General features: G+C 46.2%; 1 protein-coding gene across 1 annotated transcript; it reads right to left on the bottom strand.

Annotated features, from left to right (window-relative positions):
* Window positions 1–15,217: 15,217 nt before the first annotated feature.
* On the bottom strand, window positions 15,218–42,010 carry LOC148518741 (gap junction delta-2 protein-like). The gene is made up of 2 exons (XM_088477180.1): window positions 41,940–42,010; window positions 15,218–16,049 (listed from the first exon to the last, which is right to left on the bottom strand). Exons 1-2 carry the CDS (start codon window positions 42,008–42,010, stop codon window positions 15,218–15,220), a joined length of 903 nt encoding a protein of 300 aa, XP_088333306.1.
* Between the last annotated feature and the right edge of the window lie 30,079 nt (window positions 42,011–72,089).

The following is a 72,089-nucleotide window of genomic DNA, read 5'->3' as shown; positions in this document are numbered from 1 at the left end:
TCCTCCTCTCTGGTCTGGTGTCCCTTGTTACGTGTCCTGACAGTTCGTGTCAATAAACACTGTGGAAATGGTGTTTCTCTCCAGTCCTCGCTTGTGGGTTTGAATGGGATTATGGTTTTGGTGCCAAGCCTGGCCATTTCCAGTGAGTGAGCCTGATTCAGAGATGGACGCAAAAGCCATCGCAGCTGCGATCTCTCATGGATCGCAATTGGGAAAATGTAATGATGTTACATTTGCCATCCAGTGCTTAGAAGCGCCTAATGAAAGCATCTCACATCCGCCGCTCACACACAAAACCGGAAACGTCAAACGCAGTAAGTCTAAGCTGCCGCAGACATAGCGGGCCTCCAGACACGCAGAGGGCTCTCCTGCTGCCAGCAAGGATGCAGTGTCTAATATATGCACGCCCAAAAAACATTGCTTAAATGGTCCCGACACACCTGTGTTTTTATATCCACACCGTTACATCCCGCCAAACGCTGAGTACCTGTCACTCACTTTGCGAGTGAATCCTCTTTGCGTTTGTATTCGCAAATCAATCTCTGCACGTGCGCAGTGCATCTTACACGCATGCGCAGTGGCTAGCAATCTCTCAATCTGTGCAAATATTGGCACTGCATACATTTCTGAATCAGGCCCAGTGTCCACTGAGGTGGGCTTGGCGTGATGGACCCCTAATATGCATCATATTGGCACTTCCCCGCCCACTTTAGCCTTTTAATGCACACATGTCTATGCCATGATGTGTACTGTACACATAGGGGATGATTCTAAGTTGGGAGCAAATTTAAAAAAAAAAAAAAAAAAGCAGGTAACTTTGTGCCTTGGCAAAACCATGCTGCACTGCAGGTGGGGCAGATGTACAGTAACATGTGCAGAGAGATTTAGATGTGAGAGGGGCGTGTCCAAAGCGTAATCTAAATTCCAGTGTAAGGATAAAACCGTCCAGCATTTGTGAGCTCTATGCAAAATGCACCCCTTGTATTGTAACATGATTGTCCAGGTGCAAAGTTACTTGCTTCTGCTCCCTACACAGATCAGCACCAAAGTACACATCCAGTACAGATGCTACTTTGCATCACATTCAAATCTGAATAATAGGTGTTAACTGCAGGGGAAAGCAGGAGTCACATAAAAATTAAATGGCAAACAAAGGAGATCTGTGTAATGGAGTCTGTCCACCCACTGCAGGGTGACACAGACAGAAGGGAGATTTGAGCTATGAATCCTCTCCGCCCACCTCAGGGTGACACAGAAGGGAGCTGTGAGATATGAATCCTCTCTGCCCACCTCAGGGTGACACAGGCAGAAGGGAGCTGTGAGATATGAATCCTCTCTGCCCACCTCAGGGTGACACAGGCAGAAGGGAGCTGTGAGATATGAATCCTCTCCCGCCCACCTCGGGGTGACACAGGCACAAGGGAGCTATGAGATATGAATCCTCTCCCGGCCACCGCAGGTGAAACAGGCAGAAGGGAGCTATGAGATATGAATCCTCTCCCGCCCAGTGCAGGGTGACACAGGTAGAAGGGAGCTGTGAGATATGAATCCTCTCCCGCCCACTTCAGGGTGACACAGACAGACGGGAGCTGTGAGATATGAATCCTCTCCTGCCCACCTCAGGGTGACACAGGCAGAAGGGAGCTGTGAGATATGAATCCTCTCCCGCCCACTGTAGGGTGACACAGGCAGAAGGGAGCTGTGAGATATGAATCCTCTCCCGCCCACTGCAGGGTGACACAGGCAGAAGGGAGCTGTGAGATATGAATCCTCTCCCGCCCACCTCAGGGTGACACAGGCAGAAGGGAGCTATGAGATATGAATCCTCTCCTACCCACCTCAGGGTGACACAGGCAGAAGGAAGCTATGAGATATGAATACTCTCCCGCCCACCTCAGGGTGACACAGGCAGAAGGGAGCTGTGAGATATGAATCCTCTCCCGCCCACCTCAGGGTGACACAGACAGAAGGGAGCTGTGAGATATGTATCCTCTCCCGCCCACCTCAGGGTGACACAGGCAGAAGGGAGCTGTTAGATATGAATACTCTCCCGCCCACCTCAGGGTGACACAGGCAGAAGGGAGCTGTTAGATATGAATACTCTCCCGCCCACCTCAGGGTGACAGGCAGAAGGGAGCTGTGAGATATGGATCCTCTCCCGCCCACCTCAGGGTGACACAGACAGAAGGGAGCTGTGAGATATGGATCCTCTCCCGCCCACCTCAGGGTGACACAGGCAGAAGGGAGCTGTTAGATATGAATACTCTCCCGCCCACCTCAGGGTGACACAGGCAGAAGGGAGCTATGAGATATGGATCCTCTCCCGCCCACCTCAGAGTGACACAGGCAGAGTGGAGCTGTGAGATATGAATACTCTCCCGCCCACCTCAGGGTGACACAGGCAGAAGGGAGCTGTGAGATATGAATCCTCTCCCGCCCACCTCAGGGTGACACAGGCAGAAGGGAGCTGTGAGACATGAATCCTCTCCCGCCCAGATCAGGGTGACACAGGCAGAAGGAAGCTCTGAGATATGAATACTCTCCCGCCCACCTCAGGGTGACACAGACAGAAGGGAGCTGTGAGATATGAATCCTCTCCCGCCCACCTCAGGGTGACACAGACAGAAGGGAGCTGTGAGATATGAATCCTCTCCCGCCCACCTCAGGGTGACACAGGCAGAAGGGAGCTGTGAGATATGAATCCTCTCCCGCCCACTGCAGGGTGACACAGACAGACGGGAGCTGTGAGATATGAGTCCTCTCCCGCCCACCTGAGGGTGACAGGCAGAAGGGAGCTGTGAGATATGAATCCTCTCCCGCCCACCTCAGGGTGACACAGACAGAAAGGAGCTGTGAGATATGAATCCTCTCCCGCCCACTGCAGGGTGACACAGACAGAAGGGAGCTGTGAGATATGAATCCTCTCCCGCCCACCTCAGGGTGACACAGGCAGAAAGGAGCTGTGAGATATGAATCCTCTCCCGCCCACCTCAGGGTGACACAGGCAGAAGGGAGCTGTGAGATATGAATCCTCTCCCGCCCACTGCAGGGTGACACAGACAGACGGGAGCTGTGAGATATGAGTCCTCTCCCGCCCACCTGAGGGTGACAGGCAGAAGGGAGCTGTGAGATATGAATCCTCTCCCGCCCACCTCAGGGTGACACAGACAGAAGGGAGCTGTGAGATATGAATCCTCTCCCGCCCACCTCAGGGTGACACAGACAGAAGGGAGCTGTGAGATATGAATCCTCTCCCGCCCACTGCAGGGTGACACAGACAGAAGGGAGCTGTGAGATATGAATCCTCTCCCGCCCACCTCAAGGTGACACAGGCAGAAGGGAGCTGTGAGATATGAATCCTCTCTCGCCCACCTCAGGGTGACACAGACAGAAGGGAGCTGTGAGATATGAATCCTCTCTGCCCACCTCAGGGTGACACAGGCAGAAGGGAGCTGTGAGATATGAATCCTCTCCCGCCCACCTCAGGGTGACACAGGCAGAAGGGAGCTGTGAGATATGAATCCTCTCCCGCCCACCTCAGGGTGACACAGGCAGAAGGGAGCTGTGAGATATGAGTCCTCTCCCGCCCACCTGAGGGTGACAGGCAGAAGGGAGCTGTGAGATATGAATACTCTCCCGCCCACCTCAGGGTGACACAGGCAGAAGGGAGCTATGAGATATGGATCCTCTCCCGCCCACTGCAGGGTGACACAGACAGACGGGAGCTGTGAGATATGAGTCCTCTCCCGCCCACCTCAGGGTGACACAGGCAGAAGGGAGCTGTTAGATATGAATACTCTCCCGCCCACCTCAGGGTGACACAGGCAGAAGGGAGCTATGAGATATGGATCCTCTCCCGCCCACCTCAGGGTGACACAGGCAGAAGGGAGCTGTGAGATATGGATCCTCTCCCGCCCACCTCAGGGTGACACAGGCAGAAGGGAGCTGTTAGATATGAATACTCTCCCGCCCACCTCAGGGTGACACAGGCAGAAGGGAGCTATGAGATATGGATCCTCTCCCGCCCACCTCAGGGTGACACAGACAGAAGGGAGCTGTGAGATATGGATCCTCTCCCGCCCACCTCAGGGTGACACAGGCAGAAGGGAGCTGTTAGATATGAATACTCTCCCGCCCACCTCAGGGTGACATAGGCAGAAGGGAGCTATGAGATATGGATCCTCTCCCGCCCACCTCAGGGTGACACAGGCAGAAGGGAGCTGTGAGATATGGATCCTCTCCCGCCCACCTCACGATGACACAGGCAGAAGGAAGCTGTGAGATATGAATACTCTCCCGCCCACCTCAGGGTGACACAGGCAGAAGGGAGCTGTGAGATATGAATCCTCTCCCGCCCACCTCAGGGTGACACAGGCAGAAGGGAGCTGTGAGACATGAATCCTCTCCCGCCCAGATCAGGGTGACACAGGCAGAAGGAAGCTCTGAGATATGAATACTCTCCCGCCCACCTCAGGGTGACACAGACAGAAGGGAGCTATGAGATATGAATCCTCTCCCGCCCACCTCAGGGTGACACAGACAGAAGGGAGCTGTGAGATATGAATCCTCTCCCGCCCTCCTCAGGGTGACACAGGCAGAAGGGAGCTGTGAGATATGAATCCTCTCCCGCCCACCTCAGGGTGACACAGACAGAAGGGAGCTGTGAGATATGAATCCTCTCCCGCCCACCTCAGGGTGACACAGACAGAAAGGAGCTGTGAGATATGAATCCTCTCCCGCCCACCTCAGGGTGACACAGGCAGAAGGGAGCTGTGAGATATGAATCCTCTCCCGCCCACTGCAGGGTGACACAGACAGACGGGAGCTGTGAGATATGAGTCCTCTCCCGCCCACCTGAGAGTGACAGGCAGAAGGGAGCTGTGAGATATGAATCCTCTCCCGCCCACCTCAGGGTGACACAGAAGGGAGCTGTGAGATAGGAATCCTCTCCCGCCCACCTCAGGGTGACACAGACAGAAGGGAGCTGTGAGATATGAATCCTCTCCCGCCCACCTCAGGGTGACACAGGCAGAAGGGAGCTGTGAGATATGAATCCTCTCCCGCCCACCTCAGGGTGACACACAGAAGGGAGCTGTGAGATATGAATCCTCTCTGCCCACCTCAGGGTGACACAGGCAGAAGGGAGCTGTGAGATATGAATCCTCTCCCGCCCACCTCAGGGTGACACAGGCAGAAGGGAGCTGTGAGATATGAATCCTCTCCCGCCCACCTCAGGGTGACACAGGCAGAAGGGAGCTGTGAGATATGAGTTCTCTCCCGCCCACTGCAGGGTGACACAGACAGACGGGAGCTGTGAGATATGAGTCCTCTCCTGCCCACCTGAGGGTGACAGGCAGAAGGGAGCTGTGAGATATGAATCCTCTCCCGCCCACCTCAGGGTGACACAGACAGAAGGGAGCTATGAGATATGAATCCTCTCCCGCCCACCTCAGGGTGACACAGGCAGAAGGGAGCTATGAGATATGACAGAAAGAATCTGTGTGATTACCATCCTTCCCCAACATTAGACTAATGTTTTTCTCCATGTAACAGAAATGCAGTCATGTAACATTAAGAAGACACATCAGCATTTATTAATTCATATTTTCTCCACAGAATGCCTGAGACGTTATTCTGGGCATATTGCACCTGTATTACAATTGAAACCATTGCATCATCAGTTTAACCCACCCCATGTCCCTATGCCAGAAATGTGGCAACGTTGATGTTTTGAACTGTTGGATAACTTTGTACATTTGGTTGATACAAACATTGTTGAGTTTCTTCCATTTTGCTATATCCTGAGACTGAGCTGGCGTGCGCGTTTCGTGCTGACTTGTGACACTACAAAACAGCACTGGCTGCGGCGTAGCGCGATGGCTTATTCGCTCTTCGTGGAGAGTTGCCCACATATCCGTTGCTTCGTGCCCATTGCCTTATCTCTCCTGAGGAATCATTTGCTAACTGCAGGCAGTTTTTTTTTTTAGTGTATTTCATTCATATTTATAAAGAATTGCCACCAAATGAATGTCTCCATTGCTGATCTTAATAATGAATCATAAATAATGACCTTGATGTTAAATTACAGTTCTGTCCACAATTTCTTTTAAAAACTAAAACAGATCCAATATAAATATTAAACACATGCTTGCATACATCTCATTAGTTATAAAAATAAATAAAAAGTCATATGAACGATATGTAGATTTGCAGAGATATTCTTTTGGGTCCAATGCTGGTACCTAGTCAACAAAAGGTATCATGACATGCATGTTGTATTAAATATGTTATCCATGGGACAAATAAGACTTCTTATAGAAAATCATTTTATGATCTATCAACATTACTTTTAGGAACATTCCGAAACAGCTGTCAAAATGAAATTGGTTTACAGACTCATCGCACATCATGGGGCTGATGCAGAATTGAACGCAAGTCAGCCACTGTTACGCTTGCACTGCTCGCATGGGACTAAGGACCTGATACAGACCTGCTCGCTAGGATGCGTTCGCTCGTAGCCGGCTGATTTTCACATTCTGCGCATGTGTACACATTTTGCGCAAACCAGTGCGAGAGATCGGGAAGCGTTCGCTCTCTGCGCATAGACAGCCCAGCAGAGTGAGTGACAGGAGAAGCCATTTGTGGGTGGTGACGGGCTGGCCATTAAAAACGGGGGAGTGGAGGTGCGAACGCAGGCGTGCCTGAGTGTCTCAACGCTGTTTCAGAGGCGTGCATAATTCACGTCATAGTACACGTCACCTGGCTGGTGTTTACACTGAAGTGCTCGCAGTGCTTGCGGTCGGGTATGGTCAACCCCAAGCGCTGCGATCACATCCGATGTACCGATGGTTGCATACACTTCCTGGAGATGACGTGCGCAAGTGGGCGTCTTAAGACAGGCTGGTGATCGCACGCCAATACATACTGGGTGTGCTAATGCCTTGCCGTACGATCACCTGCCTTCCCAATTTGCATACACCGTGCGAGCGAACGCATCTAGCGAGCGGGTCTGAATCAGGTCCTAAATTTCAGATATTCATCTGTATGCTCATCTATGCGACCGCACTGCTACTATCCATATGCCTGTTGAAATAGCTGTCATCACAATCAGCGTGCACTTGTGATGCCATATAACTGGTGCACAAACTCTGTCTGAAATGAGACGATCCTCTGCGTACGCACACTTGACATAGCCCGCAATTTAGACTATAGGCCCTTACTAAACTCAGCCTTCTTGCAAACACCCCATTGTTGCCAATTCAGCTGCAAGTGGAATTGCAACTGAGATGCATACACTTGGCTCAGAGCTAGATTAAGGCTTTGGGGGACCTGAGGCTGGGGGGGCCCTGAAGAGCAACATTTGGGACACAGGCCCTGATTCAGAGCCGGACGCTCTGACAGAGCGCTCACTCTGAATCAGGGCCGGCCTTCTTGTTTTTTAGAGCGGCCTCCTGGCCGCTCGCATAGCTGTGGGTGACCACCCACAGCTATAGCGAGCGGCCAGGAAGATGGTCGCGATGGTCAAGATCATCGCGACCATCAGGCTTGCGACGAGACTCTTGTGATAGGGTCTCGTTGCCGCAAGCCCCAGAGAGATTTCGGCTCTCACAGAGCCAAAATCTCTCCCACTGACATCACTCGTGATGTCAGTGGGGCCGCCCCCAAATGGAGGCGTTCACATGGGAACGCCTCCGTTTGGGCAGCCACTCCCCTGGCCCGCCCACCAAAGGAGGCGTGCTGTCACTCAACATCGACAGCACGCCCCCTTTGGTAGGAGACCCGGAGCGAGCGGGTCTGAATCAGGCCCACAGTGTCATGGTTCTCATGCACAAGCCTTCAGTGCGCACAGGAAAAGAGTGAGTGACCACACATCACACCCCCATTTCATGTCTTGCTGGAGGCGTGCACATCGCTTCCCAAGCTGCTGGACTGCTCCCAGTATCACATGCGCAGAAGATTAGAGAGTTCCCTCCCTATCTTTCGTATTTGGTGGGACAGTACATGAAAAGCAGGACTGTCCTGCCAAAATGTGGATGGTTGAAGGGAGGGGGTGTATACATACATAGTAACGTACATACATACTGTACATACATACATACATATATGCAGTAATACACATACATACAGTAGCGTGAATACATACAGTCATACAATTTTACACATACATACCTTAAAGGCCAGAGAGTCATCATCTGGGTAAACTGTCTGCAGAAGCTCTTCCCCTACTCTCTCTCATACTGTTTGCACTGACTGTACAGTACCATGTAGCCTCGCACCCGCTTTCAACTTTTCAATTTCTCCAGCTCGCAGTGCAGTCTAGGGATGGACATCAAAAGCCCGGCATCGAATGGTTGCTGGGCTTCCGCCATCAAGTCACTCAATACGATGGCTACTAGTCATGCCATTGAAACCATTCAATGGTGTATCCACCGATGATTATACTGTGCACATGTGCAGAAGCTGTCAGAACTTCGCACATGCACACAGCTAAGCTACGGACACCACTTCTGGCTGTCCGCTGCTGAAAAAGAACAGCCAGCCATCGAATGGATATCAAAAAGCATCATCCGATGGCTGGCAACCATTGTATACACGCAATTTGATGGAAAAAGTACATCCATTTGGTTGGGTACATCAGTGGTTGCTATCATCGGTATCCGATCTCTATCCCTAGTGCATATAAAAAAAGGAGGATTAAAAGCCAGGGGTGCTTGGAAGGGATCTCAATTAATATGAATATCAAATAAGATTCACAATATTTTCTATGAAAAAAATATAGATAAATTACTTTTCTATCATGGATACCACCCATCTGAAGTTAAAGAACGGTGGCTAGCCAATAAACATGAAAGAAAAAATAGAATACATATAACCGCACTATAGGTATATCAAGTACATAAATAAGTTATAAATGTGCCACAAAAATTTACAAATATGGGAGTGATTCAGCAAGGATGGCAATTGCAAAGATGCACGCAGGCAGCTTTGTAATTACGTCTTTGCAATTATGCACATGCAGCAGAGGTGTATGACACCCCCTGCTGCATTTGCGATCCCAACACTGCGACGGAGGTCGCAGGCTCGGATCACGATCGCAACCATCGGTGGTTGATAGTCTCAATGGTGGACGGCGCCGGGCCCCCAGCCAGCTGAGTAAGCCTCAGCTTACTCAGGCTGGCCGGCTTGCGAACCCAGGACACAACCCCGGCCGGCCGACCACGCACCACCACTTAAATGCCTCTGCCTGTCAATCAGGCAGAGGCAGAGAAGGGTCTGCGTGCGATTACGCAGTACCCATTCTACACACTCGCAGAATGGATCCTGTGCATGCTCAGATTCCTGATAATCGAGAATCTGTGATTAGCGTGCACTGCGTGCATTGCTAAATCAGGCCCTAAATACGTAAAAAAAAATTATTCTATTAAGATCCACATAAATCAGAAACCTTTTAGAGAGAAAAAATGGTTACAAAGTGTCTCTTATAGTATTGCACATATCTTTGTTGTAAGGCAGTAGCAGTACAGGCTTTGGGCCTGATTCAGCACAGGACGGAATTGCAAAGCTGCACGCAAGTCAGCCGATGGAGATTTTGGACTCTTCCCGCCCCCCTCAACAGCGGCAACACTCCTCCGTTTTGGGAAATGGAGGCCGCCATCTTCCACAAATCGCAGCAGACTGTCAATCAATGACAGTCTGCGTGCGGGATCATAGACACGTTCTGCGCATACGCAGAACGGGTCAGGCGTCTGCACAGATTCCCGACCATCGGGAATCTGCGTTCAGCAGTGCACTAGTGTGCAAATAAATCCGTAGTGATACTGTAAGTTATTTGATGAGAGGCAATGAATCAAACAGCCGCGTCCAGCTATTACAAAATTATAGTCAATCTCTCCTTCATGAGAACAGAACTGCCCGCCAATAAAGTCTCTTATGTGCACCTTAGAACCCTGTATTACTAATAAAAAATGTGTCCTCTGTAGCAGGGAGACAAGTAGAAGAAACATTATATCCTCATACCAGTGATGCAGGTCAAATAGAGGCTACAGTGCATATATTCAGTGTATCCTTTCTAGCACTGTAATGGCACTGGGATGAGTAGAAAAAAGATTAATAGCTCATTCAGTTGCCGGTGCACAAATGTTCTGCTGCTGATGTTCCCAGCGGTCCGTGCCCCCGGTGTCAGCTGACTCATCCCTCTGCCATTACACAGTGCTATAAAAGATACACTGTATACTGTATATGCACTGTAGACACTATTTGATAACGGGATCCTGTGAGCTGGCACTTACAATTGGTGTATATGTTATAACATACTGGTAGCCAATCCATCATGTAGATATCACTGGTAATATTCTCCAATAGTGGCATATTATTTGTGCACCAAGGTTATATTTACTATAGTGCAGGTTTTTAGAAGTGGAGTTGTTGCCCATAGCAACCAATCAGATTCTAGCTATTCTAGAAGGAGCTAGATAAATAAGTAGATTCTGATTGGTTGCTATGGGCAACAACTCCACTTCTAAAAACTCGCACTTTAGTAAATATATCCCACAGTCTGTACTGCTACTGCCTTACAACAAAGATCTGTGCAATACTATAAGAGACACTTTGTAACCATTTTTATCTATAAAAGAAAAGTAGCAACTAGCTGATACATAGTATTGTCCATAACCTTTTGTTACTTCTGCATTGAAGGTTTCTATACCTCTTTTACAACAAATTCCCGGGTCTGACCCCCTTTCACATGGCGGCACCAACCCGGGCAACTGGAGCTGGGTTTGCAGTGACCCGGCCCTTCCGGCGTTGTAGTGGTCGCTTGCAGATTGTCATCTCCAAGCGCCACTGAAGCCAGCGAATCGTGCAGCGTGCGGCACGATCCGGGTAATTGTGACCCGGATCGCACCGTTTAAACTGCAGGGTGACACGGGAACGACCCGTGGCCAACCCTGCACGCTACCCGAGTTGGATCCCCAGGTTCCCTACACTGACTAAAGTCCCGGGTTGATGCGGGGTCACGTTCATCAGGTCGGTGTAATACGGGTATTATTTGTGTGCATCTTAATAGAATAAATTTATTTTTTTAAGTAATTATTTGAAAAAATGTTTTGTGGCACATTTATAACTTATTTATGCACTTGATACACCTATAGCGTGGTTACATCTATTCTATTATCTTTCCGTCCCCAGCGCAAGCCTCCTGCAATCCGCACTGCGTATGTGGCAAGTTCCATTTTCTTTGTCGCTCGCTGTGAGAATTAATACGCAAAGTGACTCACAGGCTGGGCCTATTGGTGGGCAGCTAAGGAGGGGTGGCGAGGAAAACGTGATCCCGTATGCAGTAACAATGGCTCCGGCATCTCAGTTCTTGCCGCCATTCTGCCTGACCGTAGGGTCACTCAGAAGACGGATTATCGACTGATCTGCGACTGACGCTGCATCTTTACACGCAGTCACTTGGATTTGCAAAGCCGGTGGTGGGTGTCTCAATACAAATCCCGGCGACTGCGACATTTACATATTTTCGCACAGCCGCAGCGTACAAATTTGCAGCTGCATTGGCAATACCGTACAGCTCTGCATCAGGCCCAGCAAATGAATCTGTGTACAAGTCTGCATCAGCTCCCTGTTCTTTCTTAGCTTTTAATTGCCTGCAGCTGACTCGCCCCAAAACGCTCTCCAGCTGTATGATCCAGCAATGAGATTTAGCACCGTATAATAGTCTTATTGTCTAGATAGGGGGGTTTTGCCTTTTTTCAGCTGGGATCCAGATTATTAAAGGGAGATGAAGGTGCATTAGAATAATAGAACGTTAGATTATATATGATTACACCATACCATGAATCTGAGAGTGCTCAGAGGAGCAGGGAATGCTACACAAGCTGGGTTTGCTCACACTGGAAAAGGTGCATTAAGCTGCCCCCAGAGGGGCATATGGTGGCACATAGCCTAAGTGCCAAGCAATCAGACAACGGTAGTGCATAGGGCTGACAATCACACATGCTGGCACCATCAGAGTCATCAGCCAGATGGATTTTCTGGCATTCCCTATAGACATCTCATCCATCTTGATCATATGTTCAACAAAATTGGCCATCCCGATCAGTTGGCGCGCTGGCAGCTTTAGAAGGAACCTAATTAGCTTGTACTAGTTTATGCAATGTCAGCGAAAAATGTGTCTAAAGAGCTTTTTGTAATGTGGTCTGTGTAAAGGGATTAAGGGAATGGGAGCTTTACCAGGAGATCAGGCAGTTCTTGTCGTTAATGCTAAGGTTACCAAGAGTATTGGTGGGTATAATTCGAAACGACTGGTCTGGTTGATCCATGGAATTGATTGTATTTCCAGATACCACCCCCACCCCCCTCCTTGTGATGTTAAATTGGCAACTGCCTTGCCATAGATTTTATTTTCCCTTCCTCTTATATACTTGGTTTTATCAACGTCTCTATGTAAATATGCAAACCTTGGTCTACACTTTATGGACCATGGTTTGGTTTAGCAGATGTGGGCACCAGAGGTAGCTTGTCCCCTCTAGGTACAATTGCCGCTTTCCAATGTCGGTACTACTGCAACAAAAGCTTATGGGGTTGCTATAGGGTCAACAGTACTGTTCCATCTGATTTTCTTTCCTGAGCAATCACATAGGCCAGCAAATGTGTTGTAAAGTCCTGTTTTAGGCTTTCAGTTCCAGAATTGATATCCCAAACAGTTCTTTACAGTGCTTGTATAGGCCCCCTTGCATGCTTAGGAGATGGGATAGTATTGCTGCCCAACTCCCCTATACGTTGCTTTGAGACCCAGTGATTGTATGCTATGCCCCAGGCTTCTATTCACTCAAGTATACATTACTGTTGATAAATCAACACTTTTAATTCATCACACAAGAGTGGAGACCATAGATTGTTTGAGCACCACCTATTTAGGATTGGTATTATGCTTTGTGCTGGTTAGGTTCCTTGCTTGAAAGTGCAACCTCCCCTGCCCTGATTTCGTCCAGTCATGAAATCTGTTTTGTAAAGGGATGAGCTATTGTGTATGGAATATGCTGATTATGTATGTGTAAATACTGATGATAATTATATTGTATAAAAATGCAGATAGCACCACAACATGCTGAATTTACAACCACTATATACCCTCCTTATTTTCCCTAGAATAGATGTTCCTCTCCTTGGAGGCATAATCTCATCTTGCAAACAGCAATTCTTAACATTTATTTTTAACATGCAAAAGTATTTCATATTAAGTTGCACACTTTTTATTATCCAAAATCGTGCTGGTATAGTAACTGTTCCCCATTGTATGAAATCTGTTATGAAGCTTTTATTCTGAAGCCTTGATGTTTCAGTGTTCCCTCACTCTGCCTGTTGTTTTAGTGTTCCCTCACTCTGCCTGATGGGTGTTCCAGCATTCCCTCACTCTGCCTGATAGGTGTACCAGTGTTCCCTCACTCTGCCTGATGGGTGTACTAGTGTTCCATCACTCTGCCTGATGGGTGTACCAGCGATCCCTCACTCTGCCCGATGGGTGTTCCAGCATTCCCTCACTCTGCCTGATGGATATTCCAGCATTCCCTCACTCTGCCTGATGAGTGTACAAGCATTCCATCACTCTGCCTGATGGGTGTACCAGCGTTCCCTCACTCTGCCTGGTGGGTGTTCCAGCATTCCCTCACTCTGCCTGATGAGTGTACAAGCATTCCCTCACTCTGCCTGATGGGTGTACCAGCATTCCCTCACTCTGCCTGATGGGTGTTCCAGCGTTCCCTCACTCTGCCTGATGGGTGTACTAGCGTTCCCTCACTTTGCCTGATGAGTGTACCAGCGTTCCCTCACTCTGCCTGATGGGTGTTAAATCACTCAGCTTAATTGATGTTCCAGCATTCCCTTTCTTTGCCTGATGGGACTTTCATTGTTTCCTCGTCCTGCCCGATAATGTTTCAGTGTTCCCTCGACCTGACTCATGGTTGTTTGTGTTCTTTTTGAACTGCTGGCTGGATATATTCAATGTTCCTTCGACCTGCCTGCCAGATATTTCAGTGTTCTTGCGTCTTGCCACCAGAATGTTTCAGTGTTCCCTTGAACTGCTGGCTGGATGTTTTTCTATGTTCCCTTAACCTGCCTGGTGGATGTTTCAGTGTTCCTGCGTCCCGTCTGCTGGATGTTTCAGTATTCCTGAACGGGTGCCTGTTGGATGTTTCAGTGTTCCTATGCCCTGCCTGCTTGATGTTTCAGTGTTGCTGCGTCCTGTCTGTTGGATGTTTCAGTATTCCTGCGCCAGTGCCTGATGGATGTTTCAGTGTTCCCTCGACCTGCCTGCTGAATATTTCAGTATTCCTGCATCTTGCCTGCAGCATGTTTTAGTGTTCTGCTTGCTGGATGTTTCAGTGTTCCTGTGTAATGGCATCTGGATGTTTCAGTGTTCATACGCCCTGCCTGCTGGATGTTTCAGTTATTCCTTCGTCCTGCCTGCTGGATTTTTCCAACTACCTGCCTACTAATGTTTCAGTGTTCCTTAGTCCTGCCTGCTAGATGTTAAGGATATTGCTGTGCCCCTCTATGTGATATGTGTTTAAATAAAGAAGAAAATCCAGACTCCTTACAAGGCTTTGTAATTGGCAATTCTGTTTCAGGAGCAGATGAGTTGGGGATGAAGATTTTATAGGAGGGAGCTTGCAATGGATGAGAGGTGAGAGGTATTTAACAGTCATGAGAGGTTTTGAAACTCCTCTCTAATGTACCCCTATTAATAGTATTTTTGTCCTCCCTGCCTGTCATTATGGCTTCTTAAGTGTTAGTGCAGATTTTGAATATATACACAACCTGGTATAGTAATCCAAGAATACCCTTCTCCGTCAGTAGCCAATTCTGCAGCTGGCATAATAAAAAGATAAGTTACAGAATATAATAGTACTGAGCATATCTCTTCACTTTACAGGCCCAAAGTTGTCTTAAAAAATAAACTGTCCATATTTTCGGTTCCCACCCCAAACTCTTATGCCCCACCCCATGCTCCCCAACTGCAAGCCAGATTCTGCTTATCTTATTACAAATTAGCAGCCATGATTATTGGTGGGCTGCAAGTAAAGTTTCAAAGGTCTCCAATGGTGGTTGGAAGACAGAAGCCATACTCAGCCATGATTCATAATGCTCTGATTACATTATCTATGGTATAGAAGAGAACTCTAAACCGTTGGCATGACCACACCCGGGGGGGGGGTCAAACATAAGCGGACTCACTGGACTGTGTCCTCCCCAACGTTGGCACTTGAGCCAGAGTAGATGGCTCCTTTTTACGCACTTCGCACACAGACTTCCTGCGAGCCTGAACTCCCCTCATGGCTGTCTTGATTTTCCTCCACCCAAGGTGGTTCAGCTCTGCTAAGTTTAGAAGGACACAGATGCCACTTACGGCAAACATGAAAACCAGGAAGACTGTCTTCTCGGTTGGCCGAGACACGTAGCACTCTACCTCCTTCACACAAGGATAGCGGTCACACTCAAAGATGGGTGGCACACTGAAGCCATAGAGGAAGTACTGTCCTGCAAGGAAGCCAATCTCCAAAGCATTCCTAAAGAATACCTGAATTATGTAAAAGCGTGAGATCCCCTCTTGGCGTTTCACCTTGGGGCTCTTTGCTGCTTTCTTAGGTGTGCTGGGAATCTCTTTTACCTCCAAGCAGTCTGGCTCATCTTTGGAGGAGAGGTCGGGGTTCTGCATCAAGATTCCATTGATGTTTTTCATCCTCCGGTTCTCACGAGGTAGTTCCTTCTCTAGCAGCGGGTAGAGGAAGGAGTACCTCCGGTCTCTCTGCTTGGCGGACTGGTGGACGGAGTACGTAATGAAGCAGAGACTTGGTGTGCAGACGAGGATGATCTGGAAGACCCAGTACCGAATGTGGGAGATTGGAAACGCTCGGTCGTAGCAGGCCTGGTTACAGCCAGGTTGAAGGGTGTTGCACATGAACATGGTCTGCTCATCCTCGTAGACTGTCTCCCCAACAATCGCCACAATTAAGATTCGAAAAATGACCACCACAGTCAGCAGAATCCTGCCAGGAATAGAAGCAGACAGTGAGTCTTCTATCACAAACGTGAGGCTTCATTCATTATTCATGTGCTAAATTTACTTCCCCCAACAAGCTTATGGCTCTAGGTAGACATTAATACTTAGTGACCAGTAGAACTGTCCACACACAGCTGTCTACACAATGTTAAACAAGAGGCACTATATTGGTGCATGTGGCTTTAGACCAAGTTTGATGATGATAATAATTCAGTTAAATTGTTTGGATTATAAATGAGCATGTTGAAAAATTACAGATGAAAGGTATACATTCATTATCAGACAGCACTAACAGGCATCTGTCATGGCAGGAGACATGGCTGCCCGGCACGTACGGTGAGCAGCCTGACCGCCAAAGTGTGTCGCCAATATGGGACCCTGAGCCTGTTGCTCAACACTCAGGGCCACGGGGACGCACCACTTTATACTGACAACGCACTGTGTGATCAATATAAATAAATAAATTATCTATAAAAACAGATTAAATGCGCTCTAAACCCTTATCACAATGATATGTGGCAAATACCGGTGTAGGAATATCGGCAAGTATGGGCGTGTATGTAAATTATGAAGTCAAGCTACAGTATAATAAAGACTTTACTGAATTAAGCAATGCTACACAATAACATAGAATGGTATACATACACTGAGTAGAAAATAATAAATCAATTAAATGAGAAGTCCAATAGGATATTGGGATTATAACACGTATATTGTTGCTGAAAGTATAAGCACTGCTGTGTTCAAATATTCATGAGAGTGATGTCAAGAATAAATTGGCCAATTGCAGTCAAGGTCCAGAAACTCAGCATTGATTTATTACTCAATATTGCAAAGTATCCACACCTGTGGAATATGGAAAGTTTGGAAAAAATGAGAGTAAAAGGAAAAATGCACAAATAGGAAAATCCAAAAATCAAAAATGTCAAGTTCAAAGTCTGAGTTAATGATGGAAGCGAGGACCGGAGACCCTGGAGCTTGTAGACAGGAGTGATAAGTAACGTGGAGGTGTATGTGTTGGTGCGGTGTCCCGCACTTTAACTGCAGCTGAATGCTGCTGGGTTGCAACAGGTGCTGATGATGATGGTGTTCCCGGGGTAAGTAGTACGGTGGGCTGCTAGAGTGTATGGAGGTGTGGTGCCAATCCCGTGTATAGGCGTGGGAACGCGTGACGGAGCTGGCCCGGGGTCACCAGGCAACCTCCGGCGCGTCCCTTCGGCTGGGTGTGCAGAGGGAGGGGGAGAAACGGCTATGGTGCAGTGGACCAGACGCCGTGCTCCCCTCCTCGACTGTGGACCCTCCTCCACTCTAGGGTGGGTTAGGGTTAGGGGGGGGCAGGGGAGAGTTAGTATACTTATCTAGTCGCGTCGGGATCTCCTGCTTTCGGGCTTCCGGAGGCGGTATTTGAACCGGCGGCTAATGAGCCGTCGGTATACCATTCCATCTCGATGATGTACAGTCAAATGCATTACTGGACTTTTACACAAAAACACGGGATATACCTTATGTAAAATATGGGGCTGTACTCTATTTAAAACAACGTTACACCCTCAGATAGTAACACTGCCCCCTAGGCAGCAGTTGTCATGAAAAAATAAAGTGTTGTTTTTCTAATCAATTATTTTTGAACATAACTTTACCTTAATGCTCAAATCTACTTGTTTTACCCAGAAAAAAATGATCTAATACAGCGGTTGTCAAACTCGGTCCTCAGGACCCCACACAGTTCACGTTTTGCAGGTTACCTCGCAGGTGCACAGGTGTATTCATTACTCGCTGACACATTTTTAAAGATCCACATGTGTAGATAATTATTTCACTTGTGATTCTGTGAGGAAACATGGAACCTGGAAAACATGCACTGTTGGGGGTCCTGAGGACCGAGTTTGAAAACCTGTGATCTAATATATAAACTTTATTTTTTAAATACATAGCCACTGCGTGCACCTCTGACCGACATCGCCACTGCGTGCACCTCTGACCAACATCGCCACTGTGTGCACCTCTGACCAACATCGCCACTGCGTGCACCTCTGACCAACATCGCCACTGCGTGCACCTCTGACCAACATCGCCACTGTGTGCACCTCTGACCAACATCGCCACTGCGTGCACCTCTGACCAACATCGCCACTGTGTGCACCTCTGACCAACATCGCCACTGTGTGCACCTCTGACCAACATCGCCACTGCATGCACCTCTGACCAACATCGCCACTGCGTGCATCTCCGACCGACATCGCCACTGCGTGCACCTCTGACCAACATCGCCACTACATGCACCTCTGACCAACATCGCCACTGCGTGCATCTCCGACCGACATCGCCACTGCGTGCACCTCTGACATCGCTACTGCATGCACTTCTGACCGACATCGCCACTGCGTGCACCTCTGACCGACATCGCCACTGCGTGCACCTCTGACCGACTTCGCCACTGCGTGCACCTCTGACCGACATCACCACTGCGTGCACCTCTGACCGACATCGCCACTGCGTGCACCTCTGTCCGACATCGCCACTGCGTGCACCTCTGACCAACATCGCCACTGCGTGCACTTCTGACCAACATCGCCACTGCGTGCACCTCTGACTGACATCGCCACTGCATGCACCTCTGACCAACATCGCCACTGCGTGCACCTCTGACCAACATCGCCACTGTGTGCACCTCTGACCGACATCGCCACTGCGTGCACCTCTGACCAACATCGCCACTGCGTGCACCTCTGACCAACATCGCCACTGCGTGCACCTCTGACTGACATCGCCACTGCGTGCACCTCTGACCAACATCGCCACTGCGTGCACCTCTGAATTAGGCCCTTTTGGGGAGATATGCAAAAAAAAGAGAAAGAAAGTATTCCTATATCGGGGCACTCACTGAATAAATAGAATTTTATAATATCCCTACAAATACTAACAACAATTCATTAGCACTGATAATTCTAAAATATAACCTTTAATATATCCTTAAAATAAATGAGCGAAATATTTTTATTTTAATATATAGTAACATACTATTAAAATTGTTATCACACTGTTCGGATGTAATTTCTTTCATTAGTTCATAACATCGTCATGTTATAAATAACTCTCGGGTATCTGTATACCAGGGACCTATGTTTTATAATTTGTTGCATGCACAATATGCAAATGATAAATATCAATTCACAATAAATTACTGATGTTACCCAATATGTTTATTATTGTATTGATCAAATAGTAAAACCATAATGATGGCGTACTATATACTATGATCTATATCATATATCATATATATAATATATATATTAATATATACACAACCATTGGCAGATGTGCATGAACAAATACTAGACGTATTGTAGTTGATGGACTAATAATATCTGCACAAACACTATTAGGATTAAATATAAGTAATATAAGTAATAAAGATCAACAGCGTGTGTGAGACTTTTTATAATACTTTTGATATATTTATCATTTGCATATTGTGCATGCAACAAATTATAAAACATATGTCCCTGGTATACAGATATAGTGTGATAACAATTTTAATAGTATGTTTACTATATATTAAAATAAAAATAAAAATATTTCGCTCATTTATTTTAAGGATATATTAAAGGTTATATTTTAGAATTATCAGTGCTAATGAATTGTTGTTAGTATTTGTAGGGATATTATAAAATTAAATTTATTCAGTGAGTGCCCCGATATAGGAATACTTTTTTTCTCTTTTTTTGCATATCTATTTTTATTCCTGGGTGCACCCCTCCACCATTAATATAATAATAGAAAATAATTAAATTAAATATTTTTAATTGTATACACAGGGAGGACGAATTCCAAATAATAAGTATAGTTCTGAGCATCTTTTTCTTGGTATATTACCTTTTGGGGAGATGTATGAAGCTCAGAAGCAGTATCAGCGCACGTTATGTCATTATCGGCGCTGCTATCTACAAGATAGCAGCGCTGTAAACCTGAGCAATGTATGAACGGTCAAATCACTTGACCGTTTGGCCCGCTGTCGCTATCGACAGCTACAGCCTGGCACTGCCCTATTCCCACAGCAGGGACAACGCTATCCCTGCTGCGGCGGCTGCTGGCTTCAGGCTGCGCGCGGGGATCTCGCGATACTTGCGAGATCCCGCAGGTGCTCAGTAGTGCCGGCCGGGACTGACACACAGTGCTTCAGCACTAGGCTGATGCAGTGTGGTCACTAGCGGGTAGCGCCAGTGGGGGGAGTTAACTCTCCCCCTTTCCGGCCGATGAGATGTTTATACATCTCATCGGTAGTGCTTCCTGCTTCGCCTCGGTAAATAGGCGAAGCGGGAAGCGTTATAGCGGCATGTTACATCAACCCCTTTGTGTGGTAATTCAGGGAGAAACAAAAGGCATGTATGACCTTATCTGATCCCCCTCTTACATTACTCTTATTATACTTTATTTCTGAGACGCTACAAGGGCTCTGTAAGGCTGTACAGGGGAATAACATACAGACAGTATATATATTCACATACACAATACAAGTGTGCAGTTAGCATAATTAGGTGCAGAAGTGAAAGGGTAGAGGGCTCTACTTTTATGAGATTAAAATCTATAGGGATTATGTTGTCCCTACATTGGCAGAACCAGTTGCTTTGCAAAAGAATTGAGCAGCTGGTTCTGTGACGCCTTTGGCCACAAACACGGATTACCAAACTAGGCAGAATCAGTGGTGTGACTGTACCACGCGCGTCTGAAGATTGGATTTATAGGCAGCCCTAATGGACATGTAATTGATCCTTATCAAATGTTATTCAGGATTGTTGATTATTTTGGGACCAATTTGGCCATCCAAACCGGTGTGTATGTGTATGTATGTATATAATATGGCCAGCTTTACAGAGAAGCATGGACCAGATAACGCTGTAACATCTACTCCTATCATAAGATATGGAAATGAAAGGAAACAAAATGTTGAATTTGCATAACAGAAGACATCATTTAAAAGCAATGTATCATCATTATGCACCATCATGTTTCAATTTACAGAGCGTGATGTACTATAAAGTCACTTTGTAATCAGATAAAGAAATCCTCTGCATAAAACCACACTGTCATATGTAAATCAAGTAAGAAAGTATCAGTATGTTCAAGCAGTAGATATAGTGGCTGGGGATATAGTGGCTGGGGATAGTTTTTATTACAAATCCTTCTGCTGCCGTTTAAAAAAAACCCAAACCAGACCTGCAGGTGATGAGTGAGGGAGACTTGTCCTATGGATAGTGTTAAGGTGGGTACACACTATACAGATATATCGAGTGATCTACAGATGATGTACACACAACATCTGTGCCCGCCCACAGGTCTCGGCGACCAGGGGGCGTGTCCCGGTGCGTGGGGGGGGCATGTCCCGCCCCCCTCCTCGTGGCTGCCACTGTGTGTGTACGGGCGGTCTGCTGTGCGCTCGCAACCGGGTCGATGGTAGGCCAGTGCGCATGCGCACGACGGAGCCGGCTCCATTGTGCGCATGCGCGAGACCCGGATAGCGACGGGCACTCTGTTGCTCCGTGTCTCGTACCAAAGGGGGCATGCTGCGAGCGGCCAGGAGGCCATTGTAAAAAACAAGAAGGCCGGCCCTGATTCAAAGCGAGCGCTCTGTCAGAGCGTCTGGCTCTGAATCAGGCCCAGAGTCTGTATAAGAGTGGCCAACTAAAGGCTAAACTCTCAGCTCCCTGGTGTCCTAGGAAGACAAGATATTAAAAAGGAACACCAGTGGTTAGCCAGTGGTTAGCCATTGCTGACTCACAGCAATGGGATCATGGGTTAGATTCCAACCAGGGCCCTGTCTGTGTGGAGTTTGTATGTTCTCCCAGTGTTTGCGTGGGTTTCCTCCGGGTACTCCGGTTACCGCCCACTACCTGAGAACCTACTGGTAGCTTACTTGGCTTCTGACAAAAAAATTACCTTCAAGTGTGTGTGTGTACATGTGGTAGGGAATATAGGGCTCGATTCAGACCCGCTCGCTAGATGCGTTCGCACGCAGCCAGCGTATGCAAATCCGGCAAGCCCACAGCAAGGCAGGTGATCGCACGGCAAGGTAGAAGCCTGCCCACTATGTCTTGGCGTGCGATCGCGCTGTGTATGCAGACACCCACCAGCCTGTCTTAAGGCGCCCACTTGCGCACGTCATCTCTAGAAAGTGTATGCAACCATCGGTACATCAAGTACCATCAGATGCATACACAGCACTTGTAGTTGACCATACCCTACCGCAAGCACAGCGAGCACTTCAGTGTAAAAATCAGCCAAGTGACGTGTACTATGACGCTGCGTCTTAATTATGCACGCCTCTGAAACGGCGTTAAGACGCTCGGCACGCCTGCGTTCGCACCACAACTCCCCCGTTTTCATCGACCATCCCCTGTTACCACCCACAAACGGTTTCTCCTGTCACTCATTCTGCCGGGCTGTCTATGCGTAGCGAGCGAACGCTTCCCGATTGCTCAGACTGGTTCGCACACTGCGATGCGTATGCATGCGCACAATGCAAACATCGGCAGTCTGCATGCGAATGCTCCCTAGCGATTGGGTCTGAATCGGGCAGGGACTGATGTGAATGACTGAAATATTCTCGAGAAAGAGTAACGTGTGCACTAAACACGTAACTGTTAATAAAAGGTAAATGAACATACAAATGCCATTGCACTTGTTGGAATCCTGAAAAACAGTAATGTATTGCAAATATATACGAATTTCAACATCATTTATTGCCCCTGTGGTAAACATCAGGACTGTCTCAAGCAAAACAAACTTTGTTTAAATAATAACACACATTTAACAGGAAACGGCTTTTGATCCACTATTGATGACTTGTACAGTATAAAACGCTACAGAGTAAATGTGCGATCTGTTTATTTGGAGAGACTCAGAGCTGATGTGAATAGATGTGCTGGGTATGGTGTTGTTTAATGGATGAGCAGCATGTCCTGTGCAGATGTTGTTAGAGCCAGCACATCTGTGGTGTCAGGTTGATCAGATTTCCAGATATTAAAGAAATGTTCTCGTGTCATGTCTCGTTTGTGCTAAAATGGAAAACAGAATTTAACAAGCCATAGTCACGCAGCCCTTCTAGTCTGCCTATTGTTATCCTTTATAACAGGGGTCAGGGAACTTTTTTACCTTTTACCCCAAAATATATTTAAATACGCCGACGTTACCCCCTTGAGTTGAAAGGAAGGAAATCATATAGTAGTGCACCCATATAATGCCCCTGTAGCAGTGCCCCCATATAATGCCCCTGTAGTGCCGCTTGTACAAAAAAACAAAAAACACTTATCTTAATCCCCGCTCCTGCATCCGCCGCCGTCCTGTCCGCCCAGCTGCTCCTTGGAACTATCGGAGAGACGTCATAAAGCCTCTCCCATAGTGCACATGGAGAGAGCCGGAAGCTGGAGTTCAGAAGAGAACTCCAGCCTCCGGCTAACGCGGTGCTGCAGGGAAGGAGCCGGGCGCCCGCTGGTAATAACATCTCAGCGGGCGTCCGGCTTAGAGCCTCCCTGCAGCACAGCCGGGCATGCATATGAATCATTCTATATTATAGAATGATTCATATGCATCCCCGCTGTCTGTCCGTTACCCCCAGGAATTTCATTTTTACCCCATACGGGGTAATTTACCCCTGTTCCCTGACCACTGCTAAAGACCCTACTTTGATGCTTACCTATTTTCACTTTTAGCAACTCTTGTTCAATATACCTACAAACGTTTTCTGTACAGTGATTCTAGCTCAGTCTCCCCCAAGCCTGCTACACTCCTCCCCCCAGCATTAGTTTGTGTCCTCATGTTCTAATACTTCTCTACCTGTGTAGAAATAGTTCCTCCTGTCCATTGTTAAAACCACTGAGGTCCTTTAGTCTAAGGCTGGGCACACATCAGACGATCCTGGAACGTGACAGACGGGAAGACCGATGTAACTACCGTCCTCACAGAACGAAATAGCGCGTGGTCGCGCGATATGTAGTTCATTGGCTGCAGACCAGGAGCATGCCGTTGGATACCGGATCGTCATCTCTGCTGTGCACCCCAATGTCGGTGGGTGGCAGCGCAATCATGGGTACACATCAGGCGATGTGTACGATATGTCGCTGGAATCCTTGGGATCGGACGACGTATTGCCTAATGTGTACCCACCCTTAGATGTCAAGTTGTGTGATATAGAGTGACTGCGCCATTTTAGCTTCCCTTCTATCCACACTCTTAATTTATTTATATCAGAGAGATATGCAATAGTCGCACGCAACTAGAAGTGCCGGCACATCTAGTGATCTTTGTGAATGTGCGCACGAGTCGTCAGCATCTCAGCAATGCAAACGCACACAGGATGATCTTTTTGTGGGTGTTTTGGGGGCGTGTCATAGTTTTGTAGCCAGAGTACTATTCTGATTGGTACGCAGGTATACTGGATGCCAAATTCAGACGGATCTCATGCACGTAGCATAGGGTAGGTGTAAGTGCAATACCATCTCTCACTGGCCTTCCCCATTGTTTTGCTGCATTATTTGACTAGTTTAATGTCATCTGAAACAGCGACTTCTAGATCCCGTTACTCCCCAGCAGTTGTTATTTTTGTGACATTAATACTCTTAAAATTTGAGACCCAAGTGTATATTTAGCTGTAGTTGCCATAACCTTGACAATTCCACTAATCTACCTAATTAACCAACCATCGTGTTCACCCTCTTTGGATTATCTACCATACTATGTGTAGTTGTGTAATATGCCAAAAAAAAGTGACAGTATTAGGAGCTATGGATCAGTGAGGGTAATATGGGGGCACAGAGCAAGGTGAGCAGGGGTGAGAGATTAAGGGTTAGGCCAGCTAGAGATTGGGATACAGGGGAAAGATATATAGGGCAAACAAGGGATAGATGGAAGTGCAAAGCATAAGGGAGAATGACAACAGATAGGGACATGGTGGGTACATTAGGGCAATATGGGGCACAGGACAAGGTGAATATGAGAGAGGGGCAGATAGAGTGAGAGATGCAGGAAGAGAGCCTGGTAGACGGGAGATATAGGTGTGGTTTAGGATGGCATGGCTGCCCTGCGCAGGATAGAAAGATCTACAGTAAAAAGGTAGACAATGTCTAGATAGACACCAGATGTTAGACAGTCAATAGGTCAACAGGGACAAAAGGTCGATATACTAAAGGTCGACATGCAAGAAAGTCGACAGATACAAATGGTCGACAGGGTCAAAAGGTCGTCATGAAAAAGGTAGCCAAAAAATGGTCGACACATGTTTTTTTGTTCTAACCCTGATCTTCACCCTAACCCTCCCCTTGGTGCCTAACCCTAACCGTCGGGGTAAGTGCTGACATTAATCGTCCCTTCTAGTGCCTAACCCTCCTGTAAGTGCCTAACCCTAACCCTCCCTTCTGGTGCCTAACCCTAACCGTCGGGGTAAGTGCTGACATTAACCGTCCCTTCTAGTGCCTAACCCTCCTGTAAGTGCCTAACCCTAACCCTCCCTTCTGGTGCCTAACCCTAACCGTCGGGGTAAGTGCCTGACCCTCCTATAAGTGCCTAACCCTTCCCTTGGTGCTTAACCATCCCTTCTGGTGCCTAACCCTAACCATCGGGGTAAGTGCCTGACCCTAACCGTCCCTTCTAGTGCCTAACCCTCCGGTAAGTGCCTAACCCTAACCCTCCCTCCTGGTGCCTAACCCTAACCGTCAGGGAAAGTGCCTAACCCTAACCAGTGGGGTAAGTGGCTAACCCTAACCCCCTGGTAAGTGCCTAACCCTAACTCTAACTCTAAAAAAAAAAAAATGTGTTGACCATTTTTGTGTCTACCTTTTTCATGTCGACCTTTTGACCCTGTTGACCATTTGTATCTGTCGACCTTTTTACATGTCGACCTTTTGTCCCTGTCGACCTATTGACTGTTTAACATCTGTTGTCTATCTAGACATTGTCTACCTTTTTACTGTAGATCTTTAGACCGGATCCCTTAGGCGCCTGTCACCGCAGCACCTACCTTTGGGTTTGTCACCTGCGTTCTAGTCTCTCATATTTCATTCCCTTACGGGTGACACAGGAAACGGCTAGATAATGCTTATGTCTTGCAGCTGTAACAAGCGCAGTCCTGTACAGATACCTATTGATGTAATATTTGGCTTTACACTGTCTCACTCTTTGATAGATATAAACCAGTTAGGTTCATTTACATCTTTAGAAATGTAAATGCCAGCAAATCGTATAGTTACTTATTGAACTCATTGCAACATTTGGCACAAGAGCAGGAACTCCTTTGTGAGAGGTCTGCCACCCTGTCTCTTCCATTTCACAATGATAGCAAACAGGTCTCGCTACTCAGTGGTGTCCCTTAGGGCCTAGTTCTACTCTGTACTTTCTATGAAGCCCACTCCCAACTCTCCGCGGCTAATCCTCTCACACTCGGTTCAGGAACATACCTTTCAGAACTTGTACATGAACCCACCTGGGACTCCTAAGTCCTGTATTTTCAAAACCTCTGGTCCAAGAAGCACACCGGTCCCCAGATTGTCACACTTGCTAACACGTCACGGGGGCGTCACTCACTTTAACAAGCTTTCAGGGGGGTTTTGCATTGGGATGCAGGAATGAGTGTTGGGAACAGAAACTAGACGGCCTCATTATCAAAGCATCTAAGACCTTAATCTAGCAATATTCTTTATCAATGCTATTTAACAGTACTGTAATGCAAGAGATTTTGGAGATATTTCCTGCATTCAGTGGAAAATCGAATCACTCAGCCATCCCCATGGTTGTCTATGGACCAGCAAAATGGGGCAATTTAACAGGCTACGAAAAGATGGTGTCAGCAGATCCTGCCTATTATTAAAAGTAAACCCAGCCAGAGTTGGACCTCCGGATCACTGGCAGGCACGCTGCTAACCTCCCTCATTCCCTACTTCCCTGCTGTAATTGCTTTCTGTGATTAAGCGATGCACTGAATTGCAGTACTGCACCCAAGCAGCTGTACAGTTCCGTTCATCTAAAATGCAAGAGGTGCCTATAGGAAACAGACACCTCCTGGCTGCATCAGCCATTCCAGCGCTGTGACCGGGGTCGCAGCCTGTGATGGTTGCCCCTTTAGCCAGGCTGAGATAGATGAAGCTTACCCGCAGCCTGACTTGCGAGGCCATGAAATCTGCATCCACTGACGCAGACCCTGGCCTCGTTCTTCCTGAAAAACAGGGACAACGCGCCCCGTTTCCAGGAATGCTGCCACCCAAACGCCTGTCAATTAGGCTGCGGCTGGAAGGCACTGCCAGATGGAGGGCTGCACGTGCGCAGTACACATCCCTGGCATGCGCAGTCATCTAACAATCGGAGATGTGCTCTAACCATCTCATCTCAGTGAATAGGTCGGGATAGAAGTAAAGTGATTTTATTGTAGACTCTTCCCCGGGACAGACTCGTATAGACCTGAGTTTAAAGATAAATTGCTCTTAACAGTCATCTCTAAAGGCCCCCATACATCAGAGATTGAAATCTTTCCCTTTTTCAATCGATTGCAGATTTCAGAATTGCCACAATCGATTGCAAATTGCACGATTGCTGCAATCAATCTCTGATGTATGGGGGCCTTTAGCCCTGCAAATAACAGCTATAAGAGATTATACTTAAAGAGCCGATTCAGCAATAATTGATAAATAGGACCCTTAAGGGGCACATCCACTAGACGATCTACTCCCTGTCCAATCTCTAAATGATTTTCCCTTGATTTTTTCCCTTGAAATTTTATCTTTCAGTCTGAACGATTTGCAAACTATCTTTAATAGATCAGTGAAATTGACCTGCATGTTCAGTCGACTGACGAGACGATCAAACGACCAGCGGGAGCGCGCATCGTTGATCGCTAATGACCAAACACTGCACGATTTCTAAACGATTTTTAAACGATTGAACGATAACGACGTCGTTATCGTTCAATCGTCTGCTAAAATCGTGTAGTGGATGCCCCTCTTAAGGCCCAGATTTATCAACGTGTGATATTCTTGTTATCACTCATTACTAATCTTAAATGGTGCTCCAACCAATCACCTCCTGTCATGTGTTTGAAAAATGACAGTTAGGAGCTGATTGGTTGGAGCACCATTTAACATTATTAAGGAGTGATAACTAGAATATCACACGTTGATAAATCTGAGCCTTTACCTGATACGACATAAATTTGAAACATAGGGGCCTATTCATCATTACTAAAGAATAGATGGAGGTAATTAGGTTTAGAACTCGCATGGAGTTCTACCTAATTACCGGAGGAATTCATCATTCCTCCTCTCCATAACTATCTATTCCTAAATGCTGTAATTTTTGCGATGACAGCTTTTCAGGATATAGATACTTATCCCTCTCTACACTAACTTACCGCAGCTGTAATCAGTGCTGCACATGCGCTGTTACGTTCACAAAAGCAGCGCATGCGCAGCACTGATTACAGCTGCGGTAATTCTGTGTCCGTCCACCCCCCCTCCTTCCGCCCCCCTACCCCACCTACCTGGCCACCTGTCACAGGCTGCAGCCGCGGACCCCGACCTCCCATCCGGTCTGCAGCGGACAATACGGCCAGACAGAGGGGGCGGGCTGAAGATTTTTTTTAAACTTTACTGTGTTCTGCCGGGAGAACACAGTCTGTGTCAGAGCAGCAGCTGGAGCCGGAGGAGGGACCAGGGAGCGACGGAGGGAGCCTGAGGAGGACCTGCCCAGCTGAGAGCAGGTAAGTATAACCCGCTGTACGCCACCTCAGAGTGACATATAGTAACATCATCAAATTCCAAAAATACATAATTTTCAGAATTTGATGAATAGCATAATTTCTGCATCCCCATACTAATGTACTAATGTATGGGGAGTGTGGAAAATAACGCAGTCGGACTGTGTTAAGTGTGTTAATGAATATTAAAAAAACGGTAATTAAGGAAATTATCCTTAAAACCGTTATTTTAGTGTTGATTAATAGGCCCCATAAAGAGAAACTGAAATGAGACATAGAATTGTATCCTCTAGCAGAGAGTTCCTTTTAATTAAATCACCCTGGTAATTTGAAGAGGATTAATTTACTAGATATATTGGAGTTCTGCCGAACAGTGACATCATTTACATCATATTACAGTGCAGATTTATCCAGCAAAGATTTAAAGCGCTTTGAGAAGGCTGACAGCTATCATGTAATATGGTTTTATATATAGATCAAACAAGGTCTGATGATGTGTACTATTTTCAAGTGATACATGATTTTGGGTTTATTTTTTGTAAGTGGTGTCCCTTGGGCTGATTGAATTGGGAATGATCATGCAGTAACAGTGTCTGAGGAACGCTGCTGCTGGCTCACAATCTAAAGTGTAGAATGTGAACGGCAGATGGGGTTTTCATGTGTCTCGTACATAATAAAATAGCTAGAATATCAGGGGAGGATTGCGGTCCTGTCATGCAGAGAGCAATGGTCGCTTCCTGTCTGTGCTCTGTGCGCAGCCAGGAGCAGATGGAAAAGCCGGTCACACATGTGCCAAACTGTACCACAAGGCTCTGGTGGTGTACTCACGCACACAGTGGCACCAAAGGCACAATGCCCTGGTGAGATGTGCCCGCCTTCTACAAACCATATCACAAAGGTGCAGCAGAGCAGAGTGTTTTCCTCTCTGCAAACTAGAACTTCACTAACTTTTGGAGTTTAAGGGGCCTATTCATCAACACTAAAATAACATTTTTAAGGACATTTTCCTTAAATAAAGTTATTTTAGTATTCATGAAGTATCACAACACAGGTGATATCACTGTTATCTCCTGGTTAAGTCCCCATACGTTAATTTCCACACTCCCCATACATTAGTACATTAGTATGGGGATATGGAAATTATGCTATTCATCAAATTCCAAAAATTATGTATTTTCGGAATTTGATGGAGTTACTATCCGCTGCTGTGAGGTGGCGAATAGCAGGTGACACTTACCTGCGTCAGTGTGGACAGGTCCCCCAGCGTCTTCCTCCGGCGCTCTGGTCCGTCCTCTGGCTCCGGTGGCTGCTCAGACACTGTACACTGTGTTCTCCCAGCACAACACAATAAAGTTTAGAAAAAAAAAAAAGTTTTTTTTTTTCTAAACTGTACAGTGTTTTGTCGGGAGAACACAGTGTCTGAGCAGCCACCGGAACCGGAGGCAGCTGCAGCGGGCAGGTAAGTGCGGGACAGGGGGGAGGTGAGCGGAGGGGGGTTGGGGGACACACACAAAATTACCGCAGCTGCAGGCAGTGCTGCGCATGCGCTGGTTTTACGAATGTAACAGCGCATGCGCAGCATGGATTCCAGCTGCGGTAAGTTAGTGTAGATAAGGAAAACTATCTATTTCCTGAAAAGCTGTCATTGCAAAAATTACAGCTCTTCGGAATAGATAGTTATGGAGAGGACGAATGATGAATTACTCCGGTAATTAGGTAGAACTCCATGCCAGTTCTAAACCTAATTACCTCCAGAGAATTTTAAGTTATAGTGAATAGGCCCCTAAGTCTGAGTGGTCCAGAACCTACCACCATAAACTGAATGGAGTTATTAGGCAACATTGGGCCTGATTCAGACCCGGTCGCAAGCGCTGAGCCGGCTCCGTCGTGCGCATGCGCGAAACCCGGATAGCAACGGGCAATCCGTTGCTCCGGGTCTCGTGCCAAAGGGGGCGTGCTGTCGATGTTGAGTGACAGCACGCCCTCTTTGGTGGGCGGGCCGGGGGAGTGGCTGCCCAAACGGAGGCGTTCCCATGTGAACGCCTCCATTTGGGGCCGGCCCCACTGATATCACGAGTGATGTCAGTGGGAGAGATTTCGGCTCTGTTAGAGCCAAAATCTCTCTGTGGCTTGCGGCAACGAGACCCTACCACAAGGGTCTCGTCGCAAGCCGATGGTCGCAATGGTCTTGACCATCGCGACCATCTTCCTGGCCGCTCGCTATAGCTGTGGGTGGTCACCCACAGCTATGCGAGTGGCCAGGAGGCCGTTATAAAAAAAAATAGCCCGGCCCTGATTCAGAACGAGCGCTCTGTCAGAGCGTCCGGCTCTGAATCAGGGCCATAGATTGTACCAACTTTTCCACTGCTCTCTGCTGGATAAAGAGGGGGTCAATTTAAATAGGGAATATTTTACACCTCCATTTCCTTGGAGGTGTAAAATTGCCTTGGGAGCAAGATTTAGGTAGTGTTTTAAAATGAAACTTGCCTGTGCGAGTTGCAGGAGTTTGGTGGGCGCGGGCTGCCGGCCAATATGCACATTATTAAGCTCTCTACCTTTTGAAAGGGAAGGGTACAAAGTGATTGGGCCTATCTTGGAGCATAGCCAGATTGTAGGTAGTCGAGAAAAAGAGGCATGTGACTATGCAAACCAATAGCTCCCTATTGTAGATAGCCTGGCTATAGCCCTACGAACGGGATCGGTATGAAATACATAGGTCCGTTGGCTCATATCCCGATGCCGGAAGACCGGCGGCAGTGAAGTTCCCGACAGCTCCAAAGGTAAGTATTTACTAACCCTACTCCCCCCCCCTAACCCTAACCTCCTTCCCTAGTGCCTAACCCTAACCCCCCTCTAAGTGCCTAAACCTAATCCCCCCCTCCCCGCAGCCTAAACCTAAATCTCCCGGCGGGGGGGGTACCTAATCCTTACCAGCCCCCGGGGTGCCTAATCCCCCCTTCCCCTAGCCTAAACCTAACCCTTCCTTGGGTTGCCTAGCCCTAAGTCCCCCCGGGAGCCCTGAAACCTAACCCTTCCCCCCTGCGGCTGTTCGTACGGTATGCCGGGCTTCGGGCTCCCAGCATGGGTCTAATGACAGGCGTCAGGATTTTGATGCCTGTCATTAGTACCTTGCCGGGATTTGACAGTCGGGAAGCCGGCGGTCTGCATTTCGACCGTCGGCTTCCTGAGTGCATCCCCTGCGAACCACTGTATCAGAGCTTTAATTTTGTTTCGTGAACAATTGTCAGTTCTTTATGTATTAACAGTTGACTGCCAACTGATAACTTTTTTCATCAGCATACAAGGGTTTGCTAGTTACTGTGGCAATACATATATTACATAAATATATGACATAACTAGCTGTAGCTGGCAGCTTTGCCCAAGATGAAATCACTTCTGCCAACATTTTTTTAGTTGAGGTGTTCTAGTTGTGTTGCTTTGCATAGGGGCCCTGTCGTGGGAGTGGCCCACGTGACCAGCAGACTGGTGGTATCAGCCCCTTCACCCACCACTCACACCAATGTCACTGTGTGCCCTGTGCACAGACTGCTATGTAACCTCTCCTATTCACCCACCACTCACACCACTGTCACTGTGTGCCCTGTGCACAGACTGCTATGTAGCCTGTCCTATTCACCCACCACTCACACCAATGTCACTGTGTGCCCTGTGCACAAACTGCTATGTAACCTGTCCTATTCACCCACCACTCACACCAATGTCACTGTGTGCCCTGTGCACAGACTGCTATGTAGCCTATCCTATTCACCCACCACTCACACCAATGTCACTGTGTGCCCTGTGCACAGACTGCTATGTAGCCTGTCCTATTCACCCACCACTCACACCAATGTCACTGTGTGCCCTGTGCACAGACTGCTATGTAGCCTATCCTATTCACCCACCACTCACACCAATGTCACTGTGTGCCCTGTGCACAGACTGCTATGTAGCCTATCCTATTCACCCACCACTCACACCAATGTCACTGTGTGCCCTGTGCACAGACTGCTATGTAGCCTGTCCTATTCACCCACCACTCACACCAATGTCACTGTGTGCCCTGTGCACAGACTGCTATGTAGCCTGTCCTATTCACCCACCACTCACACCAATGTCACTGTGTGCCCTGTGCACAGACTGCTATGTAGCCTATCCTATTCACCCACCACTCACACCAATGTCACTGTGTGCCCTGTGCACAGACTGCTATGTAGCCTGTCCTATTCACCCACCACTCACACCAATGTCACTGTGTGCCCTGTGCACAGACTGCTATGTAGCCTCCTATTCATGTGAATGTGTACCCAAAGCACCTCTCCCCCATCGCCTACCAGCCGTGTGCATGGTGTCACACCTATCTCTTGCATTAATGATGTCAATGTATTTTGTTTATGTTATTGCTTTACTTTAACTTGACGGATGGAGATGAAACAAAGTGCAGGTTAGTTCTAGGAGTTTCCAGTACAAAATTATGCAGCTTTCATGAAAATCGGTTCAGTAGTTTTTGTGACAACTTGGAACAAACAGACAGACACAACATTCTTATTATAGTAGTATAAATGCTCCAGGCTCCTTTAGAAATTTCTATTTCCTTTTTTTTTGACATGCAAAGACATAAATAGCACAATGCAGATTATTGCACCAATACATGAAGGTCATTGAACAAAGGCAGCTGCTAGGATTTAGGCTATGGGTTGGGGTGTGGAGGGGAGGGTGAGTGGTAGGAAAAGCTGCACTTTCCATTGCCGATACAGGAGAATGGTCTAGTGAAGTATTTTCACTAGGAATTAGAGATGAGTGGTTCGGTTTAACTCGGATATCAAAAACGGCATCATATTGGCTATCCGGCTCTCACGTGTTTTAGATAGCCAATCAGATAAATCCGAACTTGCGCATATGGAGAAAAGAACCGAGTCAAAACCGAAACACTCGTCTCTACTAGGAATTACTTATAATTCCAAAATATGGGTTGGTGGCCTGGGGCACCCACCTATGCTGTGAGGACTTGCCCTTATCCAAAAATGGTGGACTTTCATAATCAAGTACAATCCAATCAAATTGGAATTTGAGTGAAGGTGCAATTGGTGCATCAAACTGATCAGTTAAAATTGTCCAATTACTGCTCATCATTAAGGGAAAGACTTAAGGCAGAGGTTCTGAAACTCGGTCCGCAGGACCCCGCACAGTTCATGTTTTCCAGGTCACCTAGCAGTTGCACAGGTGTATTCATTACTCACTGACACATTATAAAAGTTCCACTGGTGGAGCTAATTATTTCACTTGTGATTCTGTGAGGAGACCTGGAAAACATGCACTGTTTGGGGTCCCGAGGACCGAGTTTGAGACCCTGTGACTTAAGCAAATAAACTCTACGGTAGGGCTTAGAAACTTAAGAACTTAGAAGTTACAGCTTGAACAGAAATATTTTAGTCTAAAAAGTTCTAAAGCTGCATACACACTTAAAGATTTTCTGTCCAACCATCCAACTAGTTGATTGGTTGGAATAAAAATCTGGTAACATATGGGAGTAAATGATGATCAGCAATTTGCTCCTAAATGCCAGAAAACAGATGAAAATGGTCGCCAGACAGGTTTGTTAAATGTTTGATCTAAACAATTTGTTCAAACAACAGTTTTTGTCCATTTTCCGGCGTTTGGGAGCAAATTGCTGATTGTCATTTGCTTTCATACGTTATCAGATTTTCATTCCAACCAATTAACTAGTTGGATGGTTGGACAGAAAATCTTTACGTGTGTATGCAGGTTAAGACTTAAAATTACTTGCATCAGGCAACTCAATGGGGCATGTCAGGTACCTTTTTTTTTTGGTGAGCCCGTCATGGGTATGTGCCAGTTTATCTTGAGTTGTAGGATGCCCAGTGATTACTAATCTCCAAGAAAAGTGTAAGCTACCTCTTCCAGTACCGTATTCCTCAGTGGCGGAGTATTTTGTTGTAGACTGTTATAGTGCATCCTCTGCAGCATCGGAACAATATCAGGATATATTGCAGATATAAGTGATCTTAAAACGTACCATTGAGTGCAATTCTTCTTAAGTATTGTCACTTTTTACAACACACTCTGCTGCATATATAAATTTATTATAGAATAAATACTATTTACTACTTCTTACTGGACACACAAGTTTATTACAGTCAAGAGGCGATTACAAATCCCTTCCTAGGCGAGTGTAATTATTTTGATTATTTACAATAGCCGTCGTCACAAGCCCACACTATGCTTTTGTTCTGCTCTTCTTTCTTAGTACCCCCCCCCCCCAGGGCATCATTAGGGACATATGAAATGTCACCATTCTGAAAGAGCACATTACTCACCAAAAACCAGGGGCCTTATGCAGAGCTGGAAGTAAATTGGGCATTTTTTAGCTCAAAGAATTGTGCACATAAAAAATGTGCATATTCCCCATGTGCCCAGTTACATGCAATTCCAGATCCAGCTGCATCTTGGGGCATCATCAGCATCAGTGCTACTATGTGCAACAGATATGTCTGCAGACACGGGTATAGGGGCTATTTCAGAGGAGGACGCAGAAGACCACAGCAGCGTCTATTGGCGGTCTGCTGCTTTATGCAAATGCCGCTACAAAGTCCTTCCCTGGTGTTCTTCCGTGCGTCCAACTGAGATGCCCACTTTCAGCGTCCGTACATACTGTAATGCTGATTGGTGCGTCCTTAGCATACTTACCTACCCTCCCTATTTGGTCGGGAGCCTCCCGAAAATCGGGTGCCGCTCCCGGCCCCCCCGGAAAGGTAGGTAAGTCTCCCGGTCCCCGGCGATCCATCTGGCTCGCCGCCGCTCCCCCCCGCGAATACAGTATTATTCCCGTCAGCGGGGGGCCCGATGACGCGGTTCGCGTCATCATGTCCCCGCCCCCTGCTTCACACTGCCATTTATCTTGGCATTGTGAAGAGGGGGGCGGGGCCGCGATGACGCAATCGCGTTGTCACGCCCATGCCCCGCCCCCATTGACTAGACACAGTCCGTGTCACGCCCCCTTCTGATAGGACATGCCCCCCTGCTGAGGATGCCCGACAGCTCCCTCCCGGAAGGAGGGAGCTACAAGTCGGCAACTCTGGTCCTTAGATGCCAAAATTGCACACATCATTGAAACTTGCACCAGTCCTATGGCAGAGGCAGGTTCTCTGTCCAATTATGGCCTCATATGTGAGCATTTGAGTGCCTGTGTACACAACCACTCACTCCCACACCACTACCATAACACGCAGAAGAGACGGACCATCTCTGTGCGTGCCCTAAGACACCTTCCTGTCGCAGCCCAGGAACGCCCCGTATACCTCTGAATCGGGCTCATTGTCTCTTAAATCCAGTTTTGTATCACACACATTTGCGTGAACACGCCCAACTGAGATTAGCCTGCATAATAGCACCCCACTACAACCCAGTACAGCCTCTATGATTGTAAGCGTAGTGGTGATCGACATGCGTACCACTCTTATCGCCCCGTGCTTGCTTGCGCTTGTTCCCAGGACATGTACATTGCTAATTCACAATAAATATGCTTCTCAAATGGATGGATGCTCAATTCTGCATCAGCCCCCAGGTGAGTAATACCCCTTTTACACCTAAATTTCGGGTCTGACCCGGAGTTGGAACAGGGTTTTTAGCCGGCGCCGACCCAGGATATTCCCGAATCGACCCCGTTCACACCGGAGTCGGGTGCACATATAACTAGCTTTTCCGGCATTGAAGTGGACGCTTGGAGATGACAACATCTCCAAGCGCCACTGAAGCCGGACCAATCGGCTGGCAGGCGGCGCGCTCCAGGTCATCATGACCCGGAGCGTGCCGTTCACACTGCAGGGTTTCACGGGTTACTTCCGTGTTAAACCCTGCTAGTTACCTGGGTTGGATTGCCGGGTCGACCCGGCAATCCAACCCTCTCCCGTTTTACACCAACAGCTACCCGGGTTAACCCTGCAATAACCCGGGTTTTAGCTCCGGTGTAAAAGGGGTATAATTGATTCACAAATATATATCACGTTATCCCACAGAATACCCTCCTGTAGTGGTTCCCAAACTCAGCCATCAAGGCAGCCTAACAGTTCAGGTTTTAAGGATATCCATTTTTGAGCACAGATAGTTCAGTCAAAACGAATGAGGTACTAATTAAGTCATCTGTGCTCAAGCACGGAAATCCTTGAAACCTGCGCTGTTAGGGAGCTCTGTGGACTGACTATGGGAAACTATTACGTTTTATTATTTGTGACATATCATTGGAGCAACATATCACTTATTGAAGGGACCACAGCAACCATTGGTGAAGGAAATTTAATTATTGAAAATGAATTTGGAACACCGAGTGCCTTGTACACAGGATATTATGTGATCATCATTAAACAAGTATCCCTGTTTGTTTTCTCTGTTTTATGTTGGTCTGCCTGCACCAATATGTTTTAATCTCTTATTACTTAAAGCACCTGATCAATACAAAGCGATGACAGGGTGGAATATAGAAAAATCTGTAATGACTGTATTTATGGTATTTTTGAAAATCTGCAAAATGATAACCGCTCGGCGTGTCTCTATAAAAGGGTTAATATTAGCAGGAATAGCTTTAGATACCACTGGGTCCCCCTCAGCCCTCTTGTAACGGTGCCATCACGTGGTGAGACTTCTCGCACCGCCTGGAAGAGGTGCTGTGCGCCTTGAAGGTGTTAATGAGCTAAAAGCTATTGTTAGTATAAGCCAGCACCTCTCGTCTTCCTCCCCTCCCCATTTCCAGGGAATATGGCATAACGCTACTCCTGTCACTGCTGTAGATGATGTTCATCGCTCTAGGGGTCTGCAATATGCAAATACTGGGGAATAAAATGCAGCAATAAGAAATAAAGTTATATTGTCAGACTTACAGTGCTGAGAGATCTACAGTGGAATGTGGTGAATAAACGCCATACAGTGACAAACACCATTATACAGTATAAGCTGTACACGTATTAAGGAACAATGAGAGTGGGAACAAATGTTTTCTAATATGCAATCTTCTTATGTTCAAATGAGAAAGTTCTGCAGTGGTGCCGCTGGTGTGGTAACTGCGGACATGGCAGAGAGACCTTGCGGCTAATGAACATATAGTATTTTCAAGCTATGATTCTAGAGGGCTGTGTCATGGCAGGCTTGGGGCATACTGAGGGTTGCACTCCATATGTTGCTACTGCTGTTTGCCTTCAAATTAATTCTGTGCTAACTGCTGTTAAAGTGGACATATTACCTACAGCCAATGGAGGATATCATTTTGTGGGCAGAACCAGTACTTCATGAATATGAGCCAGAACACATGAATATTAGTCAGGCTCTGGCCTTGGTGATGTCATTGGTACATAGCGCCATGATTGGCTACATACTGGTTCAGTCCACAAAATGGCTGCCTCCACTGTATACGTTGGTGACCGACCCAGTTTTAAGTAAGATTTATGTGAAGTTCTTGCAGCCCTGCATGACTGTTTTGAGGGTGAATATAATGTCCTGAAAAGCAGTGCTGCAATTAAAAAGCAAGGGTGAGCTGGAGGATTGTGATAAAAAGGTTTAGCGGATGCCATTGCCTTCTAATTTGGGGACCAGAGTTGTGAACATGCCCTGGACTCTTTTCTGGTACACCATTTGGGGAAACTTAGGGCCTAATGGAGAGGTGGACGTTATTGCTGCTGCGGTTGCGTTTTATGGAGTCGCAGTGGCCGTAATATGTTATAGTTTCAGCCTTCCCCTAGTGTGCGCCGAATGTGCAAGCTCTAAGACACCCACTTTCAATGCTCGTGGGCAGTGCAACTCCTCCGGTGGTTATGAACACTCCACCATCGCCTCCACCATTGACCATTGCACTAGCCTATGGCAGACGCAGTGTATGGACTCCAGCTAAACGTGGCCTCTGTGGCTGCGGCTCTGTGTCTGAGAAATGAGGCCACTTTCACCGACCCGCCTGCGACACTCCCATAACACGCCCATGAGACGCCCTTTTTTGCGTTCACTTCAGGCCCCCTACCAGCCACATCTGAGGTACAGCCATGGTCTTGCGCTTCTCTGCATAAACTCAGGTGAACGCATGCGCCATAGCGGTTTTCAGGACTTTTTGCACTTTCACTCAACTGCGCAAAATGGAAACTGGTTAGAAAATGTGTTTTTTGGCTCCAATGGCGCAGAGACTGATGTGAATGATTTAATGTAACTAAGCCGCGGATGCACGCTTTGGGCGATAGTAGTCCGTTTGCGCATGCGTCACTATGCGCATGCGTGCGTCACTCAGTGTGATCGGGAATCGTGCGCTCGTAGTACACAGACTGGACTATATTTTCAGTGACAGCGCTGTTTGTGGGTGGTAACGGGAAGGTACTTGTGAACGGGGGAGTGGTGCTGCAAACGCAGGCGAGTCTGGGCGTCAAAACTGGGTTTTATGGGTGTGCATAATTAGCATGGAGGTGTCATTGTACACGTCACTTGGTTGTTTTTCAGCCTGCAGTGATCGCAGTGCTTGCGGCGGGGTAGGGTCTATCTCAAGCGCTGCGTGCAGCTCCGATGGCTCTCGATGGTTCCGATTGTTCCTACACTTCCTGGAGTTGACGTGTGTTAAGAGAGAAAAGTGGGCGCCTTTATACTGGCATGCCTTTGCTCTGCCATCGCTCTCTAAGACATAGATGGCGTCCAAACACCAGACAGTGCGATCTCGGCATTTGCACACCCGGCCCCTTTTAGCTGCATGAGAGCGCAGCTTAGCGTCCGAGTCTGAATGAGCTCCAGAGTTTCCAAACGCCGTCATTACAGTCCAGGTTTGAAGGATATCCATGCTTGACTCCAGATGGTTAAATCAAATTGACTGAGGTACTAATTAGGTCACCTGTGCTCAAGCATGGATAGCCTTAACACCTGGACTGTAATGGTGGAGTTTGGCAAACACTGCCTTGAGGTATATTGGACTGAAAACATAGTAACTGAGAATTAAGAAAGACTAGAAAGAAAAGGAGAATATAAACACAGTTGCCTGAGCTGAGAATGAGAAAACACAAGAGGAAGGAGAAGGGACCCTGAGGTGCAGGTACAGGCTGACAGAAAGCAAAAACAGAGGGCCTGATCCATTACGGATCGCTATTGCGATCGCAGCTGCAATTACGCACGTAGGTCTGCTGCGAAAGTAGGCTAATGACTGCAATCGCACAGCCAATACTGCGGGGTCCAAAGTCAGCATAGAGCCGCCCATTACCGCTTTCGCACATAGTAATATCTTGCAATCCTGTGTAGACATCAGGAATATCGAGTAACATCGGCCTCTCACGCACAATTACAACAGGTCTGACCTTACTCAGAATTTGCTAACCTCGTCGCACGCAGTCAGCACTCAAGCTGTGTATGCCGTCGCAGTGGCTAATTTATGCACGCTCATGCAACGGAAAGACACGCTTGCATTTCTCCGACCACTCCCCCGTCACCACCCCCAAACTCTGACGTCCTGTCCCGTCCCGTCCCTCCATCTGCGATGGCTTTTTATCTGCATGAGTGTTTGCAGTGTGATCACAATGCGAACTCACGCACTGCGGTGCATACGCAACAATCGGCCATCTACGTACGCTATCGCAATAGCGGTCCATGCTGAATCAGGCCCAGAGTCAATTACATTAGTCCAGGAAGGACAGTGCTTGGCCACAGCAGAGAAAAACTATGCATAGTAACAATGGAACAATTCCAGAATGTAACCACATTATCATATCACCAGAGAGGAAAAGACACCACTTTGCATATCTGACCAGAAGGAATTGTATACACCACCTTGTACAGTGAGTCAGCCATATACTAGACCTAATATTATCAAAACTAGAGTTACCATGCACTGAGTTTAAAAAATTTTTTTTTATTGAGGCCCTAAATGTGTGTACACACTTGGCGATATATATATCACTTGTTCTAACAATATATATGGCAAGTTCATCGGCGGGTGTGTACACCCGATATGGTTCACAGATATATCAGGTCGGCCCTGCAGCACAGCTGATGACGATATATCTTGCAGATGTATCGGTGCACCCGCCGACTGCCCGCACACTTGCTGCAGGGACCGCCGACGCTGACATCATAACTGGGCGGGCTGTTGTGATGTCAGGCCAGACATATCGAGCGGCCAATTGGTAAGTGTGTATAGCTTACCAATCGGCCGCTCTGATGGCGACCTAAATGTGTACCCAGCATTACATGGTGTCATCTTTGTTTATCCTGTGGAAGCAAATATTCGAATCAGAGGCAGAACAGTTAATTGAAAAAAATCCAGTATATCAGGGCAGGAAGACTATACAGGGTTACAGAACAGCCCCCCAAAAAACTGAGTGTGACATTTCAGGCGGGGAGATGGAAAACACTGCGGGGAACAAGTGATCTTTATGGGATAGCAATGAAAGTGTGTACATGAATATACAGTGTAGTGTCCATATATCGTGAACTGACAAGTTTGCATTATTACACTAGCACTTATACAGTAACCTAGCAACACACACAGCATATAGTAAATAGTGACACTGATAGCAGACACACCTAGTACATTCATAGAGGTATTTCTGCTCTATAGGATTAATAACCAGATGTGATTCTGGTGCCAATTTATCTCTGGAAGTGCCCGTCAGGTTTGGCATTGAAAAGTGCATTATGAAGAATACATTTTGCAGGGTTCTGATTGTCAGTGCAGCCCTGTAGGATATGTGGATCACATACATTGCTTTTAACTAATTCATTTCCAGAGTCTGCTCCTTACATTCAACACTGCCTCTTATTTTTGTGGCACATAAAGAAATAAAGATACTGTATATACATAGGTACATCATTATATTACATCCATGCTTCTCTAAGCTGATTGTATGCAAAATGCTTACACACACATCACTCACCACACCCACTCCTCAACCTATCTTCCATCTACCCTAGTGTGAAGACAACTGCATTGCCTCAGTGTAATCTAGGGCATGGTAGGCCCCTATCACAGAGTATGCCAGGTGACATGGATCAGCATTGCTTGCAGGTTGTATAGTGAGCTGTGTGCATGCTTGTGTCTCCTTGGAATTTATTGTTTCATGTTTTATCCCCATGGGCCTCAGCCCACCCCTCTGATACAGTCCATCTTCTTACCTCCCTATCATGGTGGAGTGCTGCTGAACTGCAGCCTCCAGCAGGCGCTCCAGGATGGTCCACTCGCCCATCACGTCCACCTCTTGCCCCGCCGTGCTCAGTTCGGACACCGGAGAGGAACGAGCCGGCCCCCCTCTCAAACCACTTTTCCCTACTACCGGTCTCCTCCTCCTAATTTTACCGATCGCTCCTTGGCAACATCATCAGTGGGGGACGGGGAGAACCACAACTCCCCTCCTCTCAGCCCCAAGTCTTGTCCTCAGCTCACCCCAAACCTTCGATATGGGGCAGGTAGCATTTCCCTGACACCAGTCTTGCTGATAGCAGTCCTGCTTCTCCGAAAAATGCACTCCTCTTCCTCAAGATGTAGCCCTAAGCCTACAATCAATAACTATCCAAGAATAATGAATGACAATGGTCCGCTGTTGAAGCAGTTAACCCTTAGTGAGCACCTGTTCCGTTTGTTAAATAACAATACCGCCTTCGCTTGTATGAAACCCCCCACTGTTCATGTGGGTCTTTGCTGCCCCCTTGCTTACAACTGTCTTGTCTCCACCCTCCTTTGACAGGTCGCTGTCCAGTGCTGAAACAGCTGCTGGTCCAGATTAGATCCCTTTCTGCCAGTGATTAGCATCAATTCCAGGTTCTCTTTCCCTTCCTGCCATCTCCTCTGCTTCTCTCACCTTCCAGCTGCCTGCCCCCCATTCATTCCCTGAGACTACCTGCTGTCTCCCCTCCTATCCGTGTGTCAATGCATCCCTCTGTCTTCTACCTTTCTCTGCCCTCCCCCTGCCTCTTTTCTCTTTGTCTCCCCCTCACTCTTTGTAGATCCCTCCCACCTCAGAATCTTCCACAGTGTGATCTCTCTCTGTCACTTTCTCCCACACACATACACACACACTCTCTCTCTAAATCTGCCTCTCTACCACATGCTGCTGTCTCGGTTAATCCGGATAAATGACTCTTTCTCTATTGGATGGGAGGAGATTTTCTGCCATATTATAAGCTGATTTTCATCCTGCATCCTTCCCCAGTCAGAGGAATGGCTTGTGTGTATAGGAATGTGGGTGAGCGATTGAGTGAACCCTGGATTATGGCTGTGTCTGTGAACACCAGGATGCTAGCCGTCTCCAACCTTGGTCTATCCTTCTCTCTGATTCCTTGTGTATTCTCTGCCTGGTCTGGTCTCTTCCCCCACCTTTTCTCTATCCACTTTCTTTTGCAATATATATAACCAGCCTTTTGTTCTCTAGTCCCTATTTTTATATCTGTCCCCACCCTCTTACTCCCCGTGTTTCCATGTCCTCAATCTTTGCTCCGATCTTCCTCCCCCTCACCCAGTAATATATAAATTGTCCTAATACAATAACTGTTCTCATCCACCTTTCTGAAAGCACATTATTGATTGCTATATTATAATGGGACCTTTTCATTTATTGTTTTGAATTCATTAACATATAGTCAATAATATAGATTCAGCCACATACCTTAACTGTTTATTGTCACCATAGGCATGTGACTAATGCAAAATACCTTCGGATTAGTGGTGGGTACGTGTGCGAAGCAGGATACAGATATATGCTGTCATGCATGGAAATGTGTACCGTGTGTTTTTTTTTTTCCATATACCTGTATATTGAGATTGAATGACCTTATGGCAAAGGTATATAGCCTAGTTCTGGATATTGTGTGTGTTTATTGTTTATATATAAACTATCTGTTGTCCGCGGCTTGACCCACAATGATATCACTTCTGCCAATATATTTTTATTTGAGGTGTTCTAGTTGTATTGCTTTGTATAGGGGCCCTTTCGCAGGAGAGGCCCAAGTGACCAGCAGCGCTATACAGACTGGTGGCAGCAGTGCCTTCACCCACCACTCACACCAATGTCACTGTGTGCCCTGTGCACAGACTGCTATGTAGCCTCTCCTATTCACCCACCACTCACACCAATGTCACTGTGTGCCCTGTGCACAGACTGCTATGTAGCCTATCCTATTCACCCACCACTCACACCAATGTCACTGTGTGCCCTGTGCACAGACTGCTATGTAGCCTGTCCTATTCACCCACCACTTACACCAATGTCACTGTGTGCTCTGTGCACAGACTGCTATGTAACCTCTCCTATTCACCCACCACTCACACCAATGTCACTGTGTGCCCTGTGCACAGGCTGCTATGTAACCTGTCCTATTCACCCACCACTCACACCAATGTCACTGTGTGCCCTGTGCACAGACTGCTATGTAACCTATCCTATTCACCCACCACTCACACCAATGTCAATGTGTGCCCTGTGCACAGACTGCTATGTAGCCTATCCTATTCACCCATCACTCACACCAATGTCACTGTGTGCCCTGTGCACAGACTGCTATGTAGCCTTTCCTATTCATGTGACTGCAGGCCCAACGCACCTCTCCCCACCACCACTTACCGGCTGCGCACATGGTGCCATACCTATCTCTTGCATTGGTGATGTCAATAAATTTTATTTTTGTTATTACTTAGCTTTAACTTAGCAGATCGAGATGAAACAAAGTGCAGGTTATTTCCTAGGAGTTTCCACTACAAAATGATGCAGTTTTCATGAAAATCGGTTCAGTTTTCGCACCAGCTTGGAACAAACAGACAGACATAACGTTCTTATTACTATGTTAATATAGTAATGCCGATGTTCATGTAATTTGTTACTGTGCATGCATGAAAAATTCAGATATCCCCAACAGTGCATGAGCTGCCCTGTGTAGGCACAAAGGAGCTATTGGGATTGGCTTAGATGTTATCAGAAATTGATCAGCAAAGTCATGGGCATTCCTGGGCAGTGACTGGGAGGTGACCTGAAGTGAACACAAAAAAAATTCTGTCTCATGGGTGCCGCAGACATGTCAGTAATAGCGGCTGTGTTCTCAGGCGCACAGTTGCGGCCACAGAGGCCATGTTCAGACCGAGACACTGCACCTGCTGCAGGACTGGTGCAAAAATTGATGGTGCGGAGATGGTGAAGTGTTAAGAATCACCAGCAGTGTTACAGTGTGCAGAGGTGCAGAAAGTGGGCATCTTAGTCCTTGCACAGTCAAGCGCAGGCGATTCCCCCAGGAAAGGCTGATACTAGCATTTGCATATTAAAGCTCCCGCAGCCATTCCACCAACAGAGGCAATGCGGACACTGCAGTGTCCACCTGTGGATCAGGCCCACAGTGAGATACAATTCGTCACAGTCTGATTGTTTATAACCGAACTCTAGAATCACCACGTCTGCAAGACTTTGGTTTGATTTGGTTTTGCTGTCGCATATCAGGAATTTCAGCATACTGCAGGCACGCCGTAGAAAGAAATGGATAACTGCACGTTCGCTGGATCAGGAATACTCATGCGCACGCAAATTGCAAGTAGGGACCGGCTTGATTGGAGCTCTCCGTGAAATGGGAGGATCCTGGCTGTGACTGGGCGGCGACCATGTAGACACACGGAACTGTTCTGTCTAGTGGTAGTGTCAGCAGCAGTCTCCTTTGCATATAGGGGGAGCAATCACACTGATCACGCCAACCCCTAGGTTTGTGCCGGGATGAGGGGCTATCAGCGCCCTCCTCCCCAGGTTTTTTCTCCCTAAGGGGGCGTGGCCACACCTCTCACAATTAGGCCACGCCACCTTCCACTGGGCCCGGGCCGGCTCTCTATGGCCCTGCTCTCCACTAAATTAGGGGGCACCCCACTCACGTTCCTTCTCCTCACTATCTGGCCCCTGAATCCTCCTACTTGCCAGACACAAAACACAATCAACAGCCAATTTGTAACTCCCCGCCTATTACATTTGGCAACTTGATATGCAAACTCTCCCCCAAAAAAGACTCGTGGCGGGTTCTGGAGAGATGAATGTCATCGGAATCTCGCAACCTATTACATTTACTCCAATAGGGATTATGGGGAAGAGAAGAGAAACAATGGCAACACAACTGATTGGTGGAACTCTACAAGATGATTTACTAGAAAGTAGGTAAAATCATATAAAAAGAATTTTTGCATTTATTTATCTGTTATTTACATTACACAAATAAGGAGACTTGCTGACTTTGCATAAATGCATTTTATTCCCTCTCCCTCTTGAGGAAAGATTTGTTCTGCTCTTATCTCGAGGTCAACAGATGTTTCTTCCTCAGCACTAAAAAGTCAGTGTTTCTCCCGCTAAACCTCTTTGGGATATAAATAATTATCCTGATTGGTCTGAAGCGAGGGGTCTTTTTAAAGACGTTTTCTAATTTTAGTACCAAACTAGCAGTTCTTTCACTCGGTCAGGATGCCGAAGCTGATTTGGCAGCATCCAAAGAGATTATTAAAGAAGGAATTTAGGAGATAAATCTGTTTTTGGTCGAAATCCATTTTAGAAGAATTTGCACTGATTGTCGCCATTCACAAAATGCTCTCCGAGTACATAAGATTTACTTATTTCACAAGGCAGAGCTGAGGTTTGTAATCTTTCTCTTTAAGATAATCTTACGTCTTGTGGCCTTTGAGGATTTTTTCCTTTGAGGAAATGTTTAATCTAAAAATATTTTTCAGAATTTGGGTTATTTTGTTCTTCTTTTGTGCGGTTTCCCAGGAATGGTATCTGGATATGCCTGTCCTTCCCTCTGACTAGTGAAACTGTTAGATCCCAGGGAGGAAATCCAACCGGCTTGAAAGGCTTCATAAATAGGCCCTTTAATCTCTTGGAGTGGCCAACTCGAAGCAGAGGGTTTATCTCCAGTCTGCGGAATGATTTCAAAGTTGCTGTTCATCAACGGTTCTCCTGAAAAGCCTGAAACCATTCTATCGCAAAGAAGAATGGACTAAAATGACATTGTCCAGGTAGCCAAGACTTCCTTAGGTTTTGCCTAAACACTAATTGGCGCTTTAACTCTATTGGCTATCTCACCAGAATCGTGCCGGTGTCTGCAGATCGCAGCCTGTTATATTTGGGCCCCTCCCTTTAACCACAGCATAGGATAGGACCATCATCGAGTATATTCTTTATTTGAACTGCGCATGTGCAGATCTGTGCACGCATCGTCGGATGCATCGTGGCTGCAGACGTCAAGTGAGTGACAGTCTTCAGCCGTTGTGGGGGCGGGGAGGTGGCAGCAACGAGGAGCGATTTACAAAAAGGGGGAGTGTCAGCCCCGTTTTGTTGGCGTGCTGAGGCCAGGGGGGGTTCTGCGTCCCCTGAGGCAGCTTCATTGTTCCCGGTAGATTGAAAACACTGACCATCCTGAGGGTTGCTCAGACGACCGATGATTCACCCAGATGATTTTATGCTGCATCTTCGGATGCAGCAGCAGATCACAAAAGCATGCAGGGGGGCGGCTTTCTACCACAGACTCCTCCCTCCACCGCTGCTTTTGCATATTTTAGCACACGTGCTACACACAATGACGCGGCAGCTGTGCAATACCGTCCATCTCTGTATCCGGCCCAATGTCAGCTTGTGTCCAATGTCACATAACCAAGCAGGGAAAACAACAAACACCTTACATCTACCTCCCTTTTACACGTAGACTGGGTGCGGTACTTCTGGAAAGCAGGAAAGGTGAGTGCGCTTTATGCTATTCTCATGTGGCAGGCAATAAGCTTCTCGCCCCCTCCTCTGTCCACCTCTTTCTACTCACTCATCATCATGCCTAATTCTGTAATATTGTCCTCATAATGGCTATGGGACCTATGGGCACGATCTGACAGCCGATGCCCAGCAGGGGCTTCATGATCTGCCTTCTCTTTTCCCCTTGCACATGATATAATACCTATTCCCCCCCTCATATGTGATATAATAACTCTTCTCTCACCTACATAAATTATAAGATGCCTTTTCACCCTCTTGCATGTGATATAATGCTTTCTGTCTCCCCATTGCACAAGGTACAGGAACTCCTCCCTAACCTGCTCATATGATATTATATATCGCCTGTCCAATGTTATAATATTGCCCGTTTATACAACTTTTCAGACCTGCCCTCCAGAGAGCTGTACAGAGTAGCGCCATGAAGTCTCGGCCAGCAAGAATTATTGACGCTACTTGCAAACAACATTCACCCAATGCAATGATGCAAATTTGTTCTGTTCTGCCCTCTGCTTCTCTATCTGGCCTGGATTCATAGATGTTGCCTAACTTGCTAAGCAGTCTGTCCATTTTTTCATTTGTCTCCTGGACATTCCAGGAGTGTCGGCAAGTATGTGATACATGATATAATATCCCCTCGTCATACCCGTTACAATATCTCATCTCTCCTCCTCGTACCCGTTACAATATCTTCTCTCTTTTCCTCGTGCTTGATATAATATCTCCTCTCTCCTCCTCGTACCTGATATAATATCTCCTCTCTCCTCCTCGTACCTGATATAATATCTCCTCTCTCCTCTTCATAGGCAATATAAAATATCCTCACTTCTCCTCGTAACCGATATATCTCCTCTCTCCTCCTCATGCATGATATAATATTTCCTCTTTCCTCCTTGTACCCGATACAATATCTCCTCTCTCTTCCTTCTACCTGATATAATATCTCCTCTCTCCTCCTCATATCCGATAAAATATCTCCTCTTTTCTCATACCCAATATAATAACTCCTCTCTCCTCCTCGTAACCGGTATAATATCTCCTCTCTCCTCCTCATACCTGTTATAATATCTCCTCTCTCCTCCTCATGCATGATATAATATCTCCTCTCTCCTCCTCGTGCATGATATAATATCTCCTCTCTCCTCCTCGTACCTGATATAATATCTCCTCTCTCCTCCTCGTGCATGATATAATATATTCTCTCTCCTCCTCGTACCTGATATAATATCTCCTCTCTCCTCCTCGTACCTGATATAATATCTCCTATCTCCTCTTCATAGGCAATATAAAATATCCTCACTTCTCCTCGTAACCGATATATCTCCTCTCTCCTCCTCATGCATGATATAATATTTCCTCTTTCCTCCTTGTACCCGATACAATATCTCCTCTCTCTTCCTTCTACCTGATATAATATCTCCTCTCTCCTCCTCATATCCGATAAAATATCTCCTCTTTTCTCATACCCAATATAATAACTCCTCTCTCCTCCTCGTAACCGGTATAATATCTCCTCTCTCCTCCTCATACCTGTTATAATATCTCCTCTTTCCTCCTCATGCATGATATAATATCTCCTCTCTCCTCCTCGTGCATGATATAATATCTCCTCTCTCCTCCTCGTACCTGATATATCTCCTCTCTCCTCCTCGTGCATGATATAATATATTCTCTCTCCTCCTCGTACCTGATATAATATCTCCTCTCTCCTCCTCGTACCTGATATAATATCTCCTATCTCCTCTTCATAGGCAATATAAAATATCCTCACTTCTCCTCGTAACCGATATATCTCCTCTCTCCTCCTCATGCATGATATAATATTTCCTCTTTCCTCCTTGTACCCGATACAATATCTCCTCTCTCTTCCTTCTACCTGATATAATATCTCCTCTCTCCTCCTCATATCCGATAAAATATCTCCTCTTTTCTCATACCCAATATAATAACTCCTCTCTCCTCCTCGTAACCGGTATAATATCTCCTCTCTCCTCCTCATACCTGTTATAATATCTCCTCTCTCCTCCTCATGCATGATATAATATCTCCTCTCTCCTCCTCGTGCATGATATAATATCTCCTCTCTCCTCCTCGTACCTGATATAATATCTCCTCTCTCCTCCTCGTGCATGATATAATATATTCTCTCTCCTCCTCGTACCTGATATAATATCTCCTCTCTCCTCCTCGTGTATGATATAATATCTCCTCTCTCCTCCTTGTACCTGATATAATATCTCCTCTCTCCTCCTCGTGTATGATATAATATCTCCTCTCTCCTCCTCGTACCTGATATAATATCTCCTCTCTCCTCCTTGTACCTGTTATAATATCTCCTCTCTCCTCCTCGTGCATGATATAATATCTCCTCTATTCTCCTGATATCCGATATAATATCTCCTTTCATCTCCTCGTACACGATATAATATCTCCTCTCTTGCACCTTGTACCCAGTATAATGTTTCCTCTCTCCTCCCCGTATGCGCATAATATCTCCTCTCGCCTCCTTGTACCCGATATAATATCTCCTCTCTCCTCGTCTTACCCGGTATAATATTTCCTCTCTCCTCGTCTTACCCGGTATAAGATTTCCTCTCTCCTCGTCTTACCCGGTATAATATCTCCTCTCTCCTCCTCATAGGCGATATAAAATATCCTCACTTCTCCTCGTAACCGGTATAATATCTCCTCTCTCCTCCTCGTACCCGGTATATCCCCTCTCTCCTCCTCGTACCCGGTATAAGATCTCCTCTCTCCTCCTCGTACCCAGTATAAGATCTCCTCTCTCCTCCTCATTGGCAATTTAAAATATCCTCACTTCTCCTTGTACCTGGTATAATATTTCCTCTCTCCTCCTCGTACCTGGTATAATATTTCCTCTCTCCTCCTCGTACCTGGTATAATATCTCCTCTCTCCTTCTCATAGATGATATAAAATATCCTCACTTCTCCTCGTACCTGGTGTAATATCGCCTCTCTCCTCCTCATAGGCGATATAAAATATCCCCACTTCTGCTCGTACACGGTATAATATTTCCTCTCTCCTCCTCATAGGCGATATAAAATATCCCCACTTCTCCTCGTACCCGGTATATTATCTCCTCTCTCCTCCTCATAGGCAATATAAAATATCCCCACTTCTCCTCGTACCTGGTATAATATCTCCTCTCTCCTCCCCATACCTGGTATAATATCTCCTCCTCGTACCCGGTTTAATATCTCCTCTCTCCTCCTTATAGGCGATATAAAATATCCCCACTTCTCCTTGTACCCGGTATAATATCTCCCCTCTTCTCCCCATACCCGGTATAATATCTCCCCTCTCCTCCCCATACCTGGTATAATATCTCCTCGTACCCGGTATAATATCTGCTGTCTCCCCCTCACATGATATTATATTTCCTTTCTTCTAGTACACGGTATATTCTCTCTCTTCCTTGTATATGATGATTTCCTCAGCAGTGTGTGGGTTAAGAGCTGGCAGTCAGCTGGTAGGTGGAATGATAATATAATTCCTTGTGATCTCCCCTCGTATAACAGGTACAGAGGTCCTGGGGGACTTTACTGACAGATATTTAATTAATGTAATCATGGAAGGGCCCAATGCCAAATACAGGGAGGTGTAGGAAAGGAGATGTGGGCAGGAGGAATAAGCTATGAACCCCAGAGCTACATAGTACTAAATGCGGCTGTGTCATACTCCTAAATACAGGGAAGTCATTGCCCACTCATACTCTCATGTTGGGTCTCCCTATAATGTCTTGTTATAGTATAATAACCCTCACACATGTTCATGCAATGGTCCTGCAGTACTCTTCCTTATGACCATTGGCTTTATATGCTATTTGTGGGTCCCATATTCTGCAGCTTTCTCTGCTGTTCCTGTACTGACACAGCTATGGGCCTGATTCAGGAAGGATCGCAACTATGATTACGCACGCAATCGGCCGATTGTTGCAAGCTGCACATGCTTATCCATCACAGTGTGCGTGTGTGCGAACACTACACTGCGAACGGAACTGCGATCACAGTCACTACGCAGACCCATCGCAGAGTGATTGACAGGAGTTACCGTTTTGGCGGTGGTAAAGGGGTGTGGTCGGCGTGCATAAATTATCCACTGTGATGCCGTACGCAGCTTCTGTGCTCACAGCGTGCGACGAGGTTAGCAATTCCTGAGTGTGCGTGAGGCTGCGACGGTGCTCGATGTTACCGATGGTTTCGCAGTCTTGCTAAGGATCACAGATGTGTGTAAGGTAAAGTGGGCATCCTTATGTTGTGCTGCTACGGCATAGTGATTGCAGAGGATTAGCCTACTATCGCAATGAGACAGCGTGCGTAATCTTTATTGAATTCACAGTTGCGATCCGTAATGAATCAGACCTCAATATCACTATACCTATCTTAATATTTCTATTCTTCTACTGATCTCATACACAACTCTGTCACTACACCTCCATCCCATCCTGCATCTCTCATCTATTCCTGTGCTGATCTTATACACAGCTCTGTCACTACACCTCCATCCTATCCTGCATCTCTCATCTATTCCTGTGCTGATCTTATACACAGCTCTGTCACTACACCTCCATCCTATCCTGCATCTCTCATCTATTCCTGTGCTGATCTTATACACAGCTCTGTCACTACACCTCCATCCTATCCTGCATCTCTCATCTATTCCTGTACTGACCTCATACACAGCTCTGTCACTACACCTCCATCCTATCCTGCATCTCTCATCTATTCCTGTGCTGATCTTATACACAGCTCTGTCACTACACCTCCATCCTATCCTGCATCTCTCATCTATTCCTGTACTGACCTCATACACAGCTCTGTCACTACACCTCCATCCTATCCTGCATCTCTCATCTATTCCTGTACTGACCTCATACACAGCTCTGTCACTACACTTCCATCCTATCCTGCATCTCTCATCTATTCCTGTACTGATCTTATACACAGCTTTGTCACTACACCTCCATCCTATCCTGCATCTCTCATCTATTCCTGTACTGATCTTATACACAGCTCTGTCACTACATCTCCATCCTATCCTGCATCTCTCATCTATTCCTGTACTGACCTCATACACAGCTCTCTCACTACACCTCCATCTTATCCTGCATCTCTCATCTATTCCTGTATTGACCTCATACACAGCACTCTCACTACACCTCCATCCTATCCTGTATCTCTCATCTATTCCTGTATTGACCTCATACACAGCTCTGTCACTACACTTACATCCTATGCTGCATCTCTCTACTATTCCTGTATTGACCTCATACACAGCTCTGTCGCTACACCTCCATCCCATCCTGCATCTCTTATCTATTCCTGTACTGACCTCATACACAGCTCTGTCACTACAATCATCCTATCCTGCATCTCTCTACTGTTCCTGTACTGATCTCATACACAGCTGTGTCACTACACCTCCATCCTATCCTGCATCTCTCTACTGTTCCCGTACTGACCTCATACACAGTGTGTCACTACACCTCCATCCTATCCTGCATCTCTCTACTATTCCTGTACTTACCTCATACACAGCTCTGTCACTACACCTCCATCTTAACCTGCACATCTCATCTATTCCTGTACTGATCTCATACACAGCTGTGTCACTACACCTCCATCCTATCCTGCATCTCTCTACTGTTCCCGTACTGACCTCATACACAGTGTGTCACTACACCTCCATCCTATCCTGCATCTCTCACTACTATTCCTGTACTTACCTCATACACAGCTGTGTCACTACACCTTTAACCTATCCTGCATCTGTCACTACTATTCCTGTACTGATCTCATACACAGCACTGTCACTACACATCCATCCTATCCTGCATCTCTCTACTATTCCTGTACTGACCTCATCCACAGCTCTGTCACTGAACCTCCATCCTATCCTGCATCTCACACTACTATTCCTTGTACTGATCTCATACATAGCTGTGTCACTACACCTCCATCCTATCCTGCATCTCTCATCTATTCCTGTACTGATCTAATACACAACTGTGTCACTACACCTCCATCTTATCCTGCATCTCACACTACTATTCCTGTACTGATCTCATACACAGTTGTGTCACTGCACCTCCATCCTATCCTGCATCTCTCATCTATTCCTGTACTGATCTAATACACAGCTCTGTCACTGAACCTCCATCCTATCCTGCATCTCTCATCTATTCCTGTACTGACCTCATACACAGCTCTGTCACTACACCTCCATCCTAACCTGCATCTCCTGTACTTACCTCATACACAGCTCTGTCACTACACCTCCATCCTATCCTGCATCTCTCATCTATTCCTGTACTGACCTCATACACAGCTCTGTCACTGCACCTCCATCCTATCCTGCATCTCTCACTACTATTCCTGTACTGATCTCATACACAGCTGTGTCACTACATCTCCATCCTATCCTGCATCTCTCACTACTATTCCTGTACTTACCTCATACACAGCTGTGTCACTGCACCTCCATCCTAACCTGCTTCACTAACCTCTGTTCCTGTATTTACCTCATACACAGCTGTGTCACTACACCTCTATCCTATCCTGCATCTCTCACTACTGTTCCTGTACTGATCTCATACACAGCTCTGTCACTGAACCTCCATCTTATCCTGCATCTCACACTACTATTCCTTGTACTGATCTCATAAACAGCTGTGTCACTACACCTCCATCCTATCCTGCATCTCTCATCTATTCCTGTACTGATCTAATACACAGCTGTGTCACTACATCTCCATCCTATCCTGCATCTCTCTACTATTCCTGTACTGATCTCATACACAGCTGTGTCACTACACCTTCATCCTATCCTGCATCTCTCTGCTATTCCAGTACTGACCTCATGCACAGCTCTGTCACTACACCTCCATCCTATCCTGCATCTCTCATCTATTCCTGTACTGATCTCATACACAGCTGTGTCACTACACCTCCATCCTATCCTGCATTTCTCACTACTATTCCTGTACTGATCTTATAGACAGCTCTGTCACTATACCTCCATCCTATCCTGCATCTCTCTACTATTCCTGTACTTCCCTCATACACAGCTGTGTCACTGCACCTCCATCCTATCCTGCATCTCTCACTACTATTCCTGTACTGATCTCATACACAGCTGTGTCACTGCACCTCTATCCTATCCTGCATCTCTCTACTATTCTTGTACTGACCTCATGCACAGCTCTGTCACTACACCTCCATCCTATCCTGTATCTCTCATCTATTCCTGTGTTGACCTCATACACAGCTGTGTCACTACACCTCCATCCTAACCTGCATCTCTCATCTATTCCTGTACTGATCTCATACACAGCTCTGTCACTACACCTCCATCCTATCCTGCATCTCTCACTACTATTCCTGTACTTACCTCATACACAGCTGTGTCACTACACCTTTATCCTATCCTGCATCTGTCACTACTATTCCTGTACTGATCTCATACACAGCACTGTCACTACACATCCATCCTATCCTGCATCTCTCTACTATTCCTGTACTGACCTCATACACAGCTCTGTCACTGCACCTCCATCCTAACCTGCTTCACTAACCTCTGTTCCTGTATTTACCTCATACACAGCTCTGTCACTACACCTCTATCCTATCCTGCATCTCTCACTACTGTTCCTGTACTGACCTCATACACAGCTCTATCACTACACCTCTATCCTATCCTGCATCTCTCTACTATTCCTGTACTGACCTCATACACAGCTCTGTCACTACACCTCCATCCTATCCTGCATCTCTCATCTATTCCTGTGTTGACCTCATACACAGCTGTGTCACTACACCTTCATCCTATCCTGCATCTCTCATTACTATTCCTGTACTTACCTCGTACACAGCTCTGTCACTACACCTCCATCCTAACCTGCATCTCTCACTACTATTCCTGTACTTACCTCATACACAGCTCTGTCACTACACCTCCATCCTATCTTGCATCTCTCATTACTATTCCTGTACTGACCTCGTACACAGCTCTGTCACTGCACCTCCATCCTATCTTGCATCTCTCACTACTATTCCTTGTACTGATCTCATAAACAGCTTTGTCACTACACCTTTATCCTATCCTGCATCTCTCTGCTATTCCTGTACTTACCTCATACACAGCTCTCTCACTACACCTCCATCCTATCCTGCATCTCTTTCTACTATTCCTGTACTGACCTCATACACAGCTCTGTCACTACGCCTCCATCCTAACCTGCATCTCTCACTACTATTCCTGTATTTACCTCATACACAGCTCTGTCACTACACCTCTATCCTATCCTGCATCTCTCTACTATTCCTGTACTGACCTCATGCACAGCTCTGTCACTACACCTCCATCCTATCCTGCATCTCTCATCTATTCCTGTGTTGACCTCATACACAGCTGTGTCACTACACCTCCATCCTAACCTGCATCTCTAATCTATTCCTGTACTGACCTCATACACAGCTCTGTCACAACACCTCCATCCAATCCTGCATCTCTCACTACTATTCCTGTACTTACCTCATACACAGCTGTGTCACTACACCTTTATCCTATCCTGCATCTGTCACTACTATTCCTGTACTGATCTCATACACAGCACTGTCACTACACATCCATCCTATCCTGCATCTCTCTACTATTCCTGTACTTACCTCATACACAGCTGTGTCACTACACTTCCATCTTATCCTGCATCTCTCATCTATTCCTGTACTGACCTCATACACAGCTCTGTCACTACACCTCCATCCTATCCTGCATCTCTCATCTATTCCTGTACTGATCTTATACACAGCTGTGTCACTACACCTCTATCCTATCCTGCATCTCTCACTACTGTTCCTGTACTGACCTCATACACAGCTCTGTCACTACACCTCTATCCTATCCTGCATCTCTCTACTATTCCTGTACTGACCTCATGCACAGCTCAGTCACTACACCTCCATCCTATCCTGCATCTCTCATCTATTCCTGTGTTGACCTCATACACAGCTGTGTCACTACACCTCCATCCTAACCTCCATCTCTCATCTATTACTGTACTGATCTCATACACAGCTCTGTCACAACACCTCCATCCAATCCTGCATCTCTCACTACTATTCCTGTACTTACCTCATACACAGATGTGTCACTACACCTTTATCCTATCCTGCATCTGTCACTACTATTCCTGTACTGATCTCATACACAGCACTGTCACTACACATCCATCCTATCCTGCATCTCTCTACTATTCCTGTACTTACCTCATACACAGGGTGTCACTACACTTCCATCTTATCCTGCATCTCTCATCTATTCCTGTACTGACCTCATACACAGCTCTGTCACTACACCTCCATCCTATCCTGCATCTCTCATCTATTCCTGTACTGATCTTATACACAGCTGTGTCACTACACCTCTATCCTATCCTGCATCTCTCTACTATTCCTGTACTTACCTCATACACAGCTCTGTCACTGAACCTCCATCCTATCCTGCATCTCACACTACTATTCCTTGTACTGATCTCATAAACAGCTGTGTCACTACACCTCCATCCTATCCTGCATCTCTCATCTATTCCTGTACTGATCTAATACACTGCTGTGTCACTACACCTCCATCCTATCCTGCTTCTCACACTACTATTCCTGTACTGATCTCATACACAGCTCTGTCTCTACACCTCCATCCTATCCTGCATCTCTCATCTATTCCTGTACTGATCTCATACACAGCTGTGTCACTACATCTCCATCCTATCCTGCATCTCTCTACTATTCCTGTACTGATCTCATACACAACTGTGTCACTACACCTTCATCCTATCCTGCATCTCTCTACTATTCCAGTACTGACCTCATGCACAGCTCTGTCACTACACCTCCATCCTATCCTGCATCTCTCATCTATTCCTGTACTGATCTCATACACAGCTGTGTCACTACACCTCCATCCTATCCTGCATTTCTCACTACTATTCCTGTACTGATCTTATAGACAGCTCTGTCGCTATACCTCCATCCTATCCTGCATCTCTCTACTATTCCTGTACTTACCTCATACACAGCTGTGTCACTGCACCTCCATCCTATCCTGCATCTCTCTACTATTCCTGTACTGACCTCATACACAGCTCTGTCACTACACCTCCATCCTATCCTGCATCTCTCATTACTATTCCTGTACTTACCTCGTACACAGCTCTGTCACTACACTTTTATCCTATCCTGCATCTCTCACTACTATTCCTGTACTTACCTCATACACAGCTCTGTCACTACACCTCCATCCTATCCTGCATCTCTCATCTATTCCTGTACTTACCTCATACACAGCTGTATCACTACACCTCCATCCTATCCTGCATCTCTCATCTATTCCTGTGTTGACCTCATACACAGCTCTCTCACTACACCTCCATCCTATCCTGTATCTCTCATCTATTCCTGTGTTGACCTCATACACAGCTGTGTCACTACACCTCCATCCTAACCTGCATCTCTCACTACTATTCCTGTACTTACCTCATACACAGCTCTGTCACTACACCTCCATCCTATCTTGCATCTCTCATTACTATTCCTGTACTTACCTCGTACACAGCTCTGTCACTACACCTTTATCCTATCCTGCATCTCTCACTACTATTCCTGTACTTACCTCATACACAGCTCTGTCACTACGCCTTTATCCTATCCTGCATCTCTCTGCTATTCCTGTACTGACCTCATACACAGCTCTCTCACTACACCTCCATCCTATCCTGCATCTCTTTCTACTATTCCTGTACTGACCTCATACACAGCTTTGTCACTACACCTTTATCCTATCCTCCATCTCTCTACTATTACTGTACTGACCTCATACACAGCTGTGTCACTACACCTTTATCCTATCGTGCATCTCTCACTACTATTCCTGTACTGATCTCATACACAGCTGTGTCACTACACCTCCATCCTATCCTGCTTTTCTCACTACTATTCCTGTACTGATCTTATAGACAGCTCTGTCACTACACCTCCATCCTATCCTGCATCTCTCATTACTATTCCTGTACTTACCTCGTACACAGCTCTGTCACTACACCTTTATCCTATCCTGCATCTCTCACTACTATTCCTGTACTTACCTCATACACAGCTCTGTCACTACACCTTTATCCTATCCTGTATCTGTCACTACTATTCCTGTACTGATCTCAAACACAGCACTGTCACTACACATCCATCCTATCCTGCATCTCTCATCTATTCCTGTACTTACCTCATACACAGCTCTGTCACTACACCTTCATCCTATCCTGCATCTCTCATCTATTCCTGTACTTACATCATACACAGCTGTGTCACTACACCTCCATCCTATCCTGCATCTCTCATCTATTCCTGTGTTGACCTCATACACAGCTGTGTCACTACACCTCCATCCTAACCTGCATCTCTCTACTATTCCTGTACTGATCTCATATACAGCTGTGTCACTACACCTTCATCCTATCCTGCATCTCTCTACTATTCCAGTACTGACCTCATGCACAGCTCTGTCACTACACCTCCATCCTATCCTGCATCTCTCATCTATTCCTGTACTGATCTCATACACAGCTGTGTCACTACACCTCCATCCCATCCTGCATCTCTCTACTATTCCTGTACTGACCTCATACACAGCTCTGTCACTACACCTCCATCCTATCCTGCATCTCTCATTACTATTCCTGTACTTACCTCGTACACAGTTCTGTCACTACACCTTTATCCTATCCTGCATCTCTCACTACTATTCCTGTACTTACCTCATACACAGCTCTGTCACTACACCTCCATCCTATCCTGCATCTCTCATCTATTCATGTGTTGACCTCATACACAGCTCTCTCACTACACCTCCATCCTATCCTGTATCTCTCATCTATTCCTGTGTTGACCTCATACACAGCTGTGTCACTACACCTCCTTCCTAACCTGCATCTCTCACTACTATTCCTGTACTTACCTCATACACAGCTCTCTCACTACACCTCCATCCTATCCTGTATCTCTCATATATTCCTGTGTTGACCTCATACACAGCTGTGTCACTACACCTTTATCCTATCCTGCATCTCTCACTACTATTCCTGTACTTACCTGATACACAGCTCTGTCGCTACGCCTTTCTCCTATCCTGCATCTCTCTGCTATTCCTGTACTTACCTCATACACAGTTCTCTCACTACACCTCCATCCTATCCTGCATCTCTTTCTACTATTCCTGTTCTGATCTCATACACAGCTGTGTCACTACACCTCCATCCTATCCTGCATTTCTCACTACTATTCCTGTACTGATCTTATAGACAGCTCTGTCATTATACCTCCATCCTATCCTGCATCTCTCTACTATTCCTGTACTTACCTCATACACAGCTGTGTCACTGCACCTCCATCCTATCCTGCATCTCTCTACTATTCCTGTACTGACCTCATACACAGCTCTGTCACTACACCTCCATCCTATCCTGCATCTCTCATTACTATTCCTGTACTTACCTCGTACACAGCTCTGTCACTACACCTTTATCCTATCCTGCATCTCTCACTACTATTCCTGTACTTACCTCATACACAGCTCTGTCACTACACCTCTATCCTATCCTGCATCTCTCATCTATTCCTGTACTGACCTCATACACAGCTCTGTCACTACACCTCCATCCTATCCTGCATCTCTCATCTATTCCTGTACTTACCTCATACACAGCTGTGTCACTACACCTCCATCCTATCCTGCATCTCTCATCTATTCCTGTACTTACCTCATACACAGCTGTGTCACTACACCTCCATCCTATCCTGCATCTCTCATCTATTCCTGTGTTGACCTCATACACAGCTCTCTCACTACACCTCCATCCTATCCTGTATCTCTCATCTATTCCTGTGTTGGCCTCATACACAGCTGTGTCACTACACCTCCATCCTAACCTGCATCTCTCACTACTATTCCTGTACTTACCTCATACACAGCTGTGTCACTACACCTCCATCCTATCCTGCATTTCTCACTACTATTCCTGTACTGATCTTATAGACAGCTCTGTCACTATACCTCCATCCTATCCTGCATCTCTCTACTATTCCTGTACTTACCTCATACACAGCTGTGTCACTGCACCTCCATCCTATCCTGCATCTCTCTACTATTCCTGTACTGACCTCATACACAGCTCTGTCACTACACCTCCATCCTATCCTGCATCTCTCATTACTATTCCTGTACTTACCTCGTACACAGCTCTGTCACTACACCTTTATCCTATCCTGCATCTCTCACTACTATTCCTGTACTTACCTCATACACAGCTCTGTCACTACACCTCTATCCTATCCTGCATCTCTCATCTATTCCTGTACTGACCTCATACACAGCTCTGTCACTACACCTCCATCCTATCCTGCATCTCTCATCTATTCCTGTACTTACCTCATACACAGCTGTGTCACTACACCTCCATCCTATCCTGCAACTCTCATCTATTCCTGTGTTGACCTCATACACAGCTGTGTCACTACACCTGCATCCTAACCTGCATCTCTCACTACTATTCCTGTACTTACCTCATACACAGCTCTGTCACTACACCTCCATCCTATCTTGCATCTCTCATTACTATTCCTGTACTTACCTCGTACACAGCTCTGTCACTACACCTTTATCCTATCCTGCATCTCTCACTACTATTCCTGTACTGACCTCATACACAGCTCTGTCTCTACACTTTTATCCTATCCTGCATCTCTCACTACTATTCCTGTACTTACCTCATACACAGCTCGGTAACTACACCTTTATCCTATCCTGCATCTCTCACTACTATTCCTGTACTTACCTCATACACAGCTCTGTCACTACACCTCCATCCTAACCTGCATCTCTCACTACTATTCCTGTACTTACCTCATCCACAGCTCTGTCACTACGCCTTTATTCTATCCTGCATCTCTCTGCTATTCCTGTACTTACCTCATATACAGCTCTCTCACTACACCTCCATCCTATCCTGCATCTCTTTCTACTATTCCTGTACTTACCTCATACACAGCTTTGTCACTACACCTCCATCCTATCCTGCATCTCTCACTACTATTCCTGTACTGACCTCATACACAGCTCTGTCACTACACCTTTATCCTATCCTGCACTCTCACTACTATTCCTGTACTGATCTCATACACAGCTCTGTCACTACACCTCTATCCTAACCTGCATCTCTCACTACTATTCCTGTACTGACCTCATACACAGCTCTGTCACTATACCTCCATCCTATCCTGCATCTCTCACTACTATTCCTGTACTGACCTCATACACAGCTCGGTCACTACACCTTTATCCTATCCTGCATCTCTCACAACTATTCCTGTACTTACCTCATACACAGCTGTGTCACTACACCTCCATCCTAACCTGCATCTCTCACTACTATTCCTGTACTTACCTCATCCACAGCTCTGTCACTACGCCTTTATTCTATCCTGCATCTCTCTGCTATTCCTGTACTTACCTCATATACAGCTCTCTCACTACACCTCCATCCTATCCTGCATCTCTTTCTACTATTCCTGTACTGACCTCATACACAGCTTTGTCACTACACCTCCATCCTATCCTGCATCTCTCACTACTATTCCTGTACTGACCTCATTCACAGCTCTGTCACTACACCTTTATCCTATCCTGCATCTCTCACTACTATTCCTGTACTGATCTCATACACAGCTCTGTCACTACACCTCTATCCTAACCTGCATCTCTCACTACTATTCCTGTACTGACCTCATACACAGCTCTGTCACTATACCTCCATCCTATCCTGCATCTCTCACTACTATTCCTGTACTGACCTAATACACAGGTGTGTCACTACACCTTTATCCTATCCTGCATCTCTCACTACTATTCCTGTACTGATCTCATACACAGCTCTGTCACTACACCTCCATCCTATCCTGCAGTTTATTCCATTTTTCCTTGCTGATCCAGTGATTTTTTTCCTTTGCTAAATTACTGCCATAAGTGATTTTTATAGGATGGCAATATAATATAATTCGGAGTTGTACTGATGAATAAATTGGCCTCTATGCCTTCATCCTGAGGACTATTCCCTCACTGACGGTACACACAGTTCTGTCATTACAGCTCCGCCATGTTCTGCAGAACTCCCTGTTCCCTCTGTCTGTACACACACAACTCTTTCTATGACAGTAATTCCCAACCTTCCTGTGCGATGGTAAACTTGCGATCAGGGCCCATTTATCATCTGTCTGTTTGTACCCAGCCTTGTTTTCTTGTGTTTGTTCCCAGTAGTAAAGCACCGCAGAGTATGCCGCTGCTATGAAATTAGTACTGTTTGTGCTATTTTGCCTTGTGCCCTGTATTAAAAACATCCTACTTCCACATGTTGGAATACCTGTTAAGCTGTCAACACACGCCAAAGTCCATTCACACATGCACAGTGCACTGGGGGCACAGATGTGAGCTTTCCATAAAGATCGATAAATAAAAAAAATAAATTATCTAAATATTCATTCAATTTAGAACCTAAATATTTTATTGTATTTTATTTTGGAAAAAAAAATGCTTTATTTACATAATAAAACATTCTTTGTTGTAAGGATCTCGCAATATTGCCATCCTGAGATGGCGATAGATTTAAGAGGATTGCGGGTGTGCATGTACTTCCGCAATCCCTGTCACCCACGTATGGGGGAGACCTTTGCCAAGGAGATGCAGAAGAGCTATACCCGGCTGTGGGTGGTTGGCGGGTTTAGTAGATAGGGAGTTTCCGACAGATGTTTTTTTTGCCGCAGAAATGTGCTTTCCACTTTGCTAAAGACTGCTCAGTGTCAGACAAACGTCCCAATACTATTGTTGGGGATCACTGGTTTAAAAGATTTTATGACACTCACTGCCATCTAGTGTTCAAATAGTGCAACATAATTTACAGATGTGTCAACAATACTACATCTTCGCTCAAATCGCTCAAAAATATCTTGTTTGGTGCACCAAGAAACTTTTTTATTGTTTGAATGTGCTTCTTAGTTACATCACTAATGCTGCAAAACTACAATGCAAGGGTACACTGACTATTGGAACTGGCCCTACTTGTACTTCTATATACAACTAGGCCCGTATTCAATTAGAGGCGAAAAGTCGGAAAGGTTTCGCCTGTCCGACTCTCCGCCTCCTTCATTTGTTTCAGAGACGAAAACTTTTCTTGCACGTCCCCGCTTTACGCCCTATTCAATTCCATAACAGACGAAAACGGGGAAATCAGTCTGTACCCCCAAAAAGGTGCACTTACATAGGGAATCAATGTAGATGTGTACTAATAGCCCTAATAAAAGTGTTTGGGGGTACTTAATTATTTTAAATTGCTTCTTATTAGCATTTTTGTAAAAGTGAAAAATGGCATAAAGCTGTATTTTTTTGTGGAAATAAGTATTCCAGTCACATTAGGGTTACTTGAAAATGGGTGCTAACATGTTTTTATGTCTCTAAAGTGAACTTTTAAAAAACGGCAAGAACGCACCTGCGGCATGTACCTGCAATCCTAAAAACACCTGACCCATCCTTGCAGACCCCCAAGAAGTCTATTTCGCCACTTTTTATGCTTGTCCCCCCACTTTTTCGCCCCCAAAACGAAAGTAATTTTTTGGGGTGTTCTGAGGTATTTTTTTTAGTTGATTTGCCCTTTGGGGGGCTGTCCCAAGGGTTCTGAGTCGTTTCCCCAATGCGTAATCTGCGACTTTATTCACATTACAAAAGTACTAATCTAGTGTCCCTGGTACACTGTGAGCGACTTTGTTTGCGGCTACGATGCAAATAAGAATCAAATGTTTTGGAACAAGTGCACATCGCTACCTGTGCCGGTGTCTAAGTAGCGCCAAGTTTTCTCGCACCATATGGTGCAAAAAATGTCAGCTGTATTGGGACATATATCTGTATGTTGCCATTTTTTTATATTTTAAATATTACTTTAAAGAGTACCTGTCATCCACACATCTGAATAGGCAAAATAAGACTAAACATATATTACCTGTACTGTATTATATATTAAAATAGTTACTTTTTTTTTTTCTATGCATTATGTTGTTTGCCAGCATAAAGTTAGCCAGCTTGGGTGTGCTGCTGTAATATTAATGAGAGCATGCTGAGTCACTGTACTGGCAGGAACATGCTCACTGCACTCCTGTGAAATGGCATTAATTTGCCAGCCAATATGGGCAATTTAGGCTATAGTGTCCCAGAGCTGCTATATGTAAGCTTCTCTCCTGGTCACAAATGATTCTTGGCCAGAAATGCAGTCGGCTGGTGCCTGTGAACATTATATTTGTGTTCTCATTGGCCGGTCACCTTAATGCCGGTCAGCAGGCCACAGCACATGCAGACCGGCAGCCCCCATCTTCTCATTGTAGGATCCTGATCATTTATGGGACAAATATTGCCCAATGTCAGCATTGATATCCTTGTACGTGTGACTAGCGTGCATTTTTACAGCTTCATTGTTGGAATAGTTTATCTACCTGGCTGAGCTGCAGCTGTTATCTGTATGCTTTCTCTAAATGTCTCAAAATCTCAAACAATAGGTGGCTGCATTATCACTAATTAGTTCATAATGTTGTTTATATACAGGGCTGTAGCTAGGGTAGTGCGGCTGGTGCCATCGCACAGGGCACCACAGGTCAGGGGGCGCTGTTTGAGCCTATCAAATTTCTGTTTATTATCATTCTTGCTTGTATCTTCCTCTTATTTCATCCCCAGCATCTCCTGGCCTCTCCTATCTCTTCCCTGGCCCTTCCCCATGAAGCCATGGCCCTTTTTTGGGTGCATTATGTCCCTTTGAAAAATGAAGGGAGCGCCAATGCTCTTCCTGGCACAGGGCACCAAAAAGTCTAGTTACAGCTCTGTTTATATAGGTCATAGTTTAAGCAGGATAAGAACCCATCTACTTAGTAATAGATATTTGCTAGTTAAATCGTCAGCATGTGTTGAAAACTTTTATAAACATCTACATAAAGTATGTATCACATTCTTCAGCATACGTTTTTAAGTCCTTAATTTATATACTTTCCTGACTGGCATCCACACAACTGAATCCTTGTTAACCTCTACCTTGTGTGTCTCCAGATTAGTGTCACAGGAACACATGTTCTAGACAGTAAGATTGGCGAGCAGGGCCCTTTTTCCTATATGTCTGTCTGTTATTATCCAGTCTCGTTTTATTACTGTCTTGTTCCCAATTGTAAAACGCAACAGTCAGTGGCGGCATCGGGATCGGTAATGCCCAGTTCAGCAAGTAAACATGCTGCATGCTTCTTTTGGCTCTTGTCTTCAAAAAGCAGGTGTGGCCTCGCTGGGATGGGTGTGGCCTCACCACATACCCCTGGTTTTATCACTCTGGGGGCGTGGCCAGCATTTCCGGAGATGCCGGTCTACTCCCGAAGACTTTCTCAGCACTGCCAGCTCCTCCTCATTGACTGGGAACCACTATGATATTAGTGTACAGCACCCAGCTTCCTGTCACTGTGAAGGAGCTGGCATTTTGGTGTCACCCCCTCTGAGGTGACACCCGGTGAAGTCCACACCCACCTAGTGCCACCACTGGCAACAGAATATGCTGGCACTAAGTACATTTTAAGAATAAAAGTTCATTATAATCCTAGCACTCACCACTGCCTGTATGCTGTTCCCATTATTCTGCCATTTATCGGGTACATCCATTCTTGAGGCAAAATTTTAAGTAACCGTTTTCCATTAGTATTTGTTTGTTTTTCATTTTCTGCATTCAACTTTTATTTTGAAAGCCTATCGAACGACCCTTTATTGCTGATAGTCAAATGAGTAATGCAGAGAAAAGAAAATGCAGGTGGGCACTCTAAGCACTAAGAATACTGATTATCAAAACATTTCTAATAAACTCTAAAGGTGCGTACATACTGGGCGATAAAGTGGACGACTGAAAGATAATGATATCGTTATAGTTCAGTCGTTCACTATATCGTCCATTTTTTACACCTGAACGATAACAGCGATGCGCGTTCCCTCAGGTCGTGTGTCATTGTCGTTCATCGGGCAAACATGCAGGCCAACCTGACGATATCGTCAGGTTGCTGCATGTTGGGGAATGGGGGAGAGAGCCCGACGCTGAATGATACTGTTAATGATATCGCTCAGCGGGTGTGCTCAATGTCATGAACGACATTGAGCACACCCTGCCAGGGACACACTAGATGATGTCGCTCAGGGAGCATATCGTCTAGTGTGTATGCTCCTTAATGGTACATACACACGGTCAGATTTTTCTTCAGATCTGAACGATAACGATTTAAAAAATATCTGAAGTCAAATCTGACATATCTGACATGTATGAACGATGCGCGTTCCCGATGGTCAGATAACGATATCTGACATCTGATGTGTTTGCAGTCAGTTTTGGACGATTTCAGTAATTTTAATGCAGTCAAAAATAGTTCAAATCGTTGGTCAAATCGTTCATCAAATCGTTCAGATCGTTCAATCGTTCATCTGACAAATCTGACCGTGTGTATGCACCATAACAATTAACATGGAGTCTAAATAGGTTCTTAGTACATGTTTGGCCAACAAAGTATGTCCACCTATACGTCACAGTGAATTCCATGAGATGGGTCCCTAACTTCCTTAATACTGACACATTATATAAATGTATCCAGCACTACACCTATAAAAATGCCCATTTCAATGTGTAGACTGCAATGCAAGAACCCATACTAATTAAAATCACCTAGGGGTAGGTGGAAGGGATCTCACCTTCAAGTGTATATTAGATATACATATACAAAGGAAAACTGGTATTTGTGGGATGGGGTGGTCTGAACTGCACACCCTAATTTTAAACATAATAAGAGGTGCTACCATGCTGAGACTTGTAGTGCCAGGCAGAGAAAAATAAAATAAAATGCAGGTGCACACTGTAAGCAATAAGAATACAGATAATCAAAACATCTATAATAAACTCTAAGGGCTAAGGGCCTGATTCAGACCCACTCGCGAGCGGCTGTCCGGTCGCAAGTGGGTCGATGTTATGGACTGAGCATGCGCACGACGGAGGGAGCTCCGTCGTGCGCATGCGCCAGACGCGACGAGCGAAGGAAAGTCCTTCGCTCGTTGTGTCCGATCAAATGGGGCGTGCTGTTAATGTTGATTGACAGCACGCCCCCTTTGGTGGGCGTGCCGGGGGCGTGCCTCCCGGACGGGGGCGTTCCCACAGGAACGCCTCCCGTCAAAAGCCGGCCCACTGACATCACTAGTGATGTCAGTGGGAGTGATTTTGGCTCTGATAGAGCCAAAATCACTCCGGAGCTTGCGGTTGAAAACCTCAACCGCAGGCTCCGGCTCGCAAATTCGATGGTCGCGATGGTCACGACCATCGCGGCCATCACAATGCACGCTCGTATAGCCTGTGGGTGGTGACCCACAGCTATACGAGCGTCCAGGAGGACGCTCCATTTTCATGGAGCCCGGCCCTCATTCAGAGCGTGCGCTCTGCTCAGAGCGTACGGCTCTGAATGAGGGCCTAAATGTACTAAGTGGCAGTTTTTGGTGTCATTTAGAAATCGCTGTTAATTGACGGCGGTTTCTATTTCTAATTGACAGCATTTACTAAAGGTTGGTTTTGATGTCTAAACTGGAACCCCCGTCGATCCCATGGGGTTCTAAACGACAACCCGCCATGGAGTGTTCTATTTGGCAGTGGTTTCTATTCCATTTCACTGGGGTTTCGGAAACCACTGCAAATTAGAAGCTATTTATTCATATTCATGTAATAGTGCTTTTACAGAAACAACATTCCTCTGTCATCATAGAAATAGACCACCGGCTATTTTCACTTTGTGGCTTCAACCCGGCTCTCGCACCCGGGACACTGAGCACGGGTTGAAGCCGGGCTACCTCTTTTATACATGGGTGACGACCCGGGTTATTCCAGGGTCGTCACCCTTTACACCGGACTCGGGTGAAGTGGATCTCAGATAAACAAAGAAGCCAAACCCAAGGAATTTGACATGTTCTAGGAGAAGCTTCAACATGATTTTTAACCATTAATGACTATGAGACCAAAACAAGTGGTGGAGCCACATTCCAGCACAAACTGAGCGCCGATTAGTATTATTAACATATTGCAGAGCTTTGTCTATCTTGCAGGGCTTCCTTTATCTTGCAGGGCTTCCTTTATCTTATAGTGCTGTAAACCACAGATGACAATCCAGATTAACTCCATTCTCTAATTGATTGTTGTTCTTCTTCTCTGTAATACACTCCTACTTTCTCAAAGGATCACTGAAACTCACAGATCTCAAAGGAAATGTAGATTGGTTAATGGGGAGATTATACTGTGTGAACAATATATAAAAATGGGGTTACAGGGATTGGCTTGTGCTCCTCTTTTTCATATGTCCCTTTTTGGAGCCCTGATCCATGTCCTTACCCGGCTTATCAGTATAGGAGGGCACAGCAATCCACAGGACCAGGCCAGCTAGTTGCTATAGGCAGACAGGAGACTAAAAGCTAGCCTCATGTGATAGTTGCCTGATAACGTAAATATACAACAATACATACGTGACCCTGGCTCACCTCAATAGCCTTTTTGTTTTTGTTTCTTTTTAAACAAGATTTACATTCAGTAGATCAAGAGAGAAAAATAATTAATATCAAGTAAAAGTTGATATTCACACCACGGTGTTAGCGTACAGAGGGCCTGATTCGCATATGTACACAATGGCGATATTTCCACAGTTGAGCGATTAGCAGCAATGCGCATGCGCAGCGATTTAATAATCAAATGCGACTACGGTTGTAGTGAGGATTTATTCGCAAGTGATTGACAGACGGGCCATTTTGTGGGAAGTAACTGGGAGTGGCGGCAAAAACGCGAGCGCGTCATGACCGTTTTCGGGAGTGTGTATCTGCCTCCATCTGCGATCCCATATACAGAAAAAATGTGGCGCCAGAGTCTCAGTTCCCGCGACTATTCTGTGTGACCATAGGATTACTCAGATGGTCGATTATCGAAGGATCTGCGACCACCGCTGGGTGTTCGTACGCACTTGCTTGGATCTGCGAGGCTACCATTGGGCATCTCAATTCATTTCCAGGCGGCTGCACACATTAGCATATTTTCACACAGTATGCAGCTGCGATTGCATTAGCGTACTTCTCCGAATGAGGCCCAGAGTCGTAGGATTGGAAGCCATACTTTGAGGGAGATTCTGCCACTAGCCTGGGGCTGGCGTAAGTTTTGATGGTAGCACCAAACGGGATTGTTGTATCTAAAGATGCACAAAGTGGGCGTCTAGGCCCTTGCATGTTCAGAAGCACTGATGTACATCAGGTGGGCTTATAATAGTAATACTGTAGAATAAGGTCGCAGATGTGACTGCGGCAAAAGACAGAAATTCAGATGCCGATGCGTCCGTCTCAGAATCGGGCCCTATATGTTCTTCTTCAGGGGAAGTCAGCGGCTGCAGGATTTACTACCTAATGCTATTGCGAGTATCCGTCCTTCCATGCGAGTACCTGCGTGGCTTGATGCGTATGCATGCAGTTCCCACGGCCATGACCGTCATCTTATCTGTATTTGCACGACACCCTATGCTGGATACAAAAGATCCACCTGAAATAGGAGTCCCTTCTCCATACGCACGCCTGGCACACGGAAACCCCCATTTCATGGATAGAGCGATCCGGCCTCACACATCGCCGAAAAGCCCGCTCTGGGCGTATGCACGGTACAGCACATGTGCAGTCTGTGGTTTATTATTGCGGCACATGCGCAGTCTGCCGGTAATTGTGAGAAGCGTCTGCTTTTGGACCAGCATCCGACCCAGAATCAGGACCAGTATTGGTTCTATAAGTATCGCTAAAGCAAAAATGGAATGAAAGAATCAGGACAAAGGGAAATAGCAGTTGTTCCCCCTAGAGTTTCATTAATGCATCAAACAACCGCAATAAGTCAGACAGTAAAGGCGGGTATCCACTTATAGATATACAAAGGAGAGCACGATTACGACATTGCAATCGTGCTCTCGTTTGTATATCAAGTGATGTGCCTAGACTGACCGTTCACTCATTCAGTCCAGGCACATCCCTCATCCCCGCACATGCTGAACCTGACAAGATCGTCAGGTTGACCAGCAAGTACGGGCGATGTCGGAAGCGACCAGCGGGCACGCGCATCGCTGGTCGCTTCCGACCAAAACATGCCCGATGCATGCGCGATTGCACGATAACGACGTCGTTATCGTGCAATCGCTTGGCTAAATCGCTAAGTGGATACCCCCTTAACAGGAGAGTTCCCCGACTATAAAACGCAGCTCATGCCAGGTGGAGAGACTTCTCTGAATTTGCTTCTGCATAGTAAGAGGCAATATACCAACATGACTCTCAGAAATCTGTGTAATGATGGCATGGATAGACCCAGACCTGCTGTAAGACGGGCCCAAAACTACTATTATGTAATAAAAGGAATATATTGTTTAGATGAAGAAGCTTTCTAGCAATAGAATTGTTCTGGTCAGCAGCTGATGATGTTCTCACTGCCAGACTTATATAATGCAGTGCCTGGAGAGAGCCATCGGGAGAAGGACAGAGGGACTGACTCTGAGTTACACGCAGTCCGCACGCAATGACATAGTTCAGCGATTGTTTGCAACAGCGCAGTTGCAAAAACTTCTGGAAAACCCCACAGGCAGGCGTTACACAGAGCGTGCGCAGCAAGGTGGTGCTGTGACCGGGACAGACAGTGTCGGAAATGTGATTGGTGGTGGTAAGAAATGCACGCAAAAATGGTGGGCATCTTATCGCAGTGTCACGGGCATGTCAATGCAAGCGACTGCGTTCACAGACATAGGAGGCCGTGGTCAATCTGACAAAATGCCACTGCCATAGTGTGCAATTGGCAAGCGATAGTGATGTATAAGGACGCACCAATCGATATTACAGCGTGCATGTGCGTTAGAAGTGGGCACATTCGGACGCACAGATGATGTACACGAGGGAAGGAATTTGGGTTCTATTTGCATAAATTGCAGATGGGTGATCGCCAATACACGCTGCCACGTGTGACTCAGAGCCCAGAGTCTCTAATCTCTTCACTGCCTCTCCTCCTTATTTACAGTCAGGTGCATAAATATTGGGACATTGACAGAATTTTCATATTTTGGCCTCTAATCACCACCACAATGGCTTTGAAATGAAACAAACAAGATGTGCTTTAACTGCAGACTTTCAGATTTCATTTGAGGGTAATTACATCCAAATCAGGTGAACGGTGTAGGAATTACAACGGTTTCTATATGTGCCTCCCACTTTTTAAGGGGCCAAAAGTAATGGGACTATCAACTCAAAAGCTATTTCATGGACAGGTGTGGGCTATTCCCTCGTTATTTCATTATCAATTAAGCAGGTAAAAGGTCTGGAGTTGATTCTAGGTGTGACATT

The sequence above is a fragment of the Taudactylus pleione genome, unplaced genomic scaffold (assembly GCF_031769625.1).
Source record: "Taudactylus pleione unplaced genomic scaffold, aTauple2 ptg000199l, whole genome shotgun sequence".
Lineage (NCBI taxonomy): Eukaryota > Metazoa > Chordata > Amphibia > Anura > Myobatrachidae > Taudactylus > Taudactylus pleione.
The sequence above is the reverse complement of the archived record's forward strand: the minus strand, read 5'-3'. Positions and strand labels throughout refer to the sequence as shown.

Coding starts and splice junctions, on each gene's coding strand:
- LOC148518741 (XM_088477180.1), bottom strand. CDS start 42,010: ATGGGCGAGTGGACCATCCTGGAGCGCCTGCTGGAGGCTGCAGTTCAG. Junction 16,050..41,939: donor CACTCCACCATGATAGGGAG/GTAAGAAGATGG, acceptor TATTCCTGGCAG/GATTCTGCTGACTGTGGTGG.